At 42.2% G+C, this 72,089-nt stretch overlaps 1 protein-coding gene across 1 annotated transcript; it reads right to left on the bottom strand.

The window, feature by feature from the left end:
- Positions 1 to 27,388: 27,388 nt before the first annotated feature.
- LOC147618034 (uncharacterized) lies at positions 27,389 to 63,627 on the bottom strand. The gene is made up of 4 exons (XM_086775058.1): positions 63,354 to 63,627; positions 63,039 to 63,256; positions 27,654 to 27,758; positions 27,389 to 27,558 (listed from the first exon to the last, which is right to left on the bottom strand). Exons 1-4 carry the CDS (start codon positions 63,625 to 63,627, stop codon positions 27,499 to 27,501), a joined length of 657 nt encoding a protein of 218 aa, XP_086631184.1. The 3' UTR covers positions 27,389 to 27,498.
- Positions 63,628 to 72,089: the final 8,462 nt, after the last annotated feature.

Below are 72,089 nucleotides of genomic sequence, written 5' to 3'. Positions count from 1 at the left end.
AAGTGGAAAATTTCGACTCAGCGCCCTCGCTCCGTGCCCTTCCGTTATGGCCCCCTTCGAGGACACCTGTGGTGTCCCCGTGGTTCGTTCTCAGGGTGGGGCGGACGTCATGGATCCAGGTCCTTTAGACCCCCTCTAAGAGCTTAAAACCGATTTTTTTTTTCAAAACCATTTTCTCTCCTCTTACTCTCTTTCACGTCGGGCTTCATGGATGTGAAAAGCAAGCAAAGGAGTCTTCAAAACCACTTCAAAGCTTCTACTTGATCAATTTCATCATCATCTTCAACCAAGGGCCCTGGTGACTCACAAATCTCCCTCCCTTGCTCATGTTTTTCTTTTCTTATCAAAAAACCATGGTTTTAGATTAAGCTACTAAGCTTTAAAGCTTTGAAAAGCCCCCCTCCTTTAAAAAAAACCCTTATTTCAAGGCTTTTGGTGATAAAATGACGTGCTAGAAATTTTTTGAGTCACATAAATGTTCAAAAATATTTTCCAGCTTTTTTATTAAACTTTTTTGCCTAAAAATTTATTTTTTTCTTATTTTAAACCCAAAAGGCCTAAAACTAACCCAAAAATCTAGAAACATTCCCAAAAAATTCTTTGAAATTTTTCTTCAACTTTTGGGAGCATAATTTTAGTTTTCAAGTAGTGGGGGAGTGAAGAAATATTTTTTGGCCATATTTGGACCTACGCTTAGGGCTCTTAAACCCGCACAATCTTTATCAAAAAAGTTGTGTGAAGTAAGACTCGCGTTTGACCTTTATACAAAGTGTTTGCTCAACTTTTACACAAATTGGAGCTATTTTAAAAGTATTGAGCTAAGCCACATTTGTGTTATTTATTTATTTATTTGTAAATTATTTACTGTACTTTCTTTATTTATTTATCTGCTTGTATAAAATGGTTGATTTACCTGCACTATCCACAATGCAAGAGAAAATTGTTTCACTTCAAAGGCAAATAGCAACCGAGCATTATCATAGGCACAAGCTAGAATGCCGTATCAAACATTCTAAGTGCAAAAACCATATGTACACCAATTGTTGCTAATGAGCCGACTCTCCCGCTCCTCCTCACCCCATACTGTATGTGCTTGACCTTGGTCACATTCTTAACATTGTGTCTACATATATGCTCGATTAAGTGCATCATTAACACTAATCTCTCTAGCTCATCATTTAACTTTTCTAGCCATGATTATCTATTTTAATCCACCTTCTCTCAAATCACCCTTGTGAATGTATACTCTAAATAAAAATCATTTTGGTTGATTCTCATGCTCTTTACATAAGTTCAACTGGTATTCCCTAGACTTCCCTCAGACTTCCCTCAAAACATCTTCTAGATTGCTAATTTCTATGGTGTTGTTTAAAGGTGGCCTAGTTCCTTATGGAATATTTTTTTGAAGAGATGCTAAAATATTGAAAACCTAAGTTCTAAGAGAAGCTATTATAATTCTATATACTCTTAGACTTCCCAAGAGACACATGCATGAATGAACATCGAGCTGAGCTAAAAACTTTGTTTCTAACATACACAAAGCATTATGAATAGGTGAGAGGAGGACTTAGAAGATTGGGGTGGATGTGCATAAATTATTATTTTGGAAGACATACACAATTTTGAACAAGCTTTGTAGATATGTGCAAGTTTGTGCAATTATTATTTTGGAAGATATACACAATTTTGAACAAGCTTTGTAGATATGTACAAGTATGTTCATACCTCTTTATTTATTTTTACAAGCTTAGACTTGAAAATATAGATTTTGGGAAATATTTAAATAAGTTTGCGTGAAAAACATAGCCTCAAGTAATTGATATTGATAGAACTCTCTATTTTGGGCAAAAGAGAGTGTCCTACAAAGAAAAGCACACTTTTTAATATTTTTGGATGCTATGGCCTATTATTAGAATGAAATGTATAGAAATACCTACACGTGGGGATCGGCCACACACATGAGGGGGGAGATTGTACCCATTGATAGTGTCAAAAAAGCTAAGTATTTTAATATGTTATTTTATGTGCTATTTTCAAGCTAAGGAGACCACAGATAATTGTAAGACCTGTCCTAGAGGAAGAGGACAAAGGGGACAAGGGATACACTAACCACCATATATAAACCCCTATGTTGACCATGCAAGAACAATTCGCAGAAACCATGCACGCCTTGCAATGACGCCAGTAATGGATCATGGTGTTTCACCACCCATCTAATATTTAGCTATGCCACCAGGGGTTGCACCTCCAATAATACTCCCCGCAAAGACAACACACCTGATGATCTTTTGGGAATGGCGAGATAAGCGGCGAGATAAGCAGGAAGGTGGCAGCTATCAAATTTGAAAATAGCAAGGGATTTGAGAACTAATCAAGTGAAACCAGTTCACATTGCCAAACACAATGACCTAATTCACAAGTGATGGTGGCCCCATCCAACATTTGGAGACGTTTGAGCAAGAAGCTTTGGAGATGGTTTTGAAGACTACTTTTCTTGCTTTTTTCACATTCATAAAGCCCAATGTGAAAGAGCGTAAGATGAGAGAAAAATGGTTTTGAAAGAAAACAATTTAAGCTCTTAAAGTTAGTTTTCCACCTTTCTTTGCGTTTTGGTCAACACCCAAGGGTTAAAAACACGCTTAGTCTTCAAGCCTTTGAATTACACCTTCAATTTGCCCTTCTTTCCGTCAATTTCTTCCACTAATTGACCTAGCCCATGCTCTAATACCACTAACACAAGAATCTCCATCTAGGTAATGATGGAATTGATTTCTCAAGCATATGAATTAATCAACCATTCAAGATAAAGCAATTTCAACAAATTCAACATAAATTAAACTTGAAAATAGTACATAAAATAACATATTAACTAAACTAAAATTTGCAACAAATTCAACATAATAATTGATCAATTCCATCAGCATCCTCAACCAAGGGCAGTTAGGCAACTCAAATCTCCCTCTCTTGCTCATGGTTTCTTTCCCTTATCAAAAAACCATGGTTTTAGATTAAGCTACTAAGCTTAAAAGCTCTAAAAAGCCCCCAAAAAACCCTTATTTCAAGGTTCTTGGTGATCAATGACATGCTAGAAATTTTTAGAGTCACAAAAATGTTCATAACACATTTTTAGCATTTTTACTAAATGTTTGAGACTTAGAAGAATATTTTTATCTTATTTTAAGCCCAAAATTCCTAAAACTATCCCAAAATTCTAGAAAATTTCCAGAAAAAATCTTTGAAATTTTTCTTCAACATTTGGGAGCATAATTTTATATTTCAAGTAATGAGGGAAGTGAAGAAATAAATTTTGGCCATATTTGGACCTATGCTCAAGGCTCTTGAACTCGCACGATCTTCATCAAAAAAATTTGTGTGAAGCAATATAAAGTGTTTACTCAACTTCAACATAAATTTAAGCCGTTTCGAGAGTATTGAGCTAAGCCAAATTTGTGTATTGAGAGTATTGAGCTAAGCCAAATTTGTGTTTACTCAACTTCAACATAAATTTAAGCCGTTTCGAGAGTATTGAGCTAAGCCAAATTTGTGTTCCTTATTTATTTATTTGTAAATTATTTACTATACTTAATTTATTTATTTATGTGTTTGTATAAAATGGTTAATTTAAAACTATCTCACTTCAAAGGTAAATAGCAACTAAGCATAATCATAGGCACATGTTGGAATTTCGTATCAAACTTTCTAAGAGAAAATTCTAATGAAAAGGAAAGTGATCATGTTCAAAGCACTATTAGGGCTGCATTGTGTGCCCAGAGCTCTTTTAAAGACTCACAAATTAGCCGAGCCCAAAAGTATTCACTTTCCATAATTTTCATAGAAGGAAAGATGCTTGTGTCTGCTAGCTCTTTTAAGTGAAAAAAGCTTTTAAAAAATACAAGATTAAATGTGCTTGCAAATCATTTGATTGAAAGTGATTGAAACTATTACTTTATGGTGGAATGTGATTAAACAAGGCAAGCTTCGACGTGATACATTGAAATAATTTTAGAAGCTCTCGTCCTTTACAAGCGTAAGGACTTAGCCTCTTTAGATTGAGCAAATCCAGTCCTTGCTTTTTCTATCCTTAGCCGTGATCCTAGTCCTTGTTCATCACTAAGAATTATTTTATTCTTGGTCTCTCCAATGCACTCAAGAGTCTTCTTCTAAGATATGACTTCACACGATAATAAGGTACTCTCAATATCCTCGATTCAAGGATTTATCAAGATTTTCTCTCTCTAAGATAAGTTTTCTTTGGAGAGACTTAGCCTCTTTAGATTGAGCAAATCCAGTCCTTGCTTTTCCTATCCTTAGCTGTGATCCTAGTCCTTGTTCATCACTAAGGATTATTTTATTCTTGGTCTCTCTAATGCACCCAAGACTCTCCTTCTAAGATATGACTTTGCAGCACGATAATAAGGTACTCTCAATATCCTCAATTCAAGGATTTATCAAGATTTTCTCTCTCTAAGATAAGTTTTCTTTGGAGAGATTGATCCAATATATCCGCATCCATACAATTTGGCCATCTAAAGTTAAATCTAAGGTTTTAGGCTATTTTTTACCTTTACCTTATCCATGAATATTATATAATTTCCCTTTCTCTCCAAATTCTTGGTAATCCTTTCACCAATAATTTTCCCAAAAAGGAATTCTAATTTAAAATCTCAATAACCCCCCTCTTGCACTCTAAAATATTCTTTACAACCTTGATAAAGCCAACATATGACAACTGGGAAATCTACACTTTAACAATTATTTTTCTTCCCAAAAATTATCCCTAAGGTTTTTACACTCACATTTCACCCATTCAACCTTGGATTAAATGAAATGTGCACTCTATATTTATAACTTTTTCTAAGGCTATTACACACACTCCCCCTAGGACAATTTTATGAATAAATTTTTCTTGTTTAATATCCCTAAAAATTATTATTATTTTCTCTTAAAACTTGTAATATTATTTTTATTATTTTCTTTCTCTTTCTAACCCTAATGTGCATGGGGGTGCACATATACACATGTACACATGGGAAAACCCTAGGTAAATTTTGTACATGGAAAGTTGACTGTTAATATTAAATTTTATTTCCTAATTTCTCAGACTTCCAAGTTTCTCATAAAATGCTCATCTTATTAGAATTTCACATTCTCTCACTAGAAATATACACCCACGATTAAATTTCCTTAGCTGCATTAGGATAAGGGAAGAGCGATCTTCAATGAGATCTTTTTTGCATCATCAATGATGTCACTTACCATGTATCTCTAGTATCTCTAGCCTATATAAGAGGCTCACTCTAGTGCAAGTATAGGAGTCACATTCTTAGCATTGTGTCTATATTATGCTAAGTGTATCATTAACATACTAATCTCTTTATCTCATCATTATACTTATCTAGCCATGATGATCTATTTTAACCCACCTTGAATAGCACTAATCCTTCATTAGGCTTATTTTAGACTCAAAAATGGGCCTCCTAAGGAATGCCATGTCATCAAGTCGTATAAAAATGGGGGTCATGGGGGTAAACCTTCCCCACCTTATATCAAAATCCCCTCATGTGGCATATCATTTGAAAGCTCTTAATGATGAGTAGGTTCTAAATATATATTCTAACTCAAGATATGCATTTTTAAAATCTCCATAACAAATCCCCCAAGCTCATTGGTTTGAGAGAGCATCTTATTAGAATACTCTAAAACCTTAAGAGGCCCATTTTAGAGTCCAAAATAAGCCTAATGTCTCTCATTTTAGCATTTGGGGTTAAAGAAAGAGATTCATTCATAGGGACTTGCTCTAATCATTCATTAATGAGATTAATCACCATTAAAGATTTAAATCATGTTTTAACATTTTTTTCCCAAATTTTACAATACCCACAACCAAAAATCTTGCTTGATCTCACTCCATCTTATATCTTAGCTCAAGCCCTTCAAAGGCATCCAGCCCACTTCTAGGCGACGACTCTCTCAAGGCTCCAGTCAAAGAATTTGTGCATTTCTATTGGAATCGTCTGAGCCTCAGTGGTTTGGGTTATGTCTAGGTTGTTTCAGTGTAAACACCCCTTATTAAGGGTTAGGTCAAAAGATAAAGGCCTTATTGCCTATAAATACATGGTACATGGTGTGAGCATTATCATACATAATATAGTCATTGCCTATAAATACATGGTACATGGTGTGAGCATTATCATACATAATATAGTCATTGTGTTCATGTGCAATCTCTCTCTCACTTGATTCATCATGAGGACCCACTCCTCTACTACGCAAGAGATGACATGAATCTGCAACTTTAACATTTAGCCTATGTTTTCTTACATCATCAACAAGGGGGGTTCTACAAAGATCTAAAGTATGGAGGAATTCTTCATCAACGTCATCTATAATATGTGCAGTACCTTTTAGATGGTTCTTTGGTGAGAGATTCAATGGATCAATCTTTGTTTCAATGTTTTTCTTCCTTCAAGGAGGGGACAAGGGATGCACCAATAGGTACTTCAATCTATGATGTTGAGACCACCACATAGTATACATCCTATGCTTCCTTCATGAAGCTATGAGATCTTTTAGCATTGATGCCTGTCTCAAGGCATATGTGCTTAGCATTGATATTCACATCTTCATCGAACGCATCTACATTTGGGAGCTCTACCTTGGCCCATGAGCATAAAAGGATGACCTAAGCATCCATTACTTGGAAACATCACCGAAAAAGGATCTTCACTAACATACGTTTGAGATGGGGATTCTTCCCATCTTTTGATCTATTTTCTATTCTATGTTAAGGGTTCTCTACCCGTGTTATCCCCCCCAAAATCTAAATTTTTAGATGTCTTTTCGGATATGTTTTGTAATGCCTTGATATTTTTAAGGGCAAATGTGTACTCTTATCCCAGTTATCAAGAGTTGACTGAGAAATAATTTTAGCTTCGGTCATAACCTAAATGAGGGAATAGTTATGGCACGAGAGGTCACCTCTCTATAGTGATGTGATGGAGTTGGAGGTTGGTTGCTTCTTTTGCATTCAGGTCTCACCACCTTCGCTCCTAGTGGGAGTGTTGGAATTATCTGATCCTCAGTGGTGTGGGCTATGTCTAGGTTGTTTTGGTGTGGGCACCCTCTTATGTGGTGTGAGAACCCCTTATTAAGAGTTACATCAAAAGATAAAGTCCTTAGTGTCTATAAATACCACATCAGAGGGTATGGACACCCTCTTAAATAAGTGGTGTGATCAACCCAGCGCTGTCCCAAATAGGGACACGAGGTCTATGAGACCAAACACCTGAGGTTGGCAGTATGGAACTGCAATGCTATTAAGAGTTACGTCAAAAGATAAAGACCTTAGTGCCTATAAATACATTATACATGATGGTGTGAGTATTATCATTCATAATATAATCATGGTGTTCATATGAAATCTCTCTATCATTGTATTTATAGGCCTTAGTGCTTATAAATACATTGTACATGGTGTGAGTATTATCAATCATAATATAATCATTGTGTTCTTATGCAATCTCTCTCTCAATTACGTTCTATTGCATCTCTCTCTCTCTCTCTCTCTCTCTCTCTCTCTCTCTCTCTCTCTCTCTCTCTCTCTCTTCCATATCCATGTTTATGCTTCCACACACCATGGATTGATCTCTTCACCTCTCCTTCCACTCTCACTCACTCCCTCCTAGACCTAGCCATGTTTCTAAAACAATTTTAGGCCTGGTTCAGTTGTTGTAGTCAACACCATACTTTTGGGGAAAGCCACCTCACACAAAGTAAATTATGCCATGAGACTTCATCCCCAAGGGTTTTTTAGCGTTAGAAACATGATGGTAATGCTCATTCTACTCACAAATGTCACCAAATACTCATGATGGTAATGCTCATTCTACTCACAAATGCTCATGATGGTAATGCTCATTCTACTCACAAATGCTCATGATGGTAATGCTCATTCTACTCACAAATGCTCATGATGGTAATGCTCATTCTACTCACAAATGCTCATGATGGTAATGCTCATTCTACTCACAAATGTCACCAACATGTAGATTTAACTTAGTAGGATAGTGTCATTCAATTTGCAAATTTAACTCAATATAGAGATTTAACTTTATAGACATGTGGTTTTTTCCTTTAAATAAATGACCTAGCCCAATCAATTTGAGCAAGGGCAAGAGGTATATAACTTTTATTTTATTAATTTTTCCTCACATTGCTCAATTTTTTTAAGAATTTCTAAATCTATGATTAGAGATTAATTTTAATGATTAAGGTCACTAATACTAATAATTAAGCACCTCAATCTCCCAATCCCTCCTCACATATAAAATATCCAACAAATAATTTAGCAAATCCAACACATATTCCATAGGTAAATAGTCCATCACCTACACATATGTTCGTCAGGTGGCATACATGTTCATCAAGCGGGCGTAAGTACTCTGTGTAAGTACTCCAAGAATCATCTTCCATATAAACCAACTATAGCAAACAATGGAGACCCCAAACAGACATCAATGTATACTCGAAAAATTTTAATATTTATAATAGCATCACCCATGATATTAAAATAATTTGACATAACATAAATATAATCCAAGCATCCTCAAATTATCTAAGTGGGTAGAATAATATTTTTAAGAGGGGTTAGAATGCATTCTCATAACATTCCATCTTGCTTAAGTTTGTAATTTCCCTCAATTATGGGTTTGTTGAAAATAATGGAGGATCTCAGGGAAGACATGAATATATTTCTCAGGCATTCATCTAGCATCTTCACGAGAATGATTTTTAAAATTCAATAAATATTTGACATATTGATTATCAGTGCGGGTGTAATCTCTTGGTCAATGATAGTATCTAGAATCAAAAGTGATTCCCTAAAATGTTTAATCTAACATGAAATAAATTATATAACTTCCAATGAGAAGATAATTATAATCTGTAAGCAACATTATTAATCTTGTGAATCACCTTCAAAGGTCCATAAAATCTTGGTGCAAGTTTGATAGCTGGGAATTTCTAAACACTTTTAAGTGTTTCTCAATTCTCAAAAGAACATAGTCACCTTTGTCAAAAGATATAGCTTTATGTTTTCACTTTTTTTTCTTGATATATTGTTCTTTTGTTTTTGCAATAGAGTCAAAGTCTTCTTATAGGACAACAAATAGGCTTGCTTACGTAAACGGTCTACTATAGTCTAAATCATATCATTATGATCAAATGTAGTGATATATGTTAGTACCATTAGGGATTGGTCGAGGTGTGAGAAGTCCTTGGGTTTTACCTTTGTAGCTTTTGATTTTTTAACAAATAGAACATTCAGGTATAAACTATGCTACATCTTGTTTAAGATAAGGCCAAATTCTATAATTACAAAATGTCACAAAAACTCCTCTATGATCCATGTATGGTGGTTGATGAGTTTTCTCCAAAACCCAATGACTAAAAGGTAGAGTAACACACAATGTCCTTTGGAAGAAGAGGTAACCATCATGACATGAGGAATCACCAATGGAGTTCTAATCATTGACTTTAAGTAACTTTGAGCTTCATCCAAACTTCATAGAAGTTAGGGTCTTGCTTGATAAGACTCTCTCATAGGACTCAAAGGTTCACTTTTTATCACAAAGATGTGGACACCAAAACGTCTACTCAAAGCATTTTCCACAATGTTTTCTTTCCTTGGTTGATATTGGATCATGGGTTGGAAACTTTGGATGAATAAAGCCCATTTCATATTTTGGTCAGAAATCAAAAGCTGGGTCCATAAATATCTAATTCTATGTTGGGCATACATAAATGAGGCAACCAACAGCCGTCTGATAGAGTGTGACATCAAAGTAATCTCCAGCATCATGAAGACACAACTTCAAACCTGTCTCCATTGGAGTAGCAATACGCTTGCAGTCTTCAAGGGGCCAAATCTCCGCAACAATGGCTCAATATACTTTGTCTACACAAAGCAATACCTCCATCACACTGCTTAAATTGTATCCCCAAATAATGATGCAAATGCCCCAAATCTGACATCTCAAAAGAGGCATTCAAATCAGCCTTAAAATCAGCAATATGACTCTCATTTGGTCGTGTGAGCAGCATGTCATCGACATAGAGAGCAATGATTAGATGTATATCATCCACACATTTAACATATATAAAGTGCTTTCTGTTGGACTATTTTGAAAACCATGTGCAGTCAAATATGCATGTATCTTTTCATACCAAGCTCGTGGAGCTTGCTTAGCCTTTTTCAACCTGCACACTTTGTTTTCCTGCCCTCTTTGAGCAAGACCATGAGGCTGCGAAACATACACCTCCTCATGTAAATCTCCATTCAAGAACGCAATCTTTATGTCCAACTGATGTACATTCCAACCATTATGAGAGCTGCCAATGCACAAATGCTATGAATGGTAGTCATACGACAAGTGGGAGCAAACGTCTCATCAAAATCAATGCCCTTTTCTTGAGCATAACCCTTTGCAACAAGTCTAGCCTTATAGCGATCAACACTGCCATCTGAATTTCATTGTAACTTAAAAATCCATCCAATGGACTTTTTACCAATAGGCAAATCACACAAAGACCATGTACCATTCTTCATTATAGCATCATATTCACTTTGCATTGCAGCCAACCAATTTTTTGATTTTTGTGCCTCATCAAATGAAAGAGGTTCTTCCTCTTCACACATACTAGACACAGCCAAAGCATAACAATTTGATGCATAAGAGGCATGCTAAAAACCTGAACGAGTACGACTTGACATAGGTGCATCAATTTTACTATCACGCAAGGTATGCACCAGCCATTTAGGCATACCTCTAGCCTGCTCATTTTCAGCCCTATCTTCATAAATTACATCCTGTAAATTTGCATCAGAAATAGGCTGATATATGATATCGTTCCAAATTTACATATGCTAAATATTTGCCTCATTAGGACTTACATTTGAATTCCCACCTGTAAACAGAGGCAACAACGTATCAAATACATCCCGTGAGCTCACACCTATCTCTTTGGTACATGATAACAAAGGATGCACAGCATCTTCCACAAAAACAACATCTTGACTAATCAAGATATGCTCTGACTCTACGGATGATACAATCTGTAACCCTTGCTCTCAGCACTGTAACCAACACAAATGCATTTGACAGCCTTATCATCAAATTTTTTATGTTGTTGCACAGGCACTAAAGCATAGGCCAAGCAACCAAAGACACGCAAATAGAAGGCTTCCTGCCATGCCAAGCTTCATATGGAGTAACAGACTGCAAGGCCTTAGTGGGACACCTATTGAGTACATATGCAGCACACATGATGACAGCCTCAAGCCAAAACACATGTGGCAAAGCTTGGCTCTTGACCATACATTGTGCCATCTCCATAAGTGACCTGTTTTTCCTCTCAGCAACACCATTTTGCTGAGGGTATACGGCACTGTACATTGGTGTTTTATCCCACGACTAGCCAAAAATGCATCAAACTCTTTAGACATGTACTCCCCCCCTCGATCAGAACGGAGGGTGCCCACATTACAATTGGATACATTTTCAACCACCATAAGCAAAAACTGAAGCACAAAAACACTTCGGACTTTGCCTTCAGTGGATATACCCATGCATGCCTTGAGTAATCATCAATGAAAGTCACGAAGTACAAGTGTTTACCAAATGACGGAGTTTGCATAGGCCCACATACATCACTATGTACAAGTTGCAATTTGCGATTGGCCCGCACAGAACCATCATTTGGAAGCGCAGAATGCTGCATTTTGCCTAAAATACAGCCTTCACAAACATGTTTCAATGGTGTCTCGAGAGGGCAATGAAGCAACCATATCAAATTTCTGCAAACGCAGCAAACTAGCAAAGTTCAGATGACCAAAACGAGCATGCCATAATTTTGCATCTGAAACTGCCTTTTAATCAGAAACTACATTTGCTGAATCTTCCACACACTTGTCATAAGAATTGAGCCTATAAAGCCCACGAAACAAGGTGCTAGATACAATAATCGTATCACCATAAGTCAAATCATGAACAGTACATCTGTCATCCACAAATTTGACTACAAGTCCAAGTCTAGCAAGCGCAGAGACAAACAATAGATTCTTCTTTATCCTTGGCACATACAAAGCATCTAAAAGTGTGAAAGCACTGCCATTTGTAACAGTAAGCATAATTTTACCGATGCCCTTCACTAGGTAAGAAGCATTATTGGCACATGTGATAGTATTCCCATTAGGGACAGCCTCAAGACAAGTGAACATATCACGATACGAGGTAATGTGCTTTGTAGCACCACTGTCAAAATACCATACATCAGAGTCAACAGAAACTGCCAAACATGCATCATGTACAGATGGGTCATACTAGCAATACACGCTAGACGCCCATTCTATATCCTGCACAACATTTGCAAAATCTGCATTTGTAGAAGCATCCGCTATTGTGGCTGCATTTGACTCTTTCTTCTTTGCCTCTTTTGCCTTTAGCTTAGGGCAATTCTTAATGACATGATCAGTTGCCTTACAATAGTTGCACCTGATCTTTTTCTTGCCTTTATCAAGAGCCTACCACTTCTTCTCTGCTGGGCAGCAACAAATGCCTGATCAACTGCACGCTGCCTAGCCTATTTTGCCTGGACTGCGCTTCTTGCAAGAGCTTGTTGACTAAAGTATCATACTTGACAACATCAGGTCTGTCCTCAGTAACAAGTCTCCACGTGGAAGCAAAAGTCTAATTCCAATAATTCTCCATTCGGTGCTCTAGTTCTTCTTGGCAAAAAGAAGAATGGGACATATCAAATGTGTATTGATTATCATACTTTAAACAAGATAAGTGTAAGGACCGATATTCAATACCTCAAGTTCGATGCTAGAGAAATAATTGATCAAATCTGACAATCCTCCATTTAGTGCTCCAATTCTTCTTATCAAAAAGAAGAATGGGACATATCAAATGTGTATCGATTATTGTGCTTTAAACAAGATAAGTGTGAAGAATCAATATTTGATGATTTGCTTGAAAAGCTCAAGGGAGCACGTCTTTAGTAAAATTGATCTCAAATCTACTTACCATTAGGTTCATATGGATGAAGAAGATGTTTTCAAGTCCACCTTTAGAACCAAAACCCGACCACTATGAGTTTTTGGTCATGACATTTGGTTTAACTAATGCTCTAGCTACACAATAATCAATATAAGATTATTAAAGAATCAATATTTTATCATAGTGTTTTTTAATGATATCTTAGTAAATAAGAATCGTTGTGAACATGAACAATATTTGGAACAAGTGTTCTTAGTTCTTCGAGAGAATTAGATCTATGTCAACCCTGATAAAAGAAATTTATTTCAAGAAGAAAATGAATACTTAGGACATATTGTATATGTTGATGATATTCGAGTGAACTCTAAAAATATTGAAAGCATTTTTACTTGGCCCAATGATATTCTGAAACTTCAATCTAGCTTATGTAGTTACTACAGGAACAAGAAGTTTGTTAGAAACTTTGTATATATGCTTAAGAAAGCGAGACACTTTGATTAGACTAGTAGATATGTGTTGCCATATATACAGGCAGTGATGTGTGTGAACACACTTAGGACCGTCGGGGCACTTTTTCCCTCTTTAGGAGGTTTTTTCCCCCGGCTTGTATATACGCCTATCATTCTAGGGCTAACTTATCTTTGTATATTGACACAATCTAATACACTTTGTGTTGTGTGCATTCTTGCTTCTTCTCCAAGCTTTGTGTGCTTTCCTGCAACCCTAATTCCAACAATTGGTATTAGAGCAGGCATCGGCTCCTAGGGCTACACTGCCAGCTCCCTCCGACTCACGTTCTCCGATTGAGGTGAGCTTTCATGAGGGCTTGCAGGTCCCTAGACTCTGCAAATAAGCCCATAGGGCTTAGCGTTCTCACAAATTGCATCTGAGATCGTTTCGGGCTCCGTTTTTGCATTTCAAGTTCTGCACAGGTGTTTTTTCGTCATTTTGTGCAGAAATTTTGACAGTGCACTTTTCTGCAAAACAGGCATACGTATTCTATTGTGGACCATGTTACATAGCACGAGTTGTTTTCTATTCAGTTTTTGCTTCATTTTACAGGTAGCTTTTGCATCAATTTCAGTCAGTGGCCATGGCTGATAACAGTAATGATGTATTTTGCATGTTGTCTGTTGTTGCTGATGAGAAATTGGATGGAGACAGCAACTACCCACTTTGGACATACATGATGCAGCATGTTTTGGTTGCAAAAGGAGTGTGGAACATTGTGCAGGGTATGGATGTACGTCCAGGTTTTGTGGATGTAGGATCTGTTGAGGATGTTGCAGGTTCTTGCTGTTTTACCCACTGCTAAACAAGCTCGTTGTTGGGATGGTAAAGATGCGCAGGCTCATGCCTTGATTGCACTTTCTGTCAAACGTAACATCACCCCACATATTCGTTCAGCTAAAACAGCAAAATAGGCTTGGGATATTCTAGCTGGTTTATATGCAGATCGTAACGAGGCAAAAATCTCTTACCTATGTAAAGAGCTAGAATCGAAGATTATACAGGAAGATGATGACATGAATGTTTTTCTTGCTGAGATTAAAGATCTCAAGGAACAGTTGATTTCTGCAGGTGAGACTATTCCTGATCATTCTCTTGTGCAGACTGTTCTTGATGCTTTACCATCAATTCATTCCCTAGAAACTCTTCTACTTATCTTTGAATCTCTTTGTGCAGCTGTCACACAGCCTATACACCACTAGGAGCATATCACCCATAATCTCACCAACCATGCCAGTGGCATAAGTTGAGAACTTTCATCCAGGTATGTCACCCATATCCACACTAGTTGATCCAGGCATAAGTGGGGAACTTTCATCCAAGCATATCAACCATAATCTCACCAACCATGCCAGTGGCATAAGTGGTCACCCATGTCTACACTAGTTGAGCTCGATATCTCAACAGTCCACACCCCCTACACATTAACAAATCCAAGCCCACCTCCGAGTGAGTGAGCCAACTGAGAGCGAATATCTCAGGGACATAACAGCCTCACAGCCTTCTTATCCTCAAAAGTGAGAGTCTTGATAATTTCTCTTTTATGTAGAAATTCTCAGCTTTGGAGAGACTTATCTGATTGGATGCATGAGAACTTAAGAGTCCACACTCCCGAACCTGAAGAGAAGGAGAGCGATTTGTGCCACACTAAGTGGTCTCATTTCATACCCAAGACAAAAGGACATCCAAAAGTACCCATGAATAAGCTGGGACACTATTTTTAAAGCGATGAAATGAGCTTTGTCTTATATGTTATTTATAAAGGCATGACAATCTCTACAATATTGGATGGTGGTGTTGGTGTAAGTCTAATCACCAAGAATTGGTGGGAGACCTAGGAAAGCCCACTGCTCGTAAAGCACAAGCCTCGTGGTCAAAAATTCAGATGGCAATGTAGCTAAACCCTTGGGTTTCCTTTGGGATGAAAAGATTAAGACCTTTGAGCTAAGCTTCCAATATACATTCGGAAGAGGGTCATACACCATTATGGATTTTCAAAGAAGAGAGTCATACACCATTATCCTCGGAAGCATAAATTAACTCACCAATACACCCAACAACATAGCTCAAATCTAGCATGGTGATAGTCATGTAGATCAAACTCCCTAACAATGTGCCTATACATAGTAGGGTCCTCCAAAAGATCAACAATATCTACAACAACCAATTTGTGTTATGCTCCTAATGGCATTGGCATTGTCTTACAAGCTTTCATTCCATACTTGGATAGCATGTCCAAAGCATACTGCCTCTATAAAAAAGCCAAATCATGTCATGTTTGTCCACTGTCATCGAGGGACACTTGTCTATGAGTTTCTTGTTGTCTACAAAGGGAAAAATAAGCTATATAAGGTAACACTATTAGGAGGACGAGGAGCCAAATGAGATCCTGAATGAGAAAACCAACCTAGTTGGATAGTGAAGATGAGGACCATGAATATGAGACCTTCTTGGAGTCCACCGACTCTAACAATTAGTAGCGACCATGGACACTCTTCCATAAAATCTTGGAACACATTTTGCACAATTAAACGGCACAATTGATGAACGGTACTGAAATCACATTTATGTTTGTGCTCAGTACATTTAAAATATAGCCAACAAGGGAGACATGGACCTCATTAAGCCACCCAACCCCTCCCACCATCCGCACAGCAATCATTATTGTGGTAAACAATTCTCAATATATGACCATAGGTTATTTTGAAGCTCAGATTTAGATTGGAAGTAAACATGTCGTGCATGTTTTATGTGACCCTCGCATGTAAAATGATAGATAGCATCGTCCTCAGGAGGGGATGGATTTACATCCCGCTGATTGTGAGTCAATTGGCAGAAAATGATAGATAGCATCATCCTCAGGAGGGGATGGATTTACATCCCGCTGATTGTGAGTCAATTGGCAGAAAATAACCACAACACTCAAGCTTTTCAATTTTTCCATGGAATGATTATCTATACCCTTAGTGGATGAGGACACCATGCACCTATCAACATCCCAAGCCTCATCCTCCATTTACAAGCCATTATCTCAAGTAACCCCCTAACAACACTCCTCTCATCTCGTCGTATCAACCACTCCCTATCAACATCCCAAGACTCATCCTCCACTTACAAGCCATTACCTCAAGTAACCCCCTAACAATACTCCTCTCACCTCGTGGCATCAACCACTCCCTCAAACCATTATGAAGATCCAAAACCTCACTGGCAAAGACTACAACCCCTCCCCAACCCTCAACCTTAGCAACCCTTCAAGGGGTGGAGCTTAGCAGCAGCTAACATTCCAAACTACTAGAAGCACAAGGCTTCTATGAAGGGAACCCCCACATTTGGGTTCTAAAGTTAAGAAAACCTGACAACAAGAAGCCTTTGCAACCATGTAAGCAAACATAGGACCAAAGATGGATTGGATAACAAGTCATGTCTCCAATGCCAACCCCAAAGCTTAAGCAAGGAGGAGCAAAATAGGTTCCACCTCGATTTATGTGTTGATACCACCTTTAAAGAACTCCGAGGAGTCCATGGATGCCAAGAAGCAAGAGGTTGCCCATGTATAGTGGCCTCACCCATCCATGCTCCCATCAAAGAAGAGTCACCCATAGTGCCAAACCCCAAAGAGTGTCGTGCACACACTTCCATGGCACCGCCAAAGCAACCCCGTCTTAAAAAGACCACCATGACTCCACAACACCCATGTGCACACCGTAACACCAACTCGCCAGTTTTTGCAAGTGAAAAGAAAAAGCTCAATGCAACTCACCAGTTAGAACCGGAAAGACAAATATCAATCAAACATTTCACCAAATTCGATGTGAGAATGACGTCAAGGCTTTCATTGTAAATGGATAAGCGACTCTCCAACTTCGCTCCATGAGGCCACACAGTAAGCCAAAATCTTAAAACCTTGTTGTACATATGTACGTGCACTTCTTACTAATTATACACACATATATCCAATAATTATTACAAACTTAAAAATCTAAAGCAAAACTAAAAACAACCAAAAATTTAACACACACATACACTACCCCCTCTAAGAGACAAACTCCTCCCTCCCTCCCCCCCCCCAAAAAAAAAACCCTTAGAGATCCTAACACACAGGATCTCAAATACTTTTTGAAGAATTGATCAAAACTCACAAATTCATCAAAGATTTAACCACAGAATTGAATTCAATTTGACAAGATTGAGCATAAAATGAAATGAAAATAAGAGATGAGTAGACAATACATCACCACAGAAGAGACAAGTATTAGGTGCAATCTCCCTCCTCAAGTGTGCATGTCATGAGTATTTTGAGAATTGTATTCAATAAATAGCCCAAGGAGCTAATAATAGTTGTGCATACAATTTTGGGCTTGCTTTCCCACTTTTGGGATTTTGCTTTACATATAAATAACCTAGTCAAGGTTTCTAAGGTTTATACATATCAAAACCTTTTCCCAATGATAAATACTGGGCCTTTACACATAAAATAATATTGTGCACACTCGCACATAAAATAACCGTGTGCACATTCGCACATAAAATAAACTTGTGCACATTCGCACATAAAATAACCTAGCCACATAAAGGGCTATAAATGATTAATAAAATTCTAATACATGACTAGCAAATGATCTTCATCTTCACACCAATGCTCAATCCACCATCCATACAACACCTCAATTGGTACCCTTGTATAGTGCGATACCTAAATCGATACCCTTGTACATCTCGTTCCATATGACACCTCAATCGGTACCCTCATATAGTTTGACACCTGAATCAGTACCTATCATCGTAGACATAATCAACATTAGTTAAAAAATCAATTAAACACATTAATTAATCCCAATGTCGTCATGAGATATAGGTAGCCATAGTATCAAATTACACATACCGACAGACACTACACACACGAGTGTCCCCGATATAAAATAAAAAATATAATTCCCAATAACCAAGAGTAATTCTCATAATATTCCCTCTTGCTTGGGTTGCAACTGTCCTTAGTTACATAAATCCATAAGAGAATGGCTTCATGATTGGTGTGAAAAACTAGATCAACATATAATGCAAATATGCAATGAACCAATTAAATGAACATATGTGAAACAAGTCTAAGTGTTCCATACCACAAAGGTGCATTCCACATACACACATAAGATGGTAAAAGATAGAATACATAAATGTGTCTGTGTAAGTACATGAAATGAATCTGATGTCCCATACCACTAGATTAACTCTAGATATCACTCCTTCAGGAATAGAAGTTTGAGACGAAGTGGCCAGTTCCCTCTTAAACTTAAATTCCGACACAAATTTCCTTTATCTTAAAAAACAATTTCTTGAGTCTCAAAATTTGAACTAATCTTATTGTTTAATCTATTATTTACTAGGATTTACTAATCAAGTTTTTAGGTTATAGAAATACTTAAAGAAATGTAAAAACAAATGTGAAAAGTTTACGAAAAGAAGTGAATACATACATATCTCTATCGTTTGATAGCATTTTGATGGTGATAGCCTCTTTCTTGAGATGTTTGTCACTCATCAGTTGTGGATGTAGATAAAAGCTTGTTCTTTTTTTTGTCGAATAGCCTTTAGCATAATATCTTTTCTTATGACATCTGTAACATGTAAAAACATACTTCTTGGATTTTTTGTTATTAATGAAGCTATAAGTGTCGGTTTTATTGATTTCTTAACTTTTCTTATTTCTTTTTTATTGCTTCTGGTGAGACATCTTAGAAATTTATTATGGAAGTTTCCATTCTTTATATAAGAACGCGCGAAAAGAGTCAATCTCTTCTTAAATTGTGAGACGTTGCGGTAAATCTACCATAGTTAAACTAAAGAAATAACAAATATTTTTAATAAGAAAAATATCTTATTGTTGTAATGTCATAAAAAGTATCTGGTAAAAATAATTTTAATACTCCAAAGACATGCAAATCTTAATACTTTCTATGCATACGGAATTTAAATTCTTAATTTCAAATGAAAGAAGAAAAATAATAAGTAAAGATAGATTATAAAGTTTTCTATTACAATAGTACTAGAAACAACAACTCATGAGAAACCTGACATCATAAAAATAAAATATAAACTCATTATTGATATCAAATTTAGAGAAACTTAACTTGAGTTGAAAAGTTTAGTATTAAAGAAAAATAAATTTCAAAATGGATAAAACAATAACTATAACAAGTTCAATAATAACTTTACAATCTTCTAGTAATGTGGATGTGATCAGAGACAATTACTTTCTTAGGTGGTAACTTAGTTTTAAAAAAATAAAGTCCAATAATAAATTCCTCATCAGATATTGATGAGTCATCCTCTATGTTATATCTCCAAATGATGTTTATGTGTTCCATGATCTGACAAAAACGGATGTTCAGAGCGTAAACTTTGGTATTGTCAATGGGTATCATGACAAAACATTCTTCATGATCATGTGTCCAAATCTTCAACCATTTATCATCTTATTGATTATTAAAAATCTACAACAAATGTTGAAATAGAGCGCCATTCCGTTCGGACAAATAGGCTAGATGACTACACTCTGCCATGAGTTATAGGAGTTCTAAAGATGGAAAAGGGTCATGAGGAGATGTCCAAGTCATAAAGCTATGGACATTTTTAAAAAAATGGTAGTCAGAACTTTCCAATTTTTAGAATAGAGAATCCATGGGGATCTAGAGTTTTTGTTGGTGTAATGTTTTACAACTATTTTTGGTCTCATTTGGGAGTTGTTTGATTGGATGTTAGATTGTAAATACATAATATACTAATTGACTTTTCAATACATCAAAAGTTTAAGCACAATATAAACATGAATATAATGAATGGTTAATATCAAAATTCAAACAACCTTGGTTAATAAAATGAGAACATAAATTTAACTATCTCACGATAACTCTCTCTTATAAATCAAATTAAAAAGTTCGTCATGGGCGAGTTACTGTCAAAGGACATTACTGAGGAAAGGTAATATGTGAGTGCTTAAGGTCATAAAGAAGATCTCTAAACTAAATAGGACTTAGGATTTGTACAATCTTTGAATAAAAGAGTTATGATCATGCACTTGTATTAGTGGAGTTCCATGTCATAATACTATAGACATAAAAAAAATTTGGTAGTCAAAACTTTTCAATTTTTAGAATAGAGAATCCATGGGGATCTAGAGTTTTCGTTAGTGTAGTGTTTTACAGCTATTTTTGGTCTCATTTGGGAGTTATTTGATTGGATGTTAGATTGTAAATAAATAATAGACTAATTGACTTTTCAATACATCAAAAATTTAAGCACAATATAAACATGAATATAATGAATGTTTAGTATCAATTCAAACAACCTTGGTTAATAAAATGAGAACATAAATTTAACTATCTCACGATAGCTCTCTCTTACGAATCAAATTAAAAAGTTTAAGTCATGGAAAAGTTAATGTCAAATGACATTACTAAGGAAAGGTAATAAGTAAGTGCCTAAGGTCATAAAGAAGGTCTCTAAACTAAATAGGACTTAGGGTTTATACAATCTTTGAATGAAAGAGTTATGATCATGCACTTGTGTTAGTGGAGTTCCATGTGAACTCACATGTACACAAGGAGGACAGGATAAAATTACTAACACATCTTTAGTGTCTCTAATTCAAACTCGGCCAAAACAAATAAACTTGTACATATTATTCTTTCTAATAATGGATAAAATCTATGGCTTAAATTTCATTGAATCTTGGAAAGTAACGATCATATATTGCCATACTTGCAGGCTTTTGAAAGACCAGATATTGCCCTACGGCAATGAAATGCCGCTATCTCGTGCAGATGCCAAGAAGTTATTGAAATCCATAGGCATGGATTACAATAATATTCATGCTTGTCGCAATGATTGTATTCTCTTCTGCCATGAATACGAGCATTTGCAAGAATGTCCCCATTGTGGCTCTAACAGATATAGAGAAGATGTTCATGGGGAAGATGTCCCAGTAAAGGTTCTTAGGCACTTTCCAATCATCCCAAGAATAAAAAGCATGTTCAGGTGCAAATCTATAGCAAGCTTGATGACATGGCATGCCACAACTCGATCCACAGATGAAGTGATGCATGTGCCTGCCGCATGGAGACACATTGAAGAGAAATGACCGGCTTTTAGGGAAGATCCTCGTAACCTCTGTCTTGGCCTAGCAATGGATGGTGTAAACCCTTTTGGTTTACGGAGATCTTCATGGAGCACATGGCCTATTTGCCTTCTGAATTATAATCTTCCGCCATAGTTAGCAATAAAGAAAGGTCATTTGTTGCTCTCATTAATAGTTCCAGGAAAGTACAAGGTGAAGAACATGGATGTTTATTTGGCACCACTTATTGATGAGTTACGCACCTTGTGGAACGGAATTGAAGTGAAGAACATGTCAAAGCAAGAGAGTGGCCAAAGACTTGCAACTGTGCAAGGTATTCTCATGTGGACAATGCATGATTGGCCTGGCTATGGAGAATGCTCAGGTTTGTCTATATCGGGTTATAATGCATGTCCTCTATGTGGTCCTCGACTTGATTCAAGATACTCAAACGCATTACGAAAGAATGCCTCCCAAGGACATGTTAGGTATCTTCCAGAAAATCATGAATTGCGGGATGGTAATCTAGGAAGACCTCCTCCAAGTGCACTGAAGGCAAGCGATTGGAAGCTCAAATGGGAGGAATGTGGCAACTTGGCATGTCCTGGGATGAAGAGGCTCTCTATCTTTCACCAACTCCCCTATTGGGGTGATCTTCTTATAAACCATTTTCTTGACGACCCGATACATATTTTCAAGAATGTAGCTGACATTCTGTGGAAGACCATGACAGGAAAAAAGGAGACTAAAGGCCAAAGGGACGACTTAGAAGAGATAGGTTGCATGCAAGAGTTGTGGGCTCGCACTAGACCCAATGGAAATGTGCTACTTCCAAGAGCCCCATGGGTTTTTCGTAAGATGGAGGAACAACAAGTGAAGAGGACAATTTCAGAGTTTCGGACTCTTACAGGTGGCCGAACAGGTAATCAGAATTATGGCCAGCACAGCAACAACAACAACAACAGTCCCAGAATCAACAACAACAACAACACGCAGGTGGAAGAGACAAATTCAGAGGTAGGGGGAGTCAAAGAGACCGTGGAAAAGTGCATTTACAAAGGATGATGATCTTATCTATAAGATTAGCACATTGGTGCATTAGATTTCTTCAAAAGAGATAAAGAGAGACACTTTGGAGACAGCACGTTTAAACTCCATATAGAGGCACTCTGCATGGTAGAGAAGTTTTTCCCTACAAGTTTATTAACAATCCAGATGCATCTGCTAGTTCATGTTGTAGATGAGGTTGCAGTTGCTGGAACAGTCCATTCAAGATGGATGTTCTTTTTGGAGAGGTTTATGAAGACATCAAAGGGATTTGTTCGCCAAATGGCTCGCCCGGAGGGAAGTATGTCAGAAGGGTGGCTGATACAAGAGTCCCTTGTTTACATCACTGAATATTTAAGTTCATCAGATCCAGAGATACCTCGACTATGGTCTCAAGAGTCAAACAGGCGAGTGATTGGTGAGGAACCTCAAGGCCAAGGCATTAAGAGAAAGATTGATAACAATTTGCGACGGAAAAAAATCAATAAATTTTGCATCTTGAACTCGCATGTAATGGAGAAGTGGATTGAGACATATGAAGCTCTCAAGTGACAGCGAGTACAAGATCGTTTAAGTTTCAGAAGGAATCGCACTACAAGAAATCTCCCATATCCAGAAGGTCTACAAGCTCTTCCGGACTTTCCCATAAGTAGATGGCTAGAAGCTACAATTTTAGAAGCCAAACGTGCTGGTTTAACTATAACAGAGGAGGAGGAGGAGCTTACAAAAGGATGCGATTGGCATGTAAGTGTTTAAGTTCTACATGTCTCTCTTTTTTTTCTCTACATGTCTCAGTTATTATTTGTCCATCAACAATCTTTATGTGCCATTTGTAGTATCACAAATATGGGGCGTTTTGGTCACATGGACGTCATTTTCGAGTAGAACGAATAGACCAAAGAAGAGCAACCTTTGATTGTGGTGTCACAGCACAATTTGTTCAAGAAAGTTGAGCAAGTGTAAGTGATGATAACACAATTAGTGGAATGCTTGATTACTTTGGAACCATTCAAGATATATTAAAGGTTGGCTTTAAAAGTTTTGAGTTGTTTATCTTTGATGTGAAGTGGTTCAAGGTAATCACAAATGGGCCACATGCAACTGTACGTAGAGATAAGAGTGGCCTCCTCCAAGTGGACTCCACAAAGGTATGGACCGATCCAGCAAGATACTTTTGTGCGCCCAGAGCATTGTGAGCAGGTTGTCTTTAAAGCGGATCCAAAAGATCCATGCTGGCTATTTGTGGTTCAAGTCGCCTCCCGCAACAATAAGCAAATTTGTGAAGAATTAGAGCTACAACAGGGTGATATGGATTCACGGGGTGGTGGGGAGCAACAAGAACAAGCCGATATCAACAATGAAGAGGAGCAAGCAAATGAAGAGGAGCAACTAGAGCAAGATCCAAATGAAGAGTTGCAAACCAATGAAGCTGGGAAATCTATTGAGGAAGAAGAGGTGCAAACCAATGAAGCTGGAAAACCTGTTGAGGAAGAAGACATAGATAATGAGGACAGCCTTCATCAAGGGACTTTTAATGATGAGGATGCTGAAATGTACATAGAAATAGATCTCTTTGGGGCTACTGATCTTAATGAGGATGATAGAATAGAAAATGATTTTTAAAATGATGTATCTTAATGATTATGCAAATAGTTATGACATATTTGTAATGATTTTATGACATTGAAGATGCAAAGTGATATGGTTTACCATTGTTGTTTAGGAAAGTTAATGTTTGTCATATGGTCCTTTCATTGTTTACCATTGTTAATGTTTGCCGTCATAATCACTAGTGCAGGTGCAAAGTGATATGGTTTACCATTGTTGTTTATCATTGTTAATGTTTGTCATATGTTTCTTTCATTGTTTAATGTAATTTTCATTTCGCACAAGTTTGTCATATGGTTTTTTGTCCAACAGGCCATGGGTGATGACTCACCGCCGCTCAACTACAGTCCTAATTTCTCATTTAACCCTACACCTCAGGGCATGAGTCCCGACCAATTATATGGTTTTTTCTCGTCCATGACTCCAGAGCAGAGAGCCATGGCTCAGACTTATTGGGGTTCTAGAGCAGGGATATCTGCCTCACCATCTGGCTTCACGACGACAGTTCCCACACCTGTAGGTACGACAGCAGTTCCCACACCTCATACCACACAGCCTTCCACTCCTCTTACAACTCGATCTACCACCTCTTCACTCACATAGACGTCGCTCACGTAGTAGGTCTTTAGGGGGAGGTTGTTGTGGTGGTAGTGCCATAGATACTATGACACCATCACGTGAGCGTCGTCCTTCGCTCTCATCTATTGATAGCACACCCATGGGTTCACCTTCCACTCCTTGGGACCATGACAATAACAAGATATACACAATTGGGGATGGGGCACCTATAATGAATAGTGTAGGGAAGGCAATGAAGATACGAATTCGACAATTGTGCACTATATAGTTTCACAACTCTGTTATGACTTTATGGGATCAGCAAGATAAGGAGAAGAAAAATTACATAAATAGAAAGATAAAGCAAGAGTTTCAGCCATATGACCCTAGGAATCTCATCTCTAATGAGTGGATACAATATAAAGCTCGCATTTTGATGGGGCATCGTAGGTCAAAGGCGAGGGATGCATTTAGAGAGGGGAAAGAGAAACCTGTTTGGCTAGATGATAGGGAGTGGGAAGCCATAGCTCAGGAGCTCACAGAGACACCAGAGAGGTTTCAACAACAAAGAGAGTCGGCAAGGACGAGACTCCAAATAGTAGGGACTTCTCATCTTGGGAGTGGTGGTTACGAAACCATGCGCCATGAATTCGTAAGTATTTGTAACAATTTTGTTTATCTAAATGTATGTATGTGGGCTAAATGTTGATTTCTAAAAGTTGTAATTGTTAATCGTTTATGTAGGAGTTAGACATGAGTATTTTGAGAAGAGAAGTTTGCTCACAAATATGGCCTTGTGGCCTTATTTGAGATGCTTGAAGTAGAAGGAGAGACCATCAATTGGGAGGCATTACCATAGTGTAAGTCCTCTAAACTATTAGTATATGATCAAAATATTCATGAGTAATGTTTCTTGTTTCTTTATCTGAAAAATACAAAAACGAGCACGGTTGTCTTTTGTGCTCTATTTTGGACAGAATGGTGCTGTCTGTTTACTGCTGTTGAGTCCTGCTGACTGCAGGCAGCATGCAACACCATTCTGCCCAAAAAAATTTACTGGTATGAGCGCCGGTATGCGCACCGATATGAGCGCCGATATGTGTGCTGGTATGAGCGTCGATATTAGCGCCGGTATGAGCGCTGATATGGATGCTGATATGAGCGTCGATATGAGCGCTGGTATGAGTGCCGGTATGAGTGCCGGTATGCGTGCTGATATGAGCGTCGGTATGAGCGCCGGTATGCGTGCTGGTATGAGCGCCGGTATATATATCGGGTATTACTGATGCAAATACCGACGTGGTTCCAACGCAGATACCGGGGTTTATACCGATGACGGGGCTTTTTTAGACCACGTTTAATGACATCGGTATAAACGTCGATATTAGGCTATCATGTAGTAGTGAATCTCTCCCCTCAAGCGTATAGCTTCCACTTCCATGACATATCTTCTAGTCTCCAAAAATGTAAACACTGTGAGGTATTGCCGCAATCCTCAACATCTAGGGAGCACATACACACTAGATATGTAAGACGAGGCCTTCAACAACTTCAAGAGACGGTGATTAGTCTCCGCGACAACCATTATTATTGGTATGAAAAGGTCTTATCCGCCTCCCTTGTAGCGAGCCATAAAGAGCCCGCAATCATTTTTCCCAAGGTGCCGTGAGTTCCAACACAATCACTGTCAATGGGCTCTTGATTTCTTCCCCGGAAAAAAAAATGGCTCTTGATTCCACTTCATGGAGTTGCCTCTTCTCACCCTCCTCTTCCCACCATACAAAGTGACTCCAGGGCGGAGAGAATCTTATCCTCGATATGAACTCACTCATTCCCCAAGCAAAGTAAAACCCTCTAATTTTGCCTCCTCTGGGTGGGTGGCAGTTTTCTCCCTACACGATATCGTTCAGTTGATGTCTGGCATTATGGAGTCGCCTGTTGGACGAACCGCCCCCTAGCCCAACTTATTAAAATCTAAGCAAAATGCATCAAAGGAAACCCAGCGCCATACTGAAACACACTGAATATCCCTGCTTTGATTATTACTCCACCGGCGTGGATCGTTGAGCTTCAACCACGACACTGGTGACACACCTGCAACAATACCCACACCACTAGACAGCCCACCGCATTGTTCCCCTCCCTTTTGACTTTTGTAAGAGACTTTGGGACAATGTTTGGCAAAGGAAAATCACACTCTTCCTTTGGGTTATCGCCTACTCGAGTCATGCGATGGTCACCTTGCTAGCAATCTCCGGTCACCTTGCCTCCTACAACCAACGCAACGATGACCGATCACCTTGCCTTCTACAACCAATGCAACGAACACCATCTTTTCCACAGTACATGGAGCCCGGGCGGCTTTCTCGCCCAAAAAGATGGTAGCTGTGGTATTACACACCCCCACTGTGGCATTTCCACCCTTGTATATGCATCAAATAAATATCAGTTACTCAATGGCCCTTTGAAGTAAAAATAAAGCTGACAGATATGAATCATAATTTTCACATTTGCCATCTACAAATACATACTCATCTTCTAATCTACATCAAAGTTTGATATCCAGCAACAAGCCTGGAGCTCTACAAAATCCATGTGTAAATGCTAAGAAGGTGGCATACACAAGTCCAGTGACCCCTCCCCTGCTAAGGCTTTGTTGTGGTCCTGTATATGACAGACATGTAAAAAGGAGTCCAAATACACACAAAAGCTCAGGAAAACTCACACTTTATGTAGCAACCAAAATTACAAAGCCATACCTCCATTCCCCATTTGGTATAATCCGCAGATTCACAAGCGTTGTACTCATCCACCAAGCTCTGAACAATCTCCCTTGATTCATCAAACTCCGTTAAATCATTATCCTGCAAGTGAGAAATGGTTTAAAACAAGCTACATGCCTTTCCACAGCTGGTCTGTACTGGAGGAAGATTTACGATCGCTAATTTGACACTTAACACCTGTCAGCTTCTGAACCAACGTTCAGAAACAAGATGGAGACCTGCGTTCTCATTAGTCATCAAGATAAGTTCTTCACGTGGTGTTTGTTGAGAAATATGGGTGATCTCACATCCATGTGTTGGGTGTGCATTGGTTTAGAAAACATTTAGTGTGTTCATTAGATTAATATGCTTTGTGAGGGCCAAACGTATTAGCCTAAGGCTAGAATGGTGACACCTCACTAGTCTATATGGCAATCATCCCATGTAGAAAACTCCTTGAATCTAAACACACATCCTTTGATTTAGGAATGGCGGAGTAAACATAGGAGATAATCAAGAGGCAGTGGAGTAATTTGTGGGGGGTGCACGGCTCTCTTGGAGAAAGCTGTAAATACTTGTACTTTACATTCTTTTGGAATAAGGAGAATAGCTCAAATGTATTGCTTTGTGGAAAGCACTTATGTCTATTCTTTAATACTTGATTAGTGTGAAGTCCTTCCCAAAATCTGCCCTAAACACAGCTGAAAACCAAGGTTAAACGGCCATAAAGCTTGTTTCATCACTGCAAGAACAGCCAAGTATTCACTGTCACTTTTGTTGGTAAAAATCATGCCATCTCCATCAATCTATCTACCACCACCCAGATAGCATCATGCTCTCTATTGCTCCGTGGCAAACCTAAAATGAAGTCCATGGAAATAGTCTCCCATTTACCTCCTAGGATGTCTAGAGGATGCAACATACCTCCAGTCCTAAGACATTCAGCCTTATTCAGTTGACATTGACAGCCTTATTCACTTGACATTGACAACACTTTAACACATAGTCCTGAACATATGCCTTCATCTTAGGCCAGTAAAACGTCTATTTTACTAAATCATAGGTTCAATGTACCCTTGGATGACCCACTCTAGGAAGGTGGAGATGATTTAGGCAAGTGGAAGATGCGCCTTGTGAGTCCTTTAATAATTATAAAAGGTTAAGCTGAAAGTATGCCTCTTAATGAGATAATGTGAGAGTATCCTTAGGAGAACAAGCACATGTTTGGAGTATTATTTCTAACACCCTCCCATGAACCAAACATGGGTAAAGACAAAAAAGGCTAAGATGTCCTAGACTTGAATGCCCTCCCACAATCAAAGATAGCTACAAAGCTTGAGATACAATGATTATGATGACCAAGGTGAGTTTGCCGTATGCAAAAGTAGCTATCTTAAGCTAGATGCCCATATAGAAGATGGTACATTTGACAGAAAACTCTTGGTTTACAATGCCATAAAAAAGAGTACCTAAGCTTAAAAAAGATGTGAGAGTAGAATGGGTCAAGTCCATGACCATCAAAAGGCATAATCATATTCATCAAAGCAAAGGTTGGCCTCATGGGTGACCTTTGGTGGAGAGTCTTCTTCTTTCTTCTCTTCGGCAAGGTAGGCTTTTTGGGCCTTTTTCTTTGAAAAACAAAAATCCTCAAGATGTCCTTGTTTGCCACAAAATGTGCACTTGAAGGTCTTCTTGGTTTGAGGATTGGCTTTCGTGGATGAGGTTTGTCCTTTGACAAAATAAGCATCATCAACACGGTACTCACTCTTCTTTAAAATCCTCTTCTCTTCTTCCGAGAGGGAAGCTTCAATGTGGATGAGAGATGGAGCAAGAAGATTTAAAAGAGTTGTGACAAGGATTGAGTATTCATCAAGATATGACACACTCTTGATCAACACAACAATTCTATCGTCGTCTTCTATTTCTTTCTTGATTCTTGTGAGTTGTGTTAAGAAGCTTTTAAAATCATTAATGTGGGCAAGCATAGTAGTCGTGGAGTCCTTTTGAAGCCCAAAGAACTTCACTAGGAGACTAATCTTGAAATATTTATATGTAGCACCAAATAATTTATCTAGGGTTTCCCATGCATCTTGAGATGTATCATAAGTGTAAATGCGATGTACAAAAGTGGCATCCAAGTGTTCCCCTATAATGCCTAGTGCCTTATCATTCTTTAAATCCCATTGAGTACTACTCTCTCTGGTAGTAAGTCTTTCCTCTTTCCCTTGAACAATGTTCCACAAGCTCTTTTTCATGAGATTAAAGTTCACCTTGGTTTGCTAAGTGTGAAAGTTCTTCCCTCTAAACTTTTCTCTCACCTCTCTAGGAGCCATAGCAAGGTCTTACAGGTTTGATACAAGATAAGGACTAAGACCTATTTTAATGACTTCTTTATAATACCAGGTTTTCTTTGGATTCCACAGCTTTCTAGGTGCCTTATTAATTCTTCTAATGGGTAGCTTCTCTCTCCTAGAGGTTACTTCATGTGAAGATTGGGAGGGTTGGTTGACTAAAGAAAATGATGAGTTTTCACTCTCAGAAGATGGAATATTAATGATTTCAACCACACTCTTGCTACTAGTAGACATAGCTATAAGTCATGAAGTAAGAAAGAGTTGTGTGCCTTATGGAGAAGATTTTTACGCACCGAATTGGATGCTGGATCTGGCGTCACAAATGGCGAGGTCGTAGAGTTGGTGATGCTTTTGATATAGCACATCGTAGAGAAATGAAGCCCAAAACTACCCTCATGTGACCATTTTTGCCTCCATGAGAACAACCCCCAATGTAGGGCTCTTTTAAACCAAGTATAATGTAAAGAAAGATTTTCTTTTCTTTTCTTTTATAAAAGAAAAGGAATTTCAATAGTTATCGGAGACGGCGACGTCTTCCTTTCTCTCAAATTTTCTGCACCATTGTGTAGAAGGCAGAGTATGATGCTCTAGGCGGACCAAGCTCCAGCAGCGGACACTGTGACATGGGGGGGGTTAAGACCATAGTAATCACAACCTTAGTCTGACTTAACTGCACTTAATGATGTTTAAGAGACAAACAGATAGGTGTCAATGCAATGCAGCTATATTAGATGAATGAATGATGTTACAATGAGATCCAAAAGGATCTGTACTGCTGAATATGCGGGATGAACTGCTGTCCACTCTTTCCCTTGTCTCCTGAGAAGGAAACGCTGAAGCGAGGCTTTGGAACAGATGCTGAATGCTGATGGAATGATGAAACGCAGACCTGATGGCTGAATCTGGACTGTATGCTGCTGCGTTTGCTGAATATGATGCTGATGGAGATGCGTTAATCCATCTGCTGAGATGAGGGCTGATGCTGATGCGTTATTGTGCTGCTGCTGATGATGATATGCTGAAACGCCAGATGATCCAAAGGAGGATGCGCTTCACTGATGAGTTTTCTGATGACTGAATGCAGAGGCGCCTGAATATATAAGGGTGAGAGGGGCTGGTCGGCCAGATGGCTGCAGTCGGCCAGTACACATCTCCCATAAAATACTAATAAAATACCATAAATGGTAGTCGGCTGCCTCATAAATGATGTCATGCTGATTTTGGTGACAAACACCCTGATATATGCCTGAATAAATCATGGCTAAATACGTGATGAAATCCTGATGATGCTAATGAAGCCATAATGATGCCATGTCACTGTACACCTGACTGGTGTGCACGTGACATTGTGTAGAAGGCAGAGTATGATGCTCTAGGCGGACCAAGCTCCAGCAGCGGACACACACACACAGGTATTGTGGCCACTGTGCGAGGCTAGGTGTGGGCACTAACACTGACCAGTAAAAGCGTTTCAGACCTTGATACTCAAGAGTCTAAGCGGCAACGCAAGAATGGGAGGAGATGCCACTAGACAGCCTTTCCAGCCAATCTCCCCGCTTCATGTCCCTAGTTAGCTAACTTTGTGGGTCACTTTCTGATTCAGGTACACAGCTTCACAGCTTGTAAGACATCACTCAATGGAGGAACAATAGCCTCCGGCGGAAAGATCAACCATAAGCCGGAAAATGCTCGCTCTGATACCATATTATCAAAATAATGTGCTATGCGCTAATCTACCTAGGGTGGATCATAAAGCAAATTAGTCATGATAAGATTGTAATCAAATATAAGCTAACACTTAATCATGAAAATGAAACAAAGAGACACGATTGCTTTCCATTAATTATTGAGCCTATTTATAGGCTTTAGGTACAAAGGCTAGCCCACAATCGTGGCCTTGATTGAAAGAAAAACGGTGGAGAAAATCTAGGAAGGTGGAGATGATTTAGGCAAGTGGAAGATGCACCACTTGTGTCCTTTAATAAGGATAAAAGGTTAAGATAAAAGTATGCCTCATCATTTGACTCTTAATGAGATAATGTGAGAGTAACCTTAGGAGAACAAGCACATGTTTGGAGCATTATTTCTAACAATCTTCATGCTCCTCTCCACCTTCTTCCTTCGCGCCACCCCTTCCCTCTGCTTCCTACTCCTCGCCTCTTCGGCCTTGCTTCTTCCCCTTTGTTGTCCGCCAATCCTGCATTCCACCCACCCTTGTGTTCTTTGCCAACCTGCTCCCATCGTCCTGATCCTCTTTGTCCCCTCGAGTCTTATCCTCTTCAACCACTTCGCCTAGTGTTTTCAGCTTTCAGACTGTTTTTTCTTCAGCAAGGTGTCGGCGTCTTCTCGTCTTCTCACCTCTCAGATGTTGGGTTTTATGCTGTGTATGCACCCAGAGGAGTGCTAGTGATCATCAGTAGATTACTGGGGGAGGTTTTTTCCCCCAGTTTAGCTTAGTTTCACTTATATTGTTTATAAGTGATTTGGTCCACCTGGCACACTTATGGCCGGACATGTGAACACATCTTTTAGGTCACTTCATTATGTGGCTATTGTACTTCACTTTTATCATACTGAATACAAGAGTCGTGTTCACTATCTCTCTGCTTCCCACGTTTTCTGTTTTGCAGTACCTCCAAAACCTAACCCTAACTGCTGAAAGCCTTCATTTGGTATCAGAGCTTCCAGGGTGGCCTGCCCTGCCCGTACTGCTCCACGTGGCCTGCCGTACTGTTCTGTACATTGCCCTGCGCGTGTATCTGCACTGTACTCTGTCCGTACTAGTCCCCGCCACCAGCTGGACCAAAGGTACAGGTTTACGCCTGTTTTGTACTGTACCCGTCAGCTGCAGGTACAGTCGCCCAGCTCCGTACAGTACTAGTCGACTGCATACAATACCTGTTTCCGTACTGTACCTGTTGTGTACCTGCTCGCCCTGCACAGTTTAGTACCAATCGACTGTACCTACTGCGCATATCTAAAGTCAACCAGTCGACTGCAATTTCCGTACTGCATCTGCTACGTGTACTTGTTCCGTACAATCGTTGTACAGTCGACTGTACCTGCTCCGTACAGCAAACCAAAACCTGTTACGACTGCTTCGAACTGCTGTTCACCTACAGTCAACTTGTACCTGCAAAATCACAGTTGTGGTAAGCTTTACAAGTTTTGGAATTTGGGCATTTTTCTCTGTGAAAATTTTTTGGCAGAGATACAGGCAGATTTCCTTGCAAAGAAATCTCTACAGGTTTTTTGCAAGGTCTTGGGTGCAGTAATTTTGGGCATTTTTGGGCATTTTGGCACTGTTTAAGCCATTTGTGCTGCTCTACTCAGTCAGTGGTGCATTGTATTGCACATTCAGAGGATTGAGAGTGCAGGCATATTTGGGTTAGCTGTATTCAGTGGAGTACAATTGCTTTCAGGGTCTTTGCTATTGGGTTTCTTGATACATAGGTACAACATTGTGCATTGGCATAATGGCAAATCAACAGCAGAGTGATGTATTCACGTATTTGTCTAAGGAAGACAAGTTGGATGGCATGAACTACTCCTTGTGGAGTTTTATGCTGAGAAATGTGCTCGTGGCAAAAGGTCTTTGAAATTTTGTTAGTGGTGATGAACCACGTCCACGTCCATTGGTTCCAGACACTCCTCCCCAAGAGGGTGCTCGTGGACGAGAACAACAGGTACAGGCACCAGGTCAGCCATTGCCTGTTCAAAGAACAAATGCTCAGAAGACATGGGATGCCAGAGATTCACAAGCCTTGTCACTCATTGCATTGTCAGTACAGAGGTCTATTATACCTCATATTCATTCAGCTGGCTCTTCACGGAATGCATGGGTGACTTTGGAGCAGATGTATGCTGCTCGTAATGAGGCTCGAATCTCGTTTTTGAAAAGAGAGCTGGAAAATCAGAAAATGCATGAAGGTGATATGTCTAGCCACTTGAACAAGCTGCAGGATTTGAGAGAGCAACTCATCAATGTGGATGAGATTATTCCTGAGACACAGTTTGTGTCCACCATCTTGAACTCTTTGCCAAGATCTTACTTGGCCTTTCATACCTCTTTGAACCTCAGCATGAGGAATGCTGTTGAACCCCTTAAGTATCAGGAACTTGTTGCTCTCTTGCTACAAGAAGAGCAAATCAGGAAGAATATGAATATGAACACAAGTGCTGAACAAGCATTTACTACAGGTCAAAAAGGGAAAGGCAAATCTCAGCCAAAGAGTTCAAATCAGAATTCAGGTGATGGTGGTTCATCTCAGGATACCAAGAAAGGTGATGGACAGCCCAAGAAGAAGGGCAAATGCCGTTACTGTAAGAAGCCAAGTCACTACATCATAGAGTGTAGGAAAAGGATTGCCAAAGAGAAGGCAAAGGAATCTGGGATGTCTGTAAATGATGCCTCTAAAGCTCCTCCAGAGACTGCTTCTTTTGTTGAGGACAGGGATTACTGTTTCTTTACATGCAGCTATGATGCCTCTTGGTCTTCACAGGCACTCAGTATGACAGAGCATGCATGTACGTGGTATTTTGATAGTGGTGCTTCAAAGCATATCACATCTCGTAGGGATTTGTTTTGTCATGTAGGCCCTGCCCCTGTTGGCAAAACTGTTCAGTGTGCCAATAATGCTTCATATCCAGTTCGTGGCATTGGGGAAATTCAGCTCACAGCCATTGATGGCTCTATTCATGCCTTATATGTACCAGGGATAAAGAAGAATTTGTTGTCCATTTCTTCTTTAGCACACTGTGGTATGCAAGTCCACTTTGATGATGACAAATGCATGGTCAGAGACAAAGCTAATGCTTTGACCTTGATGCTTACTGGTACATTATGTCATGGACTTTATCAATTGGATGCATTTCAGCCAGTGGATCAGTCTGCTTATAATGCATTCACTCTTACTCCAGCTATGGTTGATGCGGAGTTATGGCATGCTCGCATGGGGCATGTAAATTTTGGTAGTCTTATGCTTATGCAGCGACAACATGTTGACAGACCTACCTCTTATGGAGAAGCCTCCAGATCACATATGTGAAGGATGTATTTTGGGAAAAATGCATCGGTTTTCCTTTCCACGTGATCAGGCTCTATGAGCAACTGCAAAGTTGCAGCTTATACACAGTGATCTTTGTGGTCCCATGCAGACGAAGTCTTTAGGAGGTTGCTTCTATTTTGCTACATTTATTGATGACTTCTCTCGTATATGCTGGGTCTATCCGTTGACATAGAAATCACAGGTATATGATGCATTTTTGGCCTTTGTAGCACTTGCTGAAACAGAGTCAAGATGCAAGGTTAAGACTCTCCGTTCTAACCGAGGGGGGGGATATATGTCACACATGTTGAATTCCTTTCTTGAGAGTAGAGGTATCAAACATCAATATACTACTCCTTATACTCCACAGCAGAATGGGGTTGCAGAAAGGAAGAATCGGTCACTCATGGAGATGGCCAAATGTATGCTAAAGGCAAAGAAGCTACCACATATCTTTTGGGTGGAAGCTGTCATGTGTGCTTGTCATATTTTGAATCGATGTCCCACAAAGGCATTGGTTTCCATTACTCCTTTTGAAGCTTGGCATGGCCGCAAGCCTTCGGTATCACATTTTCGTACTTTTGGGTGTCTTGCATATGCACACATACCCAAAGAGTTGAGGAGGAAGTTGGATGATAAAGCCACAAAATGCATTTTTGTTGGGTATAGCCGTGAGAGCAAGGGCTACCGGTTATATGACCCACTATCCAAGAAGATATTCACTAGTCGGGATGTGATTTTTGATGAAAAATCAGAAATATCCATGGCTGGTTATGATGCAAATCAGGCTGAAAATGATGTGTTTGAAGGTCTACTACCTATGGAGTTTCATTCCACAGTTGGTGATCCAACTCATGAGGGTATAGGACAGCCAGCCAATCATGAAGGTGGTGCAGAAATTCAGCAGCAAATTGAGCCAGAAGTTGAGCCAAATATGGGGCAGCAGGTACCACATGTCAGACACATACCTAGATGGTATTTGAGGACATTACAGGACAGCCATTTAGAGGGTCCTCTTGCTGGTCGTACTCGTAGGGAGACAAGGACCAATGAGCATGCACACATCATGGATTTGAATATGGTTATGGCAGGATGATGATGAGCCTGGTTCATTTGTGGATGCACGAGACAATGTGCATTGGAATAATGCCATGCAGGATGAGCTTGATTCTATTCAAAGGAATCAAACATGGGATTTGGTTGATCTGCCCAAAGGCAAGAAAGCCATTGGTACTAAGTGGGTCTATAAGTTGAAAAGACATGCAAATGGATCCATTGACAGGTACAAAGCCCGTCTAGTTGCAAAGGGCTATGCACAGAAGAAGGGCATTGATTATGAGGAGACATTTGCTCCTACATCCCGTATGTCGACACTTAGGTGTGTCATTGCATTGGCTGCACATCGTGGTTGGGTTGTTCAGCAGTTGGACATCAAGACTGCTTTTCTACATGGGGACCTCAAGGAGGAAGTTTATGTACATCATCCCATAGGATTTGCAGAACATGGTCATGAAGGGAAAGTATGCAGGCTGAAAGATAGATGCTTTCCTACTCACTCAAGGATTTGTGAACAGTCCATCAGAAGCCACTTTGTATGTACAGAAAGATGAGAAAGATCTGCTGGTCATCAATCTTTATGTAGATGATCTTTTACTCGTGGGATCAAATGATGACAAAATTGCAGCTTTTAAGGAGATTGCAACAGACATTTGACATGTTTGATTTGGGGCTCGTACGCTACTATTTGGAAATACAGTTTGTGCAAGATAACAGAGGCATTGGGTTGTTGCAATCTCAATATGTTGCTAAACTTCTGGAGAAGTTTAAATTTCAGGATTGCAAGCCTATTAGCACTCCTATGGAGCCTCGGATGAAACTGTCACTACAAGATGACAATATTCCTTTTGATGCCACTACATATGCTCAGGTTGTTGGGTGCCTTATTTACTTGTGTACTACACGGCCAGATATTCAGTATGCCGTATCTCAGTCGAGCAGATTCATGCACAGCCCGCGATTGTCACATTGGCAAGCTGTAAAGCGTGTATTCCGGTATTTGCAGGGTACCTTGTCTCTTGGATTGCTTTATCCTGAGGGGGGTGACATGCAGTTATATGCTTACAGCGATTCAGATTGGGCTGGTGATTTTGATACCAGACATTCCACTAGTGGAAATTGTTTCTTTCTTGGCTCTTCATGTATTTCTTGGCTAAGCAAGAAACAGACCACAGTGGCCACTTCGTCTTGTGAGGCAGAGTACAGAGCAGCCTACACTACTACTGTTGAGTGTGTCTAGCTGCGTCGTCTCATGACAGATATGGATATTTCAGTGGAGGAGCCTACTGTCAGAATATGCAGCGGAAATGATATCCAAACTTGGGTAGACAAGAGCAAGTAGACTACAGAAAATAATCAGCACAAGAAACACAGAGAGATGTGTGTAAACTCTTCTCTATACACAAGATCCCGGAGATAACTAAATGAGAAAGTGAAGGAGGATGGGGGGCAATATATACAAGCCCATGAGGGCAGTCGGCCAGCTCTAAAAGAGGCCCACGACTAAATAAATGTCCACGACTGCTGATATTAGCAGTCGGCCAGCATCTGATGCCCCACATCTGCACAGAACAAGTCGGCCAGGACTCAGACAGCCCACGACTGATACAGATGCAGTCGGCCAGCTTCAGAGTGCTCCTGGCATCACCTGGCAGCCCTCCAGCCACTAGAAAAAAATGGAAAAAATAGGGAAAAAATACGGGGAGTGTGGAAAAATGATATACGGGCGGGCACACCCACAACAGAGGCCCTGGTGTATACAAATAGACAGGAGATGACTTCTAACACCCCCTCTCAGCTCCTGGCTGTGTAACCAACCCCAGGGAGCTGGAGTGCCGCCTGAGCGTAGCCTGAGGTAGAGACTTCGTGAAGAGGTCCGCAGCATTGTCCTCCGTCGAACAATAAAGTAGCAAGATGTCACCCGCCAAGATCTTCTCACGAACAAAGTGATACTGTATCTCTATATGCTTGGTCCGGGCATGGAAAACCGGGTTCCGAGCAATAGCTATACAACTCTGGTTATCACACTGGATGACTGTGGGCTCCCTCTGTGGAAACCCCATCTCGCCAAGCAGCCTCCGCAGCCATACAACCTCACAAGCAGCACCACAAGCAGCCCGATACTCTGCCTCTGTCGAAGAAAGGGCAATAGTTGGCTGCTTCTTGCTGCTCCAAGAAACCGCTCCTGAGCCGAGGGTAAAAGTGTATCCTGAAGTAGATCTCCTCGTGCCTGGATCTCCTCCCCAATCTGAGTCACTCCATCCTTGGAGCTTGACTCCACTCCCTCCTGTGTAAAAGAGTCCCAGATCCTTCGTACTCTGCAGATACCGCAAGATCCGCAATCCTGCGTCCCAATGAGTCTTCAATGGCGTCTGCATAAAAGAGCTCAACACCCCCACGGAGAAGCTCAAGTCCAATCTGGTGTTCAGCAACCAGATCAATGAACCAACCAGCTTCCGGTACTGCGAGGCATCAACTGGCTCACAAGGATCTGTAACGGTTAACTTTGTGTTCGGGTCCATCGGCGAAGTAATAGGCTTGCAGTTCTCCATCCCAAAGGCCTCAAGCAACTCATGAACATACCGCTGCTGAGAGACGAAAAACCCCCTCTGGGTCTGCCAGATCTCCAATCCCAAGAAGAAGTGGAGTAAGCCTAAGTCGGTCATCTCAAACTCCTTTGACAAGGCAGCCTTCGTCACTCCAATGTGCTCCACATGACCGCCGGTGAGAATGAGATCATCCACATAAAGGATGATGAGTGTGACCATGCCGCGTTCCCGAAAGAGATACAGGTTCGGATCTGCAACCGATCTCTGAAATCCAGTCCGAATAAAGAAGGAATCAATCTTCTGATTCCAAGCCCGCGGAGCCTGCTTAAGACCATACAAGGCCTTACGTAACCTGTAAACCATCCCTTCCGATCCTGGAACAATGAAGCCTGGAGGCTGCTCAACGTACACCTCCTCCTGCAGGTCACCATTAAGGAACGCCGATTTTACATCCATCTGGTACACGGGCCACCTCTGAGAAGAAGCAAGGGCAAGAACGGTCCGAATCATGGTCATCCGTGCTGTCGGTGCAAAGGTATCCTCGTAGTCGATGCCTGGCCGCTGAGCATAACCCTTAGCCACGAGCCTGGCTTTGTGTTTGTCCACCGACCCATCAGCCGCGTACTTGGTCTTAAAGACCCATTTGACACCAATGACCGACCGCTTCGACGGCCTCGGTACCAACTCCCAAGTGTTGTTCATCTCGATGGCGTCAAGTTCCACCTGCATGGCTTCCCTCCAAGTATCCTGTGAAAGGGCTTCCTTTACGGAAGTGGGCTCTTTATCCCGCATGATACGAGACATAAGAGCATAGTTCACCTGAAGAAGCTCCGCTGTGTTGCTTTTATCTCGAACTCGATGTGATCTTCGAGGGCCGTCCTCTGTGGTCCACTCGGAGAGTAGCTCCGTGACACCTGACTCCCGAAGGGTGTCCATCAACCACCTAGATACTCGAACAGATCGTGGAGCCTCCTGTGATCGCGGGGGCTCAACTCCAGCTGCGGGCTCAACCTCCTGTGATGACTGAGGTGGATCAACTGGAGTGGTAGACTGGGAATCATCATCAGACTCTGGATCTCCAAGAAGTGGCGGCTCCTCGACAGTGGATGCTGGAACATGCTCGTCAAAGACCACATCCCGGCTGACAACAATCTCGTTCCTCGCTGGATCATACAACCTGTATCCCTTGGAAAGAGAGTTATACCCCACAAATACCAGCTTGCGGGACTTGGAGTCAAGCTTCCCCCTCTGCTTCTTTGGAATATGTACATACGCGTCACTCCCAAAGACACGGAAGTGCGAAACATCGGGTTTCCTGCCAAAATATGCCTCAAATGGAGTCATATGGGGTACAGAAGTCGTCGGAGAGCGGTTAATGGTATGGACAGCTGTTGCCACAGCCTCACCCCAAAGTGGACGAGGAAGATCTCGATGCTCCAGCATGGTCCTCGCCATCTCCACCACAGTCCTGTTCTTACGTTCAACAACTCCATTCTCCAAAGGCGATCCGGTATTGGCCAATTCCCTCTTGATGCCATGATCTGCACAAAACCAAAAGAATACAGTCGAGGAGAATTCCCCTCCTTTGTCAGCCCTGAGAGTCTTGACCTGAAATCCAGACTCTTTCTCCACCATCACGTGCCAATCCTTGAACCGAGCAAAAGCCTGGTCCTTCTGTGAAAGAAAGTAGACCCACGTGAATCTGGTACAATCATCAACAAGCAGCATGAAGTAGAGAGATCCTCCCAAGGATGGTATCTGCTGTGGTCCACACAAGTCAGTGTGAATCAACTCCAATGGTTTCGAAGCCCGCTTGGAAGCCTGCTTCGGAAAGGATTCCCTGTGCTGCTTACCACGTATGCAAGAACTGCAGCGTCCTTGCCTACTACCAACATCTGGCAAGCCAACCACCATCTGGTCCCGGAAGGCGCGCCGCAAAGTATCCACATTTAAGTGGCCAAAACGAAAGTGCCACAAATCTCCGACCTGAGAGCCTGTCTCAGTGAGGAGAGTGCAGAGAGTTTGTAGATACCGTTCTCCACACCGCCTTCCCAAACAACTTTGCCTGTCTCACGGTCCCTTAGAGCAACTGAATGCTCCTCAAATTCCACCCGAAAGCCAGTCTTGCATACCTCATGCACTGACAAAAGATGAAAGCCCAGAGCAGGGACATAAAGAACACGGGAAGCATGCTTGCCCCCCTTGCCGTCGGGAATGATCTCCATCCGGCCCTCACTATGAATCGGAATAGTGGAGTTATCGCCAATAAAGATACGACCTGACTGCCGCTTCAGATCCAAGAAGAAGTCACGGGATGGAGTCATGTGCCTGGAAGCACCACTGTCGAGAATCCATTCCCGAGTATCCTTTGCAGTGAAGCCAACTGCCTCCTCGCTCGAAGACGATGAATCATCGGAGTCCACCATCTCCAAGTGCACAAATGCCGGAGTCTTCGCAGCTGAGGCTAAGGACTCAGCACTCTTCCCTGTCCACTTAGGGCACTTCCTTCAGTAGTGGCCTTTCTCGCCACAATCATTACACGATCTTTCGGCCTTCAGCTTCTCTCGTTCTGGATCAGGCTTCTTCTCGGAAGACTTATCAGGTGTAGCCTTCCCTTTGCCCTTGTTGGTATTACGGCCTTTCGACCGTTGGCCAGTTAAGGCCTCCGAACCTCCGCTGTGAGGAGGGTTAGTGAAACGTTCCTCCTGGTCCAGGACCATTGGCACAAGCTCCTCCCAAGTAATGGTGCTGAGCCTGCCACTAGTGATCAACGAGGAATAGAAAGCAGAATACTGACCAGGCAAGTGGGAAAGTAACGTGATGGCCATATCTTCGGACGATATCTCTTTCCCAGCTTGAAGGACTTCCTGCTGAAGGGCCTACAGCTTGTTAATGTGTTCCCGCATCGTCGAAGACTTTGCAGGGTTCATAACCCGCATCTGCACTTCCAAGGATATCCGCTTCATGGGTGACACCCTGTTGTACAAAGAAGCCAAATGCTCCCATATGCCTCTCGCCAGCGTCATGTGCTTCACATGGTTGATCACCTGTGGTGTGCAATTGAGGAATATAAACGACCGGACCCTGGCGTTGACACGGTCCCACATTTGTGCCTGTGCCTCTCGGTCCTTCCTCGTCGATAAAACCTCCCCTTCCTCAGCTTCCGGCCTTGGCACCCCTTTGATAATAAAATCAGCAAGATCATATGACTCCAGAACTGACTCCATCATGACCTTCCAGATGCCATAATTGGACCCGTCCAACTGCCGATCCACTGGGAACGTGGGAAGAGTCGGAATCTTCACGTGCTTCTCTGCCATCTCCAGTAAATCCGCCATCTCGGAGAGTAACCTGAAAGGGTGGGTGGGTGGGAAAAATCTGAAAATCAGAATATATGCAAGTGGCTGTCCAGCCCCTCTGCCCGCCTTCCTCTTGCACCTTCACTTCCCGTTCAGCCCGAAACAGTCCACCGATCAGCAACCTGTTGCTCCCCCTCTTGCTCAGAAAAACGCCCAAGATCTGCTAGAGCCTAGGGCTCTGATACCATGTCAGAATATGCAGCAGAAATGATATCCAAACTTGGGTAGACAAGAGCAAGTAGACTGCAGAAAATAATCAGCACAAGAAACACAGAGAGATGTGTGTAAACTCTTCTCTATACACAAGATCCCAGAGATAACTGAATGAGAAAGTGGAGGAGGATGGGGGGCAATATATACAAGCCCATGAGGGCAGTCGGCCAGCTCTAAAAGAGGCCCACGACTGAATAAATGTCCACGACTGCTGATATTAGCAGTCGGCCGGCATCTGATACCCCACATCTGCACAGAACAAGTCGGCCAGCACTCAAACAGCCCACGACTGATACAGATGCAGTCGGCCAGCTTCAGAGTGCTCCTGGCATCACCTGGCAGCCCTCCAGCCACTAGAAAAAAATGGGAAAAATAGGGAAAAAAATACGGGGAGTGTGGAAAAATGATATACGGGCGGGCACACCCACAACAGAGGCCCTGGTGTATACAAATAGACAGGAGATGACTTCTAACACCTACACCTATCTATACTGATAGTCAGAGTGCCATTGCTGTGGTCAGGAATCCTGTGTTTCATGCTCGCACGAAACACATTGAGATTCACTATCATTTTGTTCGGGGGAGACTCCAGGCAGGTGATATCAATCTGATCTACTGTCCTACAGATCAGAATGTGGCAGACATCTTTACCAAGGCATTACCACGTCCGAAATTCGAAGCATTCCGCACTGCTTTGAATTTGTTTCCTTTTGGTGGATGATGTACAGTGATCACATATCACTCCAGGGGAGTTTGTTGGATTTTATGTTGTGTATGCACCCAGAGGAGTGCTAGTGGTCATCAGTAGATTACTGGGGCACTTTTTACTTCAGTTAGTGGAGGGTTTTTCTCCAAGTTTAGCTTAGTTTCACTTATATTGTTTATAAGTGATTTGGTCCACCTGGCACACATTATGGCTGGACATGTGAACACACCTTTTAGGTCACTTCATTATGTGGCTATTGTACTTCACTTTTATCATACTGAATACAAGAGTCGTGTTCACTCTCTCTCTGCTTCCCACGTTTTTTGTTTTGCAGTACCTCCAAACCCTAACCCTAACTGCTGAAAGCCTTCATCAGAGAACTCCATGGAAGCTCCTCTGTCATCCCCAACCGATGCTGCCATCCCTTGCTCCTTTTCCAAAGTACACCTCCAACTCCTCGCTTGCATAGTCGCCTCTTTGGAAGCCTCCACCCTGGTTTGCAAGATTGTGTGTAGCTGCCCTGCGCACAAACAACTCAGGGATCTTTTGCAGACTAGCCTCATCAGTGAGCCTGGCAAGATCACTAATATTCATCCTTTGGGGCATGGATACTACCAGGTTGTGTTTGATTCGCCAGTAACATTGGATAGAGACTAGAGTCATGCAGCTGAGCCCTGTCGCAGTGCGTACGGCCTAGGCCTTTTTGGCCAAGTGCATGGTTGTTATTAGAGGCGTCAGAGGCGTTTGGTATGAGGCGGGTATGGTACGCGCCTCGAAAGACTCGTATTTTTTAGAGACGTTAGAGGCGTATTAGAGGCGTCTGTTATATATATATATATATATTGATAGATAGATATATAGTGAAAGTTGAGAGAGAGAGAGAGAGAGAGAGAGAGAGAGAGAGAGAGAGAGAGAGAGAGAGAGAGACTAGAGTGTATATGTATGAGCCTTGAGGGAGGGAGAGAGAGGGTGTGTATGAGAGAGGGAGAGAGAGTGTGTGTGTGAAAGAAAGAAAGCTGTATTAAACGTCTGCAAAAGGCCAAAATGACCTATGAGACCAGAATAGTCCATCCTCATCATCTGGATACATCATCAAGATTCAAGGGTACAAAGTAAAATGAAATGAACCAGTAGAGTATAGAGATAGCTCCAAAAGTGGGTATAAAAAACATCATCCTAGTGGGTATGAAGAACTTTGAACTTTGGGTCTTGAGAAAGGCTTAAGAGAGGGAGGGAGAGAATGAGGGAGAGAGACAAAAAATAAAATAAAATTTGTGGCCGCCTCGATCAGGCAGTCGTACGCCTCGTACGCCTAGAGGCGCGCCTCGTATGGCCAAGTGGTAGCACAGCTTCAGCCCAACATGCAACACCATGGCTCGCGTCTTGAGCTTTCCTATCACAGTCTAGATGGTGGGTAAGGTATTTAATACCTTTTGCAAGGCTGACCCTCCTTGGCTAGGCCTTGGGGCTGGCCTTAGGGCTGGTCCCTACTACATGGATGCAGCTATAATGCTTTTGATGCATTCTACTACATCTACATGAGGACTACTAGTGGAATTCTCCGAAGTGGGTTAAGAAGACTGACCTGACAAACCTCTATGGCTGGGAGACTGACCTACGTAGCTCGTGCCTAACATGTCCAGAACTGGGGCTCACAAAGGGTTCACGGCATACAACAAAATATCCTATCAAGTTACTACTTCTGTACATGTTTCTTGTATTGTTGATGAGCCAGTTTATCACCGTATACCACTGCATGGGTGCACGTGACATTCCTTCCTGCTTAGCTTGCCAGCAGGTTCATGGCTTTGACGTAGTCCACCAATAATTGTGGATACTCGAGGAAGAATTCTTCATCTAGCCAAATGGCTTCATGGGTCCCTCGACCTTTGAACTTGGTATAAAATTGGCAAAGATGTCGTCTGAAACCATGTGTCCAACGATGTAGAAGGATCTATTATCACTTCTCCTTCATCAACCACTTTTGGCTGCTGCTCTTCTGGGACATTCTGTAATGAAGGTCCAATATAAGGCTTTAACCAAGAGACGTGGAAGACGTTGTGCATCGTCCACAATCTGAGTTGCATGGCGGCATCACTTAACTTCTTGATGATGGAAAAAGGACCAAAACTCCTGAATGATAACTTTGGACAGCGCTTGTCCACTTGCTTGAGTCTTTGCTTCATGATCCTCAAGTATACCCAATAGCCCTCTTTGAAGTTGATGTCTCTCCTTGACTTGTTTGCATGTTTGGTATAAGCCTCTTGAGCTTTGGTAAGACGCTCTTTGACGCACTCAATGATGGCTGAAAATGTTTCTAATGTCTTATTGCCTTCCAAGAAAGGAGATATAATCCAGGTGAGAAGGGATGTAAATCTTCGACCAAAGGTTGCCTCATAAGGAGTTCTGCCAACACTGGATGAGTGTGTCATTGAGAATCGCCTGCACCAACAGGAGATGAAGCTCCCACTTCGATTGTTGATCATGGCAGTACGCTTTAAGCACATTGAAAACCAATTGGTTGTAAATCTCTGTTTGGCCATCGGTCTGGGGATGGAATGCAATGGACAATTGCAATTTGGTACCAAAGTTGTCGAGTAGAGCTCGCCAAAAGTGAGATGTAAACTTTGGATGCCAATTCGAAGTAATGGTCCGTGGCAAACCACAAACTAGATACCAATGTTGGAGAAAGAGCCAGGCTATATCTTCTGCTATGGCCATCTGTTTGCATGGTATAAGCATACAAAATTTACTGAATTTGTCAACTATCGTCATACACTAAGTATTCCCAGATCCAGTAGATGCAGGAAGGGGTCCAACAAAATCCATTGAAATGTTGTGAAAAGAACCCTCGGGAACAAGCAATGGCTGAAGCAACCCTCTCTATTTAGTGTGTGGTACTTTCACTTTCTAACATATAGGACATGCGGAAACATAGTTATATACATCCCTGCGCATCTTTGACCAATAAAATGATCTTTGTAACTTCTCCAAAGTACTGTTGATCTCGCGATGACCACCAACAAGTGAATCATGGGCATCATGGAGGAGTGCCGAACTCTTCTCCCTAAGAACACATAGTCGACTCTTGTAAAAGAGCCAACCGTCCTAAATGGTATAATGACCCAATTCTGAATAAAGGGCCATGTTCCAAATTTTAGACAATCTCCATTTTGTGTCTTCATACTGTCTAAGTCCTTTCCTTGTATCTCCAACATAGTCAACTCCTGTACTGTCAGAATACTACCTTTTTGACTAAGAGCATCATCTACAGAGTTGTGCTTACCTAGTACATACTCAATCATTCCGCCAAACTGTTGGAACAATTGACTCCACCAGTATTGTCTATCACTCCACTGGGCATTTGGCATAGTCTATAACCACTTCAAGACCTAGTGGTCTATCTTCACAATAAATTCCCTTCCATAAAGAAAAGGTTTCCACTGTGTCAAGGCTATGATAACCCCTAGCAATTCTTTGTCATAGACTGAATAGTTCTTTTCTGCATCATTCAACTTCATGTTGTAATATCCCACGCGTCTTTCTTCATGTTGCAATATTACTCCAATGGCGAGATTACTAGCATCGGTGGTGATCACCTCGAAGGGATCATCCCATGATGCGAGTTTGAGGACTGGTTCTTCTGAAGCCGCCTTTTGTAGAGCAAAGAACGCCTCTAAAGCCTTTCCTGTGTGACTGATACTTTTTGTCTTTGAGTCTTCACTCCCTTGAGCAAATCTATCAAAGGTGCTGCAAGGCTAGAAAACCAATCCATATGCGAGCAATACGCTTAGCAAAGACCCACGAAGGATCGTATCTCTTGGGTTGTCTTCGAAATGTCCCAATCAAGGATCGCCTTAATCTTCTCAGGGTCAAGGCGAATTCGCCTTAATCTTCTCAGGGTCAAAGCGAATCCCATCGGAACCAATCACATAGCCCAAGTACTTGATTTCTTGAACTCCAAATATGCTCTTCTTCGCATTGATGTAGAGTTCGTTATCTTGCAAAATCTGCAAGACCTTCCGCACGTCCTTCTCATGTTGTTCTACAATGGCAGAAAAAATAAGAATGTCGTCCCAAAAAAAATTGAAGACATATCGATGAGTACAGCGAAGACTTGAGACATCATCTTGTTAAAGGTCGCCAGTGTATAACTCTTCGGTAGATGCCTAGTTCAGCTGGGTGGTCTGCGTCTGCTACTGAAATAGTTTGGGGGTGACTGGAACGGTTTTGGACTTGCGTCCATTGAGCATCATAGCGCAAAAGTCAAAGCCATGTCATAACTTTGGGGTTGACAGGGAACCGAATGTTTGGATCCAATCCCCAAATGAACTCCTTCATCTTCTCTTCCTCAGCAGACCAAACTGTTGAACTCATGTGATCACTTTGTTGGTGTAGGTGAGAACAAGAGAACCGTTCTGGGTGAGTTTGTAGAACTCGTCTTCAAGATTCGTCATGTACTACGGAGGTAGAAACCTTGTCTTCAGATCAGACACGAAGGTGTCCCAATCGTAGTTCGGTAAGCCCGTGTATGAATCCATGTGCAAACGGGACCAATGTTGCCACCAAGTGACTGCATCACCTCTAAGGTGTGGAGCCGCCAGATGGACCTTATCTTGGGGTCTGTAATGTTGGAATGTGGAAAACGGGTAACAAATTGGTGGATGAATTGGGTCACAACCGAATGGCCAATAGATGGGCAGCACTAGACAAGATTTGGACCAATCTCTTGTAGGCGCCCCCTTCTAGACCAAAAAAGCACACGCCTGGGCTATTTTCAGCAATGGAACTCTATTAACTCTATTACGGGGGAGGGGGGGAACTCCAGTTTTGGATAGGCGCTTGCTCTGTGATGCATGGGACAAGCTGGTCAATTGGTTTTACAACTTCCTACAACCATCTACCACTACCTACTGCGACGGAATGCAACAAGGGGTGTCGCCAAGGCTGGTCAACTTCATCTAGTGGCTGTTTTTTATTCAAGCCGACTGTTTACAGCACTACGAAGCTATTGGTCAAGGTATCTGGAGGCAAGAAAGTGCTGGCCGATTTGTGGAAGAGACATCCTCTATTGATCGGAGACCATCTGGCTTGTGAACTGCTGCTGGTCGATTTCCCTTGTGGATTCTAAGAGCTAGTCGACATGCTCTGTGAGCCAGAAAGGAGGAAGATGAAGATGCAGGGCTGTCCCGGGCTGATGTGGGAGTGCTATGGGCTGTCCATGGTTGTCCTACATGTGCTTAATGCCGGGAATGCTCTCTGGTGCTGAAGATTGACATCAAAATTCAGCATATGTTTTGTTTTGTTTTCATATTGTACTGCAAAGTTGTATTCGGAAGTAGACTCCTTTTCAATACTCTAAGCATAAAGGGAAGGGGGAAGGGGAAGGGTCATCCTGTCACCATTTGGACTTGTGCATCTATGTACATGCCTGGAAATGCCTAGTGGATTGGTGTTCCATTGGGTCTGGTACGTCGTGTACTTGCCTGGAGCACATCTATTTTGGTATAGTCTCATGAACGGGGATTGTCCATAACAATGCTGCATTGCAAAGCATCTTTATGTGCTTGCTTGCAATTGAAATTCCATGATGTTTTCATGCTTGCTTGACCAATGTGTAGTTCCGGGTGTAAGGGGATGTCCCGCCCGTGAATGCCTAGTGGATCGGTGTTCCACTGGGTCTAGTAGCTCGTGTACTTGCCTGGAGCATGTCTATTTTGGTATAGTCTCATTAACAGAGATTGTCCATACCAATGCTGCATTGCATAGCATCTTTATGTGCTTGCTTGCAATTGAAATTGCATGATGTTTTCATGCTTGCTTCACCAATGTGTAGTTCCGGGTGTAAAGGAACGTCCTGCCCGTGAACCGTGCGTGTGAATCTGTCTACTGACATGGTTATATGGCATGTGACAAGTAGTAAGTATTGGTCAAAAACCTAGCCTTAGGACTTAGCACTAATTTATAAGTATGTGTACACACTTCACCACCTCACTCCTCCTCTCTCTAGAGGTAGGCGCCTCCTTCATGAAGGCATTAGGGCTGCATTTTCTGCACTTTCTCCTTCCAAACTCCATATCCAAGCTTGCTAAGGTGTTTCCCAAGCTTCCAAAAGTGTTTCTGGGTGCTAATCACGCACCTACACACTCCCAATGACTGAAATTAATGGTCTTCCGTGTCGGTAAAAATCTAGCCATTTTTGTCAAGCGATCCACCACAACCCAAATAGAATCGTGGCCTTGACTTGTTCGTGGCAATCCGGTAATAAAATCCATGGAAATACTTTCCCATTTATCACCTAGGATGTACAAAGAATACAAAAGCCCAACCTGTCTAAAGCGTTCAGCTTTATTTGCTTAACAAACTTGATACTTGAGAACATAATCTTCTACATACCCTTTCATCTTTGGCCAATAAAAAGTGTGTTTCATTAATGATAATGTCCTGTGTACCCCAGGGTGTCCAGTAGAAGGATTGTCGTGACACTCCTTAAGAAATGATGCAAAAGAGCGAATGGTTTGCAAGGCTTGGGGACAAATCAAGGATCAGCTCGCCTTATTCATGTTTGATGACTATGCAACTGATAACTTCATCTCTATGCAAATGGCAGCTGCATTGGGTATTGAGGTTGAGAATATGGGACCTCAGATTGAAGCCGAAGCTGCATTTATTAGTAAAGAGGTGCAGGTTACCCCTTTGATAGGAAGTTGCGCATCCATATCCAGGGCTACCTTGATAACAAACATTTCCTAGTTGCTCCACTGAATGGATGTGATGTATTGTTGGGCAAGCGCTGGCACCATAGGCTTGAGCCCCGCAAAGACTACAAGTCCAATATGATTTCTTTTATGCATAAAGGCCGCATGCATTTTATTGATGCCGGCAAAGAAGGGGATTCCATCCCACTTGTATCACACATCCAAATTAATAAAGCAATGAAAAAAAGTCTTTCTGCGTACTTGGTTTTTGTTCGTGATAGCCTTGTACCAAATCATCAAAATGTGGATGCTATGTCTAATGATAGGCAGAATTTTCTTCATGCATTCAACGACTGTTTTGCTGATTCATTGCCAGGTGAATTACCTCCCCAAAGGCCCGAAGATCATCGCATAGATCTTGTGCCAGGTAGTTCTCCTCCTAACAAACCCGCATACCGAGTGAGTGCTGCACAACAAGAAGAAATCATGAAGCAAGTAAACGAGCTTTTAGAGAAAGGTTTGGTTCAGCCCAGTTCCTCACCTTACTGCTCTCCTGTACTTCTTGTTCAAAAGAAGGACGGATCATTCCGTATGTGTGTGGACTATAGAGCTTTAAACAAGCTTACCATCAAGAACAGATTCCCAATTCCGCGTATTAATGATATTTTGGATAAGCTTGATAGCTTGTTTTAGCAGACTTGATTTGAAGAGTGGTTATCACCAAAAAGCTCAGCTTGATAGCTCAGCTTGTTTTAGCAGACTTGATTTGAAGAGTGGTTATCACCAAATACGTGTGGTACCACAAGATGTCCATAAGACTGCATTCATGACAGCCTTCGGATTATATGAATTTTTGGTAATGCCTTTTGGTCTCACCAATGCTCCTGCTACATTTAATCGAATGATGGATAGGATATTCCGACCCCATCGCAAATTTACAGAAGTATTCTTTGATGATATCTTGGTTTTCTCCAAGAATGAGCAGGAACACAGAACTCATTTGGTCACAGTGTTCGAAGAGTTGCGGAAGCATAAACTGTTCATTAATGCCAAGAAAAGTGAGTTTTTCCTTTCAGAGATTCATTATCTCGGTCATATTGTATCCAAGGATGGAGTTACAATGGATCCTGCAAAGATAGAGACCATTTGGAATTGGCCCGAATTGCAAAACGTACATCAAGTACGTAGTTTTCTGGGATTATGTTCGTACTGTAGGCGTTTCATAAGGCATTTTGCTATGATTGCCACTCCTCTACATGATCTCACGAAGAAGAAAACTGCTTTCAAATGGACTTCAAAGGAGCAGGATGCTTTCTTGCAGCTCAAGCATGCTATCATCTGTGGTCCAGTATTGATAGTTCCTGACTTGCACAAGTCATTCGTAGTTGAATGTGATGCTTGTGGTAATTGCATAGGAGCTGTCCTAAATCAAGAAGGGCATGCAATTGCATACGAGAGCCGTCGTTTGCATGATGCTGAGCTTCATATGGATATCTATGAGAAAGAGCTCTTGGTTGTAATTCATGCCTTAAAGATATGGAAACATTATCTTCTTGGGGCTGAATTTGTAGTCAAGACAGCTCATCAAAGCTTGAGATACTTTCTATCTTAAACAAAGCTTTCAGAGAAGCAGATGAGAATGGCAAACTTTCTTTCCATGTTTCATTTTTAGATTGTGCATACTCCAGGAAAGAAAAATGTGGTGGCCGATGCATTATCCAGGAGGCCTTATATAGCTGCAGTTTCAGTGGCCTCTCATGGAGACTTATCTGCTATGTGAGATTTGTATCATATGGATGCTGATTTTTGCCATATATGGACTGATTTGATGGGGCTGGTCATTCACATGCCTCTTATGTTATCAACGAGGGTTATCTTATGAAGGATAATTGCCTATGTGTGGTGAAGGATTTGCGTCCAAAGGTTATGGACGAATGTCACGCTCCACCTTATGCTGGTCATAGAGGTATCATGCCTACTACACGTATGATTCAGAGATATTTCTTTTGGCCGAGCATGCGGCGTAAAGACATTGAGGCTTATGTGCGTGCATGTATTACTTGCCAAAAGGTGAAATTTGACAGGCAAAAACCTCCAGGTTTGCTTCAACCATTGCCTATTCCCTCGCAACCTTGGGAAAGTATCACTATGGAATTTATTATGGATTTGCCTAGATCCCAGCATGGGAATGATGCTATTTGGACCATTGTGGACAGGTTTAGCAAGCAAGCTCATTTCTTGCCCGTCAAGAAAACCATGAAAGCTGATCATATGGTAAAGCTTTTTCTTGCTAATATTTTCAAGCATCATGGTATGCCTAAAACTATTGTTGGGGATAGAGATCACAAGACTACAAGCCTCTTTTGGAGGGCTTTATTTGATAATATGGGTACTAAACTTGAGTTTTCATCAGCTTATCATCCCCAAACGGATGGCCAAAGTGAAGCTGCAAATTCAGCCGTGTTGCTGACATGGACGGGAGCCAGCACCCGTGTGTAGCAGGATGGTGTCGTATGGACGGGAGCCAGACTGGTGCCACCCGTGTATGACCTGGACTGTGTTCGACCCATGGGATTGTCACGCCATGGAAGAGCCAGTATTCGTGCCGTGTCTTGCCTATGGGATTGTCACACCATAGGAAGGCTCGTGCCTGGAACTGTGTCTTACCTATGGGACTCATAGTTACCACGGAACGTCGTTCCGCCTTCCTGGAACGTCGGAACGCCGTTCCGGGCGAAGGCATGTTCCCAAAACGTCCCGAAACGTTCCGGGAAAAAAAAAAAAGTTTTGCTTGCAGAAATGTATGTTTATGTCTTGGGGGAGCAAATATTATGAAGCATATTTGGCTATCCGTATACAAAAAGTTACATTTTTTTGTGTCATATGCTGACATGTCATATGACGTGGCGTTCCGCGACGTTCCCGATCCGCTCCCGTTCCCGTTCCCGCTCCCGTTCTAGCATCCGACGTTCCCGAAACGTTCCCGTTCCGCGGTAACTATGATGGGACTGTCACTCCATAGGAAGACGAGGTTTTTATGTTTTACGTCGTGCCATTTTTGTGCCAACAAATATTTTGTACTTGTTCCATGAACGGGAGATATGTCCGTGATATTATTTGCACATGCACACATGATTTGGAAACTGTTTTCGCATGACTTGTATTTTTGTGTTTGCCTGCTTGACGTGTTACTTACTGAGCGGGGACGCCTGCCAGTGAGTCGTGAAGTCTGCTCTGTCTTCTGTCTTCTGATAAGTTTTGGTGCATGTGAACAAGGGTAAGTATAATTAACATGTTAGTTTAATACTTTTATTTCTAACCTTTTGATTTATAAGATTACACGTTCACACCCACTTAAAAGTGGGCACCCACTTAGGGGCCAAGGTGGTTGGGGAGCCCCACTTAAGTGAGTGTGGGAGTAGGCATGGTCACCTACCACACCCCTTTGGAACTGGCCACCCACATGCAAGCGTGGGGGGGGCCAGCCAAATCACTATTTGTTGTCTCCCTCTCCAACCTCAATAAAAGAAGTCCCACGACCACCTTGAAGATACGAGTTTTGTGCGCCTCCATCACCCTGCGCCTCCATCACCCTGCGCTTCATCGGTCGCTGATGGCTGAGCCAAATCAAAGGCGGCTGTGCTACTGTTGCATACAGGCTGCGCATGCTCTTCTACTAGCGATTGTATATGCTACTGGTGGCTGCGCATGCTCTTCTACAGGCGGCTGTACCTCCAGCAGGCGCAGACTGCAGGCGACCCCTGGCAGGCGGCTGTACCTCCAGCAGGCGCAGACTGCAGGCGACCCCTAGCAGACGGCTGCACCTCTCCAGGCTACGTATGCCCCTACAGGCGGCTGCGGGCTGTGCGCCTCCAGACAGGCAGCCCAACAGGCTGCGCTGCCTGCCACAGCAGGTGGCTGTGCGTCTGATTTCCAGCCAGTAGAACACTGCCTTCAGGCAACTGTGCTTGTGCTCCTCCACGCCATCTTCTCTCCACGCTGCAGCCAGGCCTCTCCTCCCTTGCAAGTGGGTGCTCCTTCTTTCACAACAGGTGGCTGTGGTCTTTGCGGTTGTACTTATCTTGGTGGTTGCACTAAGTTCTCTACGAGGCAACTGTGCCATCTCAACAAGGTGGCTGCTTCTTCAGCAAGGTGTTACCTCTCCTAAGGCTGCCTCTCTATTTCCTTCTTTGAAAGAGGTTGCACGTCTTCTCCACTGGCGACTACAAGAGGACTTCACATCTCCTGGGTGGCTACACCTTCTACACAAATACTATAGGTATTGGTCCTCTATCTGCCAACCACAAGTAAGTGAATTTTCAGATTTAAATAAAGTACTTTGTGTTAAATCTGATAACGGATTCATTCCCCACGGCAACACCCGTTCGGTGCCGGGTAGTCCAAGCTCTATTGGAGAACCTCGGTCCAAAGGTGCTGAGATCAGGAGAGCCAGGCGTTAGTACGAGAGCGCCTGTTTGTGCGTGGTCTCGGAACACCAGTGAGGCGCTCTCCGCGGAGTCCAGTGAAAGCACAGGACCGTAGGGATTGGACACGCTAGTGGTTGTTCTGCTTCGAACTTCTACTTCGAACATCGACTTCGAATCTATTTGTTTGGTACTGTATTCATATGTACATGGACATCATCTGGTTCTTGGAACCCATGGAGCATTGTATTTGTTAAATACTCCCAATAAATATATCATATATTGAGGGGGGGTCGGCCCTTTCCGGCCTGAGTGCTGGTGTCCATCTTTCCATTTCATTTCATTTCAAGTTGTATTAAGTTGTCCATTTCAAATTGTGGTTTTAAAGTTGTGCTATTACGCATGTGGGTGTCCAACGGAGTCTTCCCACTTGACGGGATCGGTTTCATGTGTCCTCTCTAGCTTGCTCCACAAAGCACCTGCCTGCCACCTAGAGTGGACAACTCACCACCTCACTCCTCTCTTTAGAGGTAGGCGCCTCCTTCATTTTCTGCACTTTCTCCTTCCCAACTCCATATCCAAGCTTGCTAAGGTGTTTCCCAAGATTCCAAGAGTGTTTCCGGGTGCTAATAATGCACCTACACACTCCCAATGACTGAAATTAAGCAAAACAACTCTCTTTATTGCTGTAATTTCTGGTCTTTTGCTGAAAACCCTAATTTCAATTCTCAAGTTGAACCATAGGGGAAGCTTTCCAAGGATTCCCTTCATCCTCTTGAAGACTTTTGTCGCAAAGAAATGCGACAAATCGAAGATCTCATCACTCCAAGAACTTCCATCGCAAAGACTTCCGCTGTCATCGACTCTACTTGCAATTGGTAAGCTTTTATGCTTAAATATGGAAGCAAGTAGCAAGAGGGAGGGACCCGATTACAAGATCACATACCCTGTGTAGTATTCTCTTGTCCTACGTGCTCTCTTGCAGATTGTTGTTACCATATGTTGGTGGAACAATAGAGAGCAGATGGTAGGGAACATGGGCACTTGAGAGGGTAGTGTGAGTTGCAAGTCTACATCGACAACCACTTGTTTGCAATACTGTATTCATATGCATTGGTATGGAAATCTAGTCAGAAATGCCCATGATACTATGTACTTGATTCTCCCAAGATCAATATACTTTATTTGAGGGAGGGGCCGGCCGTTCTGGCTCATTGTGCGTCTCTTGTCAATTCAGCAAATTACTTCTTGTATTGAGCATGTGTCCATCAAATCGTAGTGTATTTAAGTGTATTGATTAGCATTGTGTTCAACCAAGTTACACAGCCCATCTCCTAGTCCCTAGTGTGGTGTACTGTGCAAAGCTGACATCTTTCTTTTATCTGGCATGCTTATGTGTGTATTTAGTTTTCATGATTGATAAGATTTTCGTGTTACATCTGCCCTTCTGTTACATTGGTATCAGAGCTTGGCTTTTTACAAAGCTTGTGCCTTATATGATGCTGGATATGCTGTAAAGAGTCATTATTTGTAAGAGAAGGTTGGGATTTTGAGGTAGCCCTCGTCTTACTGTCACGCCTCGAAAGAGTTTACTTCTGGTTTAAGCGGCACTGAGCGTGTGGAAAGACTTTGTGGCCCTCATGTCTGTGTAGGGTGACTGTTGCACCCTTGCAATCTATTCAGTATCATACTTGGAAAGATCGTAGAGAGCGATTCCGAGGCTCGGAAATTCTTTTCTTTCTAAAAATATCATAGATACATAATGGCCAGCCATTCAAATCATTCCATGGAGGACTCTATCACCTGTATTTGCCGCATGCGGGAAGAGCTAGAGCTGAGGATCAGCAGGATCTTGATGCTTTGATGAATGAGCTTGAAGAGCTCCGTGCTTTGCAAAGGGAAAGGATGTATAGAGGGTTATTGAATCAAAGTCTCAGGTTAAGGCTGATGTGGTCACTTTTGATGCAATTGTCCAACATATGAGAATTGACAAACCACGAGAGTTCACTATTGCTTATTTGAAAAGCCGTGGCGATGTTGTTTCCAATGATGAGCCTCGCAGGTTATCCCGTGAAGGGAATTCTAATCATATTGTCAGAGGACATGCAGCCCGCACCAGTAATGTGAGAGGGCATGCAGCCCGAGCAAATGTTATGATGGGACATGCAGCCTATGCAACTGAGGTGAGACGGCATGCAACCCGAGGAGATGATGTACATCGGTATGCAGGTCGAGCGGATGATGAGGGGTTTTCAGCCCATATGAGAGATGCAAAAGATCTTCATGCACTGTCGGTGATATCTCCACCTTCTAAGTATGTTCTTGCTCCCAGAGTTACATCTAGAGTGAAGGGTGTTGCATGGGAAATCAGCCCTGGACCTCGGCACCATCGCCATCGTAGACATGACGAAGAGGGTGATGTTTTAGAGCATTGGGATGCTCGTCACAGCAAGAAGGCCAAAGAGTTAAGTCAGGGGACAAGGACATCAAATTCGAGAGCTATAATGGAAAGCTGGATGCCACCAAGGCACTTGCTTTCATAAGGCAATTCGAAATAGACTTTTGCACTCAAGACTTCACCGGGAAGTCAAGGTCACTCCCATCATCGAGAAGCTTCGCATACAGATTCAGGGATGTTTGGATCATGAAGACTTCCTCGTAGCACCACTTACGGGATGTGATGTGATACTTGGGATGCCATGGCATTATCGTTTGGATCCCAAGATTTTGCACAAAGAGAAGAAAGTTATGTTTACTTATAAGGGTAAGGGAGTTTGTATTGATGTGGGTACCACTGGGAGTACCATACCAGTTGTAAGTCACATTTCTATTTCCAGGGCAATAAAGAAATCAACTTGTTCTTACTTGGTCTTTTGAAGTGATAATTTTGAGCATGATGTTGTAAATCCCTTAGATCAAGATAAGATTGATTTCTTAAGTGGTTATGCTAATTGTTTTGCTGAATCCCTACCTAGACAGTTGCCCCCAGAGAGGCCAAAGGATCATTGTATTGACATAAACCCTGATAGCTCTCCTCCTAACCGACCTCCTTATAGGGTGAGTGTTGCCCAACAGGATGAAATTATGACTCAAGTGAATGATTTTCTTGAAAAGGGGTTAATAAGACCAAGTTCTTTGCCTTATTGTTCTCCTGTTTTGCTTGTGCAAAAAAAGGATGGGACATACAAAATGAGTGTTGATTACAGGGCCCTTAACAAGATTACCATCAAGAACAGGTTTCCGATTCCAAGAATCGATGATATTCTTGACAAACTTGAGAGAGCTGCTTGTTTCAGTCGCATAGATCTTAAGAGTGGCTACCATCAGATTAGAGTGGTACCTCAAGATGTGCACAAAATGGCTTTCAGAACCTCATTTGGGCTATATGAATATTTGGTGGTGCCATTTGGTCTTACAAATGCTCTGGCCACTTTCAATAGAATGATGGACAAAATTTTTAGACCTCACCACAAGTTCACAGAAACTTTCTTTGATGGTATTATTATCTTTTCAAAAAGTGAGGCTAAGCATAAAGAACATCTTGGCATTGTTTTTGAAGAGCTTAGGAAACACAAGCTTTTCATCAATGGAAAGAAGAGTGAATTCTTCTTGTCAGAGATCCATTATTTGGGGCATATTGTTTCAAAAGATGACATACGCATGGATCCCGCAAAGATTCAAGCTATTAAGGACTGGCTAGAGCTTCAAAATGTTCATCGAGTCAGGAGCTTCATTGGTCTATGTTCTTACTATCGTCAATTTATTCGACACTTTACTTTCTTGGGTTCTATGTTGCATGATTTGACGAAGAAGAAAGTTGCATTCCGTTGGTCCGATTCAGAAAGGATAGCTTTCCAAAAGATGAAGGACGCCATCATCTCAGGGCCTGTTCTTATTATTACATACTTGCACAGACCTTTTGTGGCCGAGTGATATACATGTGGAGATTGTTTGGGGACTGTTTTGAATCAAGAGGAACATGCAGTGGCTTTTGAAAGCCGCCGCCTGCAACATGCAGAATTGTATTTGCAGGTTTATGAGAAAGAGTTGTTCGTCGTTATTCATGCCCTACAAACATGGAAGCATTATCTTTTGGAGGCTGAATTTATGGTTGAAAGAGATCATCAAAGTTTACGGCACTTTCTCACATAACCTAAACTCTCTACAAAGCATCTAAGGTGGGCAAATTTCTTGTCCACGTTTCATTTTCAGATTTTGCATACTGAGGGCAAGAAGAATTTGGTGGTGGATGCTTTGTCACGCACGCCTCAAGTGCATGCAGTAACTATAGCCTATCGTCAGGACATGTCAGGGATGCGAGATATGTATTCTTCTGTGGACACGGATTTTCAGCTTAGTTGGGCTGATGTGAATGATGGTGCTGCTGTCCCATGTTATTCGGATCGAGATGGTTTTCTGATGATGCAAAATTGTATTTGTGTGGTCAAAGAATTGCACCAAAAGGTTATGGAAGAGTACCATGCTCCTCTATATGTGGGTCATCGTGGTATTCTCGCTACTACACAGGCTTTGAAAAGATATTTCTATACGCAAGGATATTGAAGCTTATGTTCGTGCGTACCCAATGTGTCAGAAAGTCAAGTTTGACATGCACAAGACACCCGGTTTGCTTCAGTCCTATCCATTCCACAGGAACCATGGGAAAGCATTGCCATGGATTTTATTATAAATTTGCGAGATCGGCACATGGTAATGATGTAATATGGACTATCATTGATCGTTTTAGCAAATAGACACATTTTATTCCTGTGAGGAAAACCATCAAGCCAGAGCACATGGCAAAGTTGTTTATGGCTCAGATTTTCAAACATCATGGCATGCCCAAATCTATTGTGGGAGGTAGAGATCCCCGAAACACTAGTTTATTTTGGCAGGCATTGTTTGATAATATGGGCACAAAGCTGAGTTTTTCATCAACTTATCATCCTCAAATGGATGGTCAGAGTGAAATTGCCAAATCAACCGTAATTGATTTGCTCGAGTGTTATGTATCTAGCAAAAGTCAGATTAGGAAAAGTATTTGCCATTGGTTGAGTTTGCATACAATATTACAATGTGCATTCTTCAACTAATAAGGCTCCATTTGAGATAATCTATGGCAAGCTGGTTCTTCCACCTATCTTACAACAAAAGATGAAATCTTTGCAGCAGCAGATGAGTATGTCCGAGATTTGGATACTGTGTCTGCACCCAGGTTCGGACAGCTATAGAAAGATCTCAGGTTAAGCAGAAAGAGCTTATTTTCAAGGAAGGTGATTGGGCGTTCCTTCGGTTTGAGAAAGCATGTCTTCGGAAACAGCCAGGTAAAGAAGGCTAGTTTCCTAAGCTTTTAAACAGGTATTATGGGCCATTCCAAATCTTGGAGAAGATAAATGAAGTGGCTTATAGATTGGTATTGCCCGATCATTGGAAAATACACAATGCATTTCATGTCAATTTGTTAACGCCATATGTGGGACCACCTCCTATAGAACCAGTTTTGGAAGATCCACTAGAGGTGGATGAACTTAAGGAGGTATTGCAACCTAAGCAGATAGTTTTTCATAAGGACCATAAGCATGTAGGTGGCAAGCTAGTACACAGGTATCTTGTGTAGTTTAAAAACTATTCGGCTATGGATAAAAAATGGATACACAGGGATTATTTCGAGAATTATCTGAAGTTTCTGGAGGCCTATCTGGAAGCTTTTCAGATGCGGTCAAATGCTTAGAAGCCGGAGGGGAATGTCACAAACTTCCTCGCACCTTCTGTTTTCTGCTGATCATGTGTGGCATATGGAGCCTGACATGCCATACATGTATGGCTGGTGGAGCCTGACATGGATGGCATATGGAGTCTGATATGACAGTACATGTATGGCTCATGGAGCCTAACATAATAGTACATGTGTGGCTTATGGGGCCTCACATGGTGTACATGTATGGCTCATGGAGCTTGACATGATGTGATTCTCTAAAACTAGCTATCCTGGAGATCTTATGTATTTATGTTTTGGGAAGGTTCCGAAAGGATCATTAACTAATACAACTGAGCAAATGGATGTTTCTTCCAGTCTAGCTGCACTCGTGTGTGCATGACTTTGATTTTATATTTCGATGACTTGTTTTGTTTGCTTGGACAATGCCTAAGATTACTGCCTATGTTGTCCATGGGCTGGGGACGCTTGGGCACCCTGTGGACATTTATGTGCACACCTGTTTGGGACAGACAGGTAGTCTACATGTGTTTTGCAGGCGGTAAGTGTCTCCGAAAACCCAATTTACAGCTTTATGATTTCACATACTAATAACTATGGGTGCACGTCCACACTCACTTATAAGTGACCGGACAAATTATAAGTTATTCACATTGGGCACAACCAATTTAATACACGTGGGAGTCAATAGAAGGGCACTAGACAAGATTTAGACCAATCTCTTGTAGGCGCCCCCTTCTAGACCAGAAAAGCACCATCTTGGCTATTTTCAGCGATGGAACTCTATTACGGGGGGGCTCCAACTTTGGATAGGTGCTTGCTTTCTAGTGCATGGGAGAAGCTGGTCAATTGGTTCTACAACTTCCTACAGCCATCTACCACTACCTACCACGACGGAATTCAACCAGGGGTGTGGCCAAGGCTGGTCAACTTAATCTGGTGGCTTTTTTTTATGCTGCCGACTGTTTACAGCCCTAAGAAGCGGGTGGTCATGGCATCCGGGCTCCGGAGGCAGGGAAGTGCTGGCCGATTTGTGGGAGAGACATCCTCTATTGATCGGGAACTACTGCTGGTCGATTTCCCTTGTGGCTTCTCAGAGCTGATCGACTTGCTCTGTGAGCAAGCAGGAGGAAGATGAAGATGCAAGGCTGTCCCGGGCTGATGTGGGAGTGCTATGGGCTGTCCATGGTTGTCCTACATGTGCTTAATGCCGGAAATGCTCTTTGGTGCTGAAAATTGACATCAAAATTCAGCATATGTTTTCTTTTGTTTTCATTCTGTACTGGAAGAAATAGGTGCTAGCCAGTGGAGAATCCCTGGGCAACCACAAAGTTGTATTCAGAAGCATACTCCTTTTTGGTAATCTAACCATAAGGATTGGGGGGGGGTGTCAGCCCATGTTCTGGCCCCTAGTGTGGTGTACTGCGTAGAGTTTCCATCTTTCTTTTACCTACCATGCTTATGTGTTTATTCAGTTTTCATGATTGATAAGATTTCCATGTTACAATTGCCCTTCCGTTACAGTCTCGCTCTTCTTTTTTGGTCATCCATCAACACCACTGCTCCATTGAGGAACTTTGTTCTTTGGGTTTCTCTTGCTCAGCCAAGATTGCCTCTAATTCTACCAGTTTTTTTTCCATTTGGACTCTTTCGAGTTGAATTTGGAGTTGCCTTATCTGCTTCTTTAACTTCTGGTTGTCTTCGTCTTCTTTTTGCGAAAGTGTTTCTTTGAATGGTTGTTCTTCTTTAGTAAGGTCTTCGGAACTTGATGCCATGGTGGTGGATGGGCAAGTGGTTTTTCCCGATCTCAGCTTACCATCCACAGGATGCATCATAACTCTTGAATTGGATGACACATACACTCACCATGTGGATGGGTGTGAATCTTCCAAGGCTTCATGGAATCAATTAGGTTGCCGGGTTGAATCACGTCCCAAGCTCTGATACAAATAAACAGCATACATGAATCTGAAAGATGTAGTCGAGATGACACCAGATGGGGTCCCAAATTACCCCCACTGAAGGACCCCTCCCCCTCAAAGAAAGAGAATTTGCTTTATTTCTTCTAGAGAACTGAATACAAGCTGCGCTCTGTCCACAAGACTGAGCGGACAAATTGACTGACTGACCGCCAAATGCAAGGACAAAGACCAAATGCTGGGCAAAAATGTGCATATGCTGAAGGCGACTATGAAGCTATCTTCAAAGAGAATACACCGGCACGACACTGAGGGGTTGGTGTGCTGAGAACTCTTGCAGAGACTGAGCTTCTGATGCCTTTAGCTTGAGAGCACAAGGAATGCCAAAAGTATGCAAAAGCCGAAGGCCTAAGCACACATGCTTGAATGTTTCCTTGAGAGCTTGATTTGTATCTAATGATTTATGGACTGAGGATAGCTTGCCCTTTTATATGATCAAAAGGTGCTGGTAGGCTGGTAGAAAGGCTGTCAGCCTGTTTATAATGTGCCACAACTATATCCAATAGCATTAAATGTTGGAACTATCCATAGGATTGTCTTGGCTGCTTGCCGACTGCAGTCAGCCCTGGCCGACTGCTGCCCAAGCCCTCACAAGGGCTGCCGACTAGGTATAGATGGTGGCTAAGGTATTTAATACCTTTTGCAAGGCTGACCCTCCTTGGGTAGGCCTTAGGGCTGGCCCCTACTACATGAATGCAGCTATAATGCTTTCTAGTCCTAGGCTAACATCTACATGAGGACTACATGCTGAATTCTCCAAAGTGGGTTAAGAGGAATGACTTGACAGACCTCTATGGCCGGGAGACTGACCTACGTAGCTCGTGCTTGACATGTTCCGGATTGGGGCTCACAAAGGAGTCATGGCATACGACAAAATATCCTATCAAGGTACTACTTCTGTACATGTTTCTTGCACTGTTGATGAGTGTCACCAACCTAGACATTCCAGTTCTGGGTTCCAGGATTTGTCGCCAAACCACTGCTTTTTCAGAGACGGACCTCATGTCAAGTGTGTGATGCCTCAGACACCTAGACTTTAACGATAAAAAGGAAGCCAATTGGTACGGTTACACACTACAATGCCTCACAACTACTCTTCTTAATGTACTTCTGGATTCCACTGCTTTGTCCAGAAACAGAAACATGCCACCGATCTAGATGTGTGTGATGCCTCACACGTCTAGGCACCCTTTTTTACTCCAGGAATGCTTCCACCTCACACAGCTACTCTTCTTAACAAGGGTAGTTTGCTCCAGCTAGGATTGAAAATGTAGGCTCACCTGGCATGAAAGACCTGCAGAATGCAAGCGTGTCGCCAATGCGGGTGCCCATTTCCCCGATGCGGCTGTAAGGCCCTCCGGATTAGTGTCCGTTTTTCCATCTATAGGGGCGTCGCCGAGCTTGGCAACAGCGAAGTACACGAGGACTTGTGAAGCGTCTGCGATGCCGTTGCTCTCAAGCCAGGGCTCCAGCATGCCATTCTGGAAAAAAACCAGGTCTGTTGAAAACCACTCAGCACACAGACAGACATAAGTTGATAGTTACTCTCGTTTCAGATTTTCCAAACAATCTGAGAAGGTACAGCTAAACCCTACCTTCCCACCGTTTCTGCGGAGTGGCTTCCAGCACTGCGTCTAGGACATCGTTGCGGGTACACACAAAGATTGGTCCGGACGTGTCACGCGGCCGGCACCCACAATAACCGCTGGCACAACGGACGCCTCCATGGGGACAGTGAGCCTGGCGAAACGAGGAGGCTTGCGGCGCGCAAACGATCCCAGGGACCTTTGCGTGGACAAGATTTGGGAAGGCCAAACTGCCACCTTCATCTCCATGGCCCTTGCGCACGAAGGCTAAATAATGTGGCATAAATTTCAGATAGACGAGAGTTCATGCACTTGGAAGCAACATTACTCTCCCAAGTATCCTCATATTATGAACTCTCCAAATTGATTGCTCAGGAGCACTAATTTTAAGCTTGATGTTGAGGACGCTTGCAGATTTTTCTTGCCTCTGAGATGGATGATCAAGATCTCTCTTATACATCCCTTAAAGTAGAATGAGACTCTGTGAGAAAAAAGGGAAGCAGTGGCAACCATGACCCCTTCTCTTCTTCCTATTTTAGGTGTTGGTTTCTTCTTCATAGGAATCTCCTCTACACTTTACTTGGGCTAAGTGGTACTCTTCTCACTTCTTTGTTAATCAATTTCTTTAGTTTCATTTGATTCCTTTGTATAGCACTTCCTTTTCTTCAACACAAGTTGGGATCCTGACCCTTTTCACCTGCGACGACGAGAAGAGGAAATGATAAAGAGCGAGTGAGAGTGAATGCTCGCCAAAACGTCATTATATGTAGTTGAGAAATGCTTATTAAAAAAACACACCTATGTAGGGACATTCACAAATGTTTATGCAACTCCTCAAAAACTTTTCCAAACCATGTGCTTGGTGATTGCAAATATCTTTCACAAAAACAATAAAAGGATGAATTCTGACAAATGGTATTTACACTGTATTTAGGAGGTGCTCGAGGGGTACACTACTAAGAAACCCTATGTATCATGTGCATTCAAGGGGTATTTAAAAAACCCCTTGACCATAAATTTTTTATGAATAAAATGACCCCTTTTTCTTTATGGACTTACGGGTTTTTTTCAAAATTGACTAAAAACCCCTTCTGTGAATGTATTTCTATAAATTTATCTTAAAATTTTGAATTTAAAAACCCCTTCAACTCACATGCTATACTTACATATTTTTAGGTGAGCCCCCCGAGAGGAGATGTTGTTGTGCTAATTAGTACATGCATTTGCCATGGAATCAACAACTTAAAGAAGCTTTCATCCAGTGGATTCAACAAGCATGCTTCTAGGATTAACTAGTTCTACCCCTGAGGAATGTAGAATTGAGATGATACAAAATCTAATGCTTTGTACCATGAATACATAGTATTCTCAACAAGAATGGATGAACACTCATAAAGTACTTCATAGTAGGTTGTAACATACCCATCTTCACTAATAAAGAAATGTCCATGTAATTATGAGTTTTTATGGTATAAATATCAATGATTTTATTATTTGAGTCATTTCTACTTAGAATTTTTAAATTTTGAGCCCAAATTTGGAATTTGCGCTCGATTTTACCCTAATATAGGATTTTACAGCATCCAAAACGGACACCGGATCAAGCCTATACGCTAATTTCAATCATTTTAGTTAAAAAACGGCGACCTTTAAACCTTAATAAATGCACGACTGCACGTCCGATTGACGAACGGTCTGAACCCCTGCGAGACTAGGAGAACCTCCCGGACAAAAAAAAATTTCATCCCCCGGGGCGGTCCGGCACGCAAATCGAGGCGGGTGCCCCAAATTTGGGTACCCCGTCCCAAAAATTTGGTCCGTACACACTTACTAGGGTGCCCGTATAATGGCCGCCCAAGAACAAAGGACGGCCGCCCACTATATGGTCCACGCGTACCCGTAAGTGGACACCCAGACCAGATAAGGTACATGCGTACCACTCCTTTCCCAGACAACCGACACCGTACCTTTTCCCTAGACCCATGCAGACCACTGATCCATAGCCTTTGAAGGTACACCGTTCTTTTGTCCTTGCTTTGCGCAACGCCCGTACCCTCACCCCTCAGCTATATAAACCCCCTGGGGTGCTCCTCAGTCTCGGCACGCATTTCTGTGTAACGTACATCCTGCTGTGCCGCCGTCCGTCCCTGTGTAGCGTACTTGCTGCAAGTACAACCGCCCCTCTCACACCCCCTCATTTGGCTCTTTTCAGATAAGCCAATTTTCCCTCATCCCCCTCTTGCCAAGAGCCAGAGTCCTTAACTCTTCTCCTCCCCCCCGTGTGAATAGACTTACAGAGAGGCTTGCAGCCACCTCTCCCAGCCCTCTCCACGTTTTTGCCTTTGCTAAGGACATCTCACAATTCCCCCCCCTCCCATTTGCGTAGACTTTAGTAAGGGATTTTTGACTCAAGCGAGGGTTCGTGCGCCATATTCTTTTGTTCATACGGTGAGCAAACGAGCTCGGAATTCAGATCCGACTGAAGCTTTTCGATCGCAGCAGCGAGCTCTACAAGGCGACGCCTAAGATGGCCTCATCTCGGAGACGACAAAATAATGCCTCAAGAGGGACACGTAACAACGAGATGGGAGGAGATGCGCCCCAATGAGGCTCCAGTCCTCCCTTTTCAAGCCCCTCAAGGAAACGGTGGCCAGGTTAGCTTGATTAATTTTCAAAAGAAGAGATTTTTCCTTAAATTAGTATTAATGAATGGTGTCTTTTCCTTTTAAATTGACGACATAAAAATTATATGAAGTTACGACCTATGTGATGTTGTATTCGCGTTGAAATTGTTATCTTCATGAATTGTGAATGCTATATTTAGAAAATTGCATTGAAGTTGTTATCTTTAGAATTCAAGATTTTTTTGGCTTCAACGCTAACTCTGTTCCGTACTTGTGTAGCCAGGCGGCGTCATTAGCAAAGCCCGGGAATGGCCCAAGGTATCCCTCATACCTTTGGGAGAATAAGGATCACCGATTGAGGCGAGAGATTATGAGGCTGCCTAGTTCTGAGGGCCCAGGCTAGTGCGGTAAATAAGCCCACCCTAGTGTGCAGACATCCCTCTGAGGGGCGGGAGGATCGAGCGATGGAGCCTGAGAGGGCGACAGGCCGGCTTGAGTCCTCGCCACCCAGCGACCGACGATGAGGTGTATGGTCCCGTAGGGTTTTGCCCAGCATGTAGAGGCTGGAAGGCCGAATTCTAGATCATCGGCAGAATAAGAATAAGAGAGCCAGTTTGGCTTGTATGGAAATTGGTTCATGTATAAACTTTTTTTTTATAATTACATCTTGTCTTTGGTATGATTGTATTGTGTAAGAAGGCTATTTTAACGAACCTTGTGAAAAAGGATCTTAATTAAGGAATATGTTTATTTATGTCAAACAGTGTGGTAGTATTAATTAGAAAACAAATTGATGCGTGAGTAGGGTGGAAAGTGGAAGGATGGAATGCCCTGACGGCACCATCCTACGGACGGGTGGACCCGATTAGTCGGGTAGCTTTCCAACAGATTAAGTGAAAGACCTACGTTAGATAGTTAGGATTTTGGGCAACTCTATTCTAGAAGACTAGGCCAGCCGGCTGTGCCTTGTATAAGATGAGGAAAAAAGCGTTGTCTCTAGAAATCAAGTTTAGTAGTTGCCTAATTTTTAATCAATTGCCCTATGGGTGATTTGATGTTTAGAAAATCACGCTCCCCCTGCGGGATAGAGCTAGGTCATACCGATGAATCGTATCCTTGAATCTCTACAGGATCAAGGTGCCGATGAATAGAAAATTTTTCCCAAGATAAGACTTAGCGGACTATCTTAAGTGTTTCTCCCATTTTTAAAGGGAGGAACCTTACATAGGTTTAAGGGTTGAGATATCGAGCTCATCTAGTGAGGCAGTGTGGACACTGACCCACTTGGGGGATAGGCCCCACACTTACACCACTGGCATGGTTGGTGAGATCATGGGTGATATGCGGCCAGTGGATGACAGGCTGTGTGACAGCCATTCTAGAGACTGGCATAGTTATAGCGTCAGCTCATTTAGTTGGGTTCACACTATAGAGAACCCTAGTATGTATTTGGTTGAGTACCTTTTCATATTGTGTGTACTCTTATCTTTGTATATATGGTGTGGTGAGTGTTATGTGAAGAAGACGAAGATTTTCAGCCTCTCACCTTGTGTGTTCTCTTTTAGGGTTTTGTGAGTGTGTGTGTGCTTGCAAGAGCTCAAGCTCTCTTCTCCCCTACATCTTTTCATGGTATCAGAGCTTGGTTCATGCTAAGGGCTGAGCTGTAAGCAAGAGAAGCACAGGAAGCGGTACGAGGGTAAGAGCTTCATCTACTCTTCCCTATTCGTGTTGGCGACTACACCCTTGTCGGGAACTCGGGAGGCACCCGAAACACGTTTTGGGCGCGTTAGGACCTCTGTTTTTCAGAAAGCGCTCAGGCAAACACTCCGTCATATCAGACTACAGACCTGGTGTGTTCTGTCCGATCTGTAAAAATGAGGGGCATCTGAAAGAAGAATGCAAGATGCAGCCAACATGTGCCATCTGTCAGGACTTTCACGCATCTGACAGAGAATTGCAGATATAACGGAAGAAGTTGGGCAGCAGTAGCGGTGAATGCACTTGATGCAACGGATCCAATGGGCTGCTGTGCTGACACCACAGAGGTCCTACTATGGCCAAGGGTTCGACAGAGGAAGGGGCGGTGGACAATGGCAGAATGCATTCCAGTGCTACTACTGCCGGAAGCCAGGACATAGGAAAACTAAATGTTCGTTGTACTTAAAACATTAGCAGAGCTCCAGGGAAGCTCTGGAGATTCGAAGCAGCAGCACCTACCCGTGAACATGGTGGAAATTAAACAGTTGGATCAGCTCCGATGGTGGCTGTTGTCACTAGAAGCCAAAAGGGAAAGGAAAAGGCAAATACAGCAGAGCATCTGACACCTGAAGTGGTGGGACAGAAGAAAACCCCCCTGAATTGGGAGGAACAGAGGAAGGTCAGGGAGTTAGAGATCAAGTAGTTAGAGAAGTGCAAGATGCACAAGCCAAGGGCAAGAAAGAGACCGCACAACCTGGTCAGGGTTAGATGAAGAAAACCCCCCTGAATTGGGAGGAACAGAGGAAGGTCAGGGAGTTAGAGATCAAGTAGTTAGAGAAGTGCAAGATGCACAAGCCAAGGGCAAGAAAGAGACCGCACAACCTGGTCAGGGTTAGATGAAGACCAGGGGCACCCCGGATAAAGTAGTGAGATAGAAGAATACGATGGGAGAAGATGATCCTCGTTGCGGGACACAAATGTCCGAACAAATCAAGGAACAAGGGAAGGGAGTCTCTCCAAGAGGGTCTGACCCAGCACACCAACACTCAGAAGAGGCGGAGTCCTTAGAAAAAGCTAAAGGAAGAAAGAGGAAGGAAAGGAAAAGTGCCCAACGAGGCAGCAAACTAAACAATGAGGAGCAGTATGACATGTGGGAAGACCTCAAAACCATGAAACTAGACATAACCCCCGATCAACTGTGTTGTCACTAGTGCCTAACTACAAGAAACAGCTCATCATCAAGAAGCTACTGAATCCCAAGGGATGAATGGAGGACTTTGATCCCTCACAGAGCGAGGTTGAACTAGCAGAAGAAGCAGAATGTCAGGCGGTGGAGACAGAGGATGTTCCAGAAGTAGATAATGTGGTGCCCCAAATAACAGTACATCTGAGGGGAAAAGAAATCAAAGGAGCCATTGTAGATGGTGGGTTAAGAGTGAATATACTTCTGGAATCAACAACTAGGGAATTAGGAATCACCAAGTTCCACCCAGCTCCATTCTTGGTGCACGTGGCCAATTAGAGTAGAGTGAGGCCGCTCGGACTTGTCCGAGGAGAACAGATCACTCTAGCTAGATGTAACTTCCCCATTGTGTTCTTGGTACTCCAAATGGAGGGCAACTCAGAATCATATCCCATGTTGTTGGGTAGACCATGGACAAGACATGGAAAAATCAAACATGACTGGCTAAAAGAAAGCATTACCCCATCAAGAGAGGGGAAAGAAGAAGATCAAAGTCAGCACACTATCTGAGGTGGACATAGATCTGGTAGTCAGACCATTGCATGCAGAAGGGTTGAACCCACTGGACGGAATAGAAGAGGATGAGGAGGAAAGAATAATCAGAGAAAATCCAAAGCTAATTTCATTATTTCAGCTGGATATGGAGGGAATAATGGCAAAATACACAATAGATACATTCAATGTGCAGACAACAGCACAAAAGCCAGATGAGGTTGTGGACCCCAAGGAGGAAATGACCTGAATAGTAAAAACTCAACAAGAGGTTAGTGAACAAACACATGAGGAGGATGAACAATCAAAACAAAGGGTTGAAGGAATGGATGGAAGCCTTAAGATGTAAGGACAGGGAACAACAAAAATGCATTAGAGTGCAGGAAGATGAACTGACAGAGCTCAACCTGGGTAATGCTGAGCAACCCAAAATTGTCAAGGTTGGTGCTAAGCTAGAAGGACAAATGAAGACCGAGCTCCAGGAGTTGTTATGTAGATACAAGGATGTCTTTGCATGGAGCTACACAGATATGCCAAGCATAGACCCAAGCTTCTATCAGCACAAGATAAACCTGAGGGAGGATGCCGTTTTGATTAGACAGCAGAGGTACAGAGAATGAACCCCAACTATGCCAAGCAGTGAAGGAAGAGATAGATAAGCTATTGTGGCAGTAGGATTCATATATCCAAGGAAGAGATAGATAAGCTATTGTGGCAGTAGGATTCATATATCCAAGGAAGAGATAGATAAGCTATTGTGGCAGTAGGATTCATATATCCAATTGAGAAGGCTCACTGGCTAAGTCCGATTGTAATCGTGCCCAAGAAAAATGGGAAGCTAAGAGTTTGTGTAGATTATGGGAAACTGAATGCTGCAACTATACCGGACCCATTTTCGCTACCCTTCATAGACTCAATGTTAGATGCAATGGCCAGACATGAAATGTATTCCTTCTTAGATGGCTTCAGTGGGTATAACCAAGTCATAATGGCACTAGAGGACAAGGGAAAAAAAACATTCATCATAGAATGGGGAGCCTTTGCTTCAAATGTGATAACAATCGGACTTTGCAATGCACCTGCAACCTTTCAGCGCATTGTCCAAGAAATCTTTTATGATTACCTCACTAACTTCATGCGTGTATTTGTGGATGACTTCAGTGTTTTTGGCAAAAAGATGGAGCATTTGCACCACTTGCTGTTATGTTTGGAAAGGTGCCGACGAGACACAGCTGAAATTGAATCTTGCTAAGTGTGCTTTTGTAGTCACTAGTGGAGTCTTGCTAGGACACATCGTGTCCAAGATGGCATTGCCGTGGATCCCTCCAAGGTCAGCATGATCCAAAAGCTGCAGCCACCCCACAATCTGAAAGAGCTCAGTAGATTTTTGGGTCAGATCAAATGGCAAAACAAGTTCCTCCAGACATTGCACACCCACTCTCACCAAGAAGGGGGCAGAATACAGAATAAAGACTGAAGAACACCAAAAGGCATTCCAGGACCTAAGGAGAATGCTTGCAAGCGCTCCAGTAATCCAACCACACCAGAGTGGGATAAGACCTTCCACGTGTTTGTGGATGCATCCAACATTGCAATAGGAAGTGTGCTGATATGCAGTTGATAGAGGAGGGGTGGAGGCTATCTCAAGCAGAGTTACATCACAACATAAAGAGAAGCCCTAGGACTAATTTACTCTATCAGCAAGTTCATACATTACTTGTTGGGCCAGTTTGCATTTCATGTTAATCATCAGGCCCTACTGTACCTTGTAAAGAAGCCAGACCTCACTGGAAAGCTGGCTAGGTGGATGCTACTGCTGCAAGAGTTTGATTTCACAATCATGCACACACCAGGCAATCAGAATGCAGTTGCTGACTTTCTCAGCCAGATAGATACAGGGAGAACAAGCAATAGGAGTGCTCGATGAGTTCCGGGATGCAGACCTGCTTGGGGTACAGACGGTCGACATCGGAAGGAATTGGTACTTTGACATGCTGCAATTTGTTTCAGAAGACACCTTCCCAACTGGCATGACCAGAGATCAGTGGAAGACGCTTGTCCTCAAGAGCAAGGGCTTCTTGGAAATAGCAAGATCCCTGTACAAAGTGGGAATAGACCAGGTATGTTAAAATGCAAGCAAGATGATAAACTAAGGTGGATCAAATGCAAGAATAAACATCATTAGCAAATGATTAGATGATGATTAAGATAAGATTAGTGAGCAATTACTAATAGCTTAATGTAGGCATGGATACTCAAAAGCCATCATTAGGCCAATGCCTCAATTTATACAAGTTTGTCCATGATCTGCTCCTTGATTTGTGCCACTTCCCCTACATCTAGGGGAGACACCTCATCCTTGATTCTCTCCACCTCTTCACTTTTCCCAGAATATCTCCACACATCCTAGATCTTCTCATGCTACCCTTTATTCTCTCTCAGTAGATACTTCTCACCTTTTCACTGCTACCCACTCATTTAAGACTCTCTTTTACAGCCTCTTGCTAAGGGCTTCTTCTCGCACACACACCCATTCACTTGTATATTTCAACAAGGTAATCAAAAGATGTGTGCCTGATCATGAACAACTGGCCGTGCTGTGACTGAAGCACATCAGGGAGTGTTAGGCTGACACTATTTTGGAGACACAATGGGCAGGAAGGTCATGCAGGCGGCAGGCCTATGGTG

The sequence above is a fragment of the Cibotium barometz genome, chromosome 35 (genome assembly GCF_041138505.1).
Source record: "Cibotium barometz isolate CiBa-2024 chromosome 35, ASM4113850v1, whole genome shotgun sequence".
Lineage (NCBI taxonomy): Eukaryota > Viridiplantae > Streptophyta > Polypodiopsida > Cyatheales > Cibotiaceae > Cibotium > Cibotium barometz.
This window is presented reverse-complemented; position numbering and strand designations above follow the sequence as displayed.

Excerpts from the sequence above, each read along its gene's own strand:
- LOC147618034 (XM_086775058.1), bottom strand. The coding sequence starts at position 63,627 with ATGCCACATTATTTAGCCTTCGTGCGCAAGGGCCATGGAGATGAAGGT. Across the intron at positions 63,257-63,353 it reads TCCGCAGAAACGGTGGGAAG|ACCTGGTTTTTTTCCAGAAT; the intron begins GTAGGGTTTAGC and ends GGTTTTCAACAG. Across the intron at positions 27,759-63,038 it reads CTGCAGGTCTTTCATGCCAG|GATAATGATTTAACGGAGTT; the intron begins GTGAGCCTACAT and ends TCTCACTTGCAG.